Below are 71,277 nucleotides of genomic sequence, written 5' to 3'. Positions count from 1 at the left end.
CCGATACTGGACCCACGCCAGTCAAACCAACAATTTCCAGTCAAACCAACACTTTCCAGTCAAACCAACAAACCAAGGTGAACAAAGACAAAAACAGGGGGTTTCCTTGTGAATAACTGTATCTCACTTTTGATCACAACCTAGCAACTACAAGCCAAATAAATAAGAGCCACGCATCACATCAATAGACGGTTTCACATGCAGACTTATGGGTAGAAGTTTACGGCCCTTTGGCAACAGAAGCAAAGCTGAGTCACAGTTCAAGCCCTACAGTTTGATCAGCATCCCATGGATACAAACATTACCATTGGTCGACCCACAGATTAGTTGACAATATACCCCAGCATTACATGTGATGACACAATGCGAGCCACTGTTCCTTAAGGACTTTATGGTTTTGATACTGAGGACACAACGAACTACTCTCATGCACAGCTAAGCCTACCTGTGCTCAGGAGAGGATAAGACCAGCCAGAGACGCAGAAACCTGGTAGCCTTTCCTATTAGCACGTGAGTGCAGACTGTTTTATTAGCTTAGACACCTACCAAAGTGGTCTTTCCGATTGTTGTTGCTGGTCATGTTTAGGAAAGGCCAGATTTGGTGAAGAATGTTAGTGGGTCCTTTGAGTTGACTATTAAGAGTCGTTGAAAATCCAGTCAACTCTATTTAGTGTGTACCTGCCAGGTGAGAGGCAGGGAGCTTGCTATTTTAACATCTTCACGATCTACAGTGACACGATGAGGAGGCAACCATAGGAAACCTGCTTCAGCCTCGAAGGCTCTCCTGTTACCACCAAGCTTGAATGTAGGTATTGTTACAAACGTATAGGTGATTTTTTTCTTGCCATTTAGATTTTTATTTTGTACTTAATAAAGGAGGTCTTTCAGAGTTAGATTTTTGTCACCTGTCACTCTCATGCATGCAAACAAGGAGAACACAAGTGAAATAAAGGGGTTAAGAAATTTCCAAGGTAAAGACAACAACATCACAATTGTCACTTGGCCCTCAGTAATTATAAGACCATCCTGACTTCAAAGGTGTTAAAATGTGGGGGGGAAAGACAACAATAAATAATGCCCACCGATATGCACACTACCTTAAGATACAGAATAATTTCCAACATGATGAAATTCCCTTGTATACACATTCCCTTGTTTCACCTTCCTGCTTTCCACACAAGAAAACTACCACCCTGAAGTTTGTATTCGTCATTCCTCTTTCTGTGTAGTTTTACCAAATACATAAGTTTTGGGTCATATTTTTCAGCATTGCCATCCCAGCTTATTTGGTCATGGGAAATGTGTTTAATGGAACTATTAACACCTGAGAAAAGCGAGTTCTGAGGAACACACCTGGGAAGCATCGGCATGTCAACTGCGGAAGGAACGGCTGAAAGGAAAGCGGGGACTGGCAGGTTGAGGCCAGATGGTGGAAGGGCCTGCTGGCACATGAGGGATTTGGATTTTATCCTGAGAGCATCAGAGCCATCTGGTCTATTTTAAAGGACACGGCATGATCCAACCTGCGCTTCAGGAGGGTTCTGCTGGCACCAGGAAGATGGATTAGTGTGGAGAGAGACTAGAGGTAGTAAAAGTAATTAGAAGAAAATTAGCAGGAGCTCAGTGGAAGGGGAAGAGGGCATTAGCAAGGCCAGAGGCAGCTGTCAGGACAGACACACGTGGGCAGCCGGGGACACTTTCACCTGCACGGACCACAACTGCTGAGGAGCAGAGGTCAGGAGGTGCACGTGTAAGAGACGTTTCAGGGAGCATGAACTTAGGTGAAAAAAATTAGTGGAGCCTTTAGAAAAAAGGAAACAACAGCAGGGAAGTCAGAAAAAGAAATAACTTTAAAAAAACATTCAGTTTTGGCCATAGACTAAGATGCAGCCGTCTAATCATTTAAGTGTCAAGCACCGTGGCTGCAAATGTCCCTGGTTTGTGTGCCCCTCAACACCAAGGTGCCTTTGTGGGAGCTGCGAGACGCAGCATCGAAGCCAAGGGGCCCAGGGGGACCACAGCCACCCGTGTGCTGGGAGACAGGCACACAGGCTTGGTCCCGGTGGCGGACTCCGCAGCAGCCCGCGAACCAGCTCCCGATTGTCAGAGACGAGGCCCGCAGCGTGGAGGAGAAGCTCTGTGGGAGCCACGTTTCCAGCACACATGTCCCAGCGTGCTTCTGCGACAACCACATTAACACACATGAGGCTGGACGCATTGGAGAGAGTAGTTAGCAGAGACTGAAAAGAGGGACTCACTACTTCGAATGCAAAGACAGCAATGCAAAATGCAAAGAACGTAAAAAATTGATAAAGATGAAACTACCAAAGGATAGCAATAGTCTTTTAGTAATCGACACCAAAGGCAAGATATCTATCAATTTAATCGATAAAGAATACAAAAAGCTGTTTAAAGGCAACTCAATGAGCTACAAGAAGGCACAATTTCACGAGATAAGCAACACAATACATGAATACAATGGAAAGCTTAATAGAGAAATAAAAATCATAGAAAAGAACCAAATAGATTCCGGTGTAAAAAAATACGATGAATGAAATGAAAAAAGAAAGAAAGAAAGGAAGAAAGAAAGAAAGAAAGAAAGAAAGAAAGAAAGAAAGAAAGAAAGAAAGAAAGAAAGAAAGAAAGAAAGAAAGGACTAGAGAGCATCAATATCAGAATGGGTCAAACAGAAGACAGATTCTGTGAGTTAGAAGACAGGAACTTTGAAATTGTCCACTCAAGGGAGAATAAAGAAAAAGGAATGAAGAAGAGTGAAGAAACCCTCCATGATCCAGGGGATACATCCAAAGAACCAATTCCAGAATTACTGAAGTTTCAGAAGGAGGAGATATTTAAAAAAAATACCAAGGTATTCACAGTGATACAATCCTTCAAACTAGTTCAGACTGCCCTCATTTTACATGCATTTGTGTACATCTGTGTTTCTGGGGCGTTTTCGAGACAGAGGCTCCTTTACCCACTACTACAGTCAAGATACAAAACAGTCCCATCCCCACGGAGGTCCCTCACGTTGCCCTTGAAGTGGTGTTTCGGTGACCTCTAAAGGAGAGGTGGGAGCCACTGCGTTACTTAAATTAAGCAGGAGAAACAGACACACATTTGCAAGATCTTTTTATTGCCTCTTATGCCCACATTTCCCCCTAGATTATTTAAAAAATATAATTAATCCGATCTTATACAGTTCCAATATTTGGATATAGTCATTTAAAAATGTATGCTTAGTTGTTCATTATTTCCACTATAAAACAGATGACTCATCAAGTACCTGCCTGGGGAATGTGACCTAGAGAAATTAAATTTATGTTCTCTCCAAAAATGCTACGGGAAAATTTATAGCAGCTTTATCTGTAAGAGCCAAAAACGAGAAACAACACAAGGGTCTGCCAGTGGGTGGGAAAATAAACGGCGGTGCATCCATGCGCAGGAGTACTACTCAGCCCTGAAAATGAGCGCATACTGATACACCCAGCGACGTGGATGCATTTCAAGGGCAGCAGGCTGAGTGAAACACGCCAATGAAAACACACCCTGTACGATCCTCTTTATGAAACAGTCTCCAAATAACAAAATTACAGTGACAGAAAGGAGATCGGTGTTGCCAGCAATCGGAGAGGAGGGAGGGGCTCCTGCAGAGGGGTTCTCTGTGGCGCTGGAACAGCTGTGTGTCCCCACTACGGCGGAGGTTCTGCCACTCTACTCACGTGGCGAAATGTCACAGAACTATCCATCCCCCACCCCCCACAAAGGTTTATGTATTTTAAAAAGGAGGTGAAATATGAATTAGGTGAGCGTTTAGTTAGTAGTATTGCATCCCTGTCAATTACCTGGTGTTAACTAATGCCATGGTTACGTAAGAGGCTCGCACCCGGTGAGGCTGTGGGAAGGACACATCGGGACTCTCTGTACTAATTTTGCACCAAGTTGTCAGCCTAAAATTATTTTATTATTTTATTTTTATTTGTATTGCTTTAATGTCAGTTATTTTTATTATATTTTTTCCCACTGCCATTTATCCCCTTTATAAAATTATTCTAAAATGAAAAAATGAAAACAAAAATTAGCTCCCCCAATTTACAGCAAAATAAACTAAGATTCCAACGAGCTACGTAGCTTGTCCTCATGGAAACAGTCCTCAAGCCAGTGAAAGGCCACACTGAGATCTGAACCCCAGGGCGCCCGGCTCCGAATCCAGGGCCCTGGGACCCACAGCACTGCTTTCGGCCTCGCGTTCGGCTTGAACAGAGAAGCGCCCCGGGATCAAACCACGCAATCCACAGCTGAAGATCCTCCTGCGCCCCGGGGCTGACAGCTGCAGCAAGTGAGGTCTCATTCAGGCACCGCTGCCGGCCCAGCGCTGCCTAGTGCCCAACACACAGTGGGCGCTCAGCAACCGTCACGGACCCAGGAGGAGACCTCCGTCTGCGGAGTCACACCCCCACCTGGTGGCCTTTCGGAAGACTCCAGGACGTCCCGCGGCCTGCCTGCCGGCCTGCCGCGCTTGCAGCACCCAAGGCCTGGTGGGCACTCACCGCGCCTGCGCCCAGGTGCCCGGTGGAGGTGCGGGGGTCGTGGCCGTGGGAGGGAGACCTTACTGCGAGGCATTCGCTGCTTCAGTGACAGGAAGCAGAAGAGCTATGTGAAAGGGGCCCCCCTGAGAGGGGAGCGGGAAACAGAGGCGAAGGACGCCCAGCCCAGACCGAGCCGGCCGTCGCGGCAGGGACCTCCAGGCTGTAGGCCCCGTGCTGTCTGAAAGCACGTTCCCAAGCACAGCTGTCCGCGTGGACCGAGGCCTGCTCCGCCAGGGGCGCACCCGTCTAGAATCTCAGCGCTTCGGACACAAGGGGGGAGCCGCCGTTCCCGCAGAAATCACCCAGCCCGTGGGCGGCGTCGCCAGGCCAGACCCCGACCCCGACCCCGACCCCGACCCCGACCCCGACGGAGCCGCTGCTGGCCTGGCGCCATCCGGCAGCTGCCCCGTGAAACGCGAACTGGGTTTCTCAATAACGCAGCAGCGATTACTCGCTGTGCCCGAGGAATGGAATGACGGTTTGGTTTGGTTTTAATGAACTCATTATAATTAGTATTGTCAACAAAAATTCCCAGTTTGAGGTGTGGAAAAGCAGGAAGTTCCTTCCAGGGAATCGCTTGCTGATAGGGAAAATGCAGCCTCCAGTGGGAACTGAAAGTGCACCCCACCAAGTCAAAGCTGGGGGGGGGGCCCACCTTTCATAAAGCTCCCACCCGGGGTTCCCAACTGGGCCAGTTTTACGCAAATGAGGTATTCAGAGTCTCACAGTGCTGACTGGTGGTATTGTGTGTTCTGACTGGTTGTATGGAGCAGTTTTGATTGGTTGGTATAGATGCAAATAAGGGTACAATAATGCAGCTCTGATTGCATGGGGCGGGTCTCAGTCCATTGGTTGCAAGATGAAACCTGGGCCCTGGCTGGTGCAGCTCCGTTGGTTGGAGCATCGTCCCCGTAAACCAAAAGGTCGCAGGTTCAGTTCCAGGTCAGAGCACATGCCCGGGTTGCGGGTCAGCGGGGGCATGTGAGAGAGGCAACCGATGCACATTTCTGTCTCACGTGGATGTTTCTCTCCCCCTTCCTCCCCATCCTCTCTAAAATCAGTGTGGGCCTTCAGGTGAGGATAAAAACAAAAATAAAAAAACCAGGAGCTCCCTTATAACGTTGACTGCGGCAGCAGGAGCACACGGCGCAGGCGGCTGCCGCTTACTCGGCAGCTCTCCCTGAACTGCGGAGGCTGCCAGCCTCCGGCCGCGGGTCTGGGCCCAGGGAACCATGGGAAGGCCTGGTAATGGCAGGATAGAGGGATTGTGGGTCCACAGCGTGTCACTGCCCGCTCCGCCGGTGGTCTAGACGAGGCTGGCAGCACATAAGTTAAAGCAACGCCCAAAATGGGATGCTCTGAAAATGCTGTAGAAAAAAGAGTAATGATGTTCAAGTTCTAGAGCGCTGTTAGAATTAAAGTGAACATTTGTAATGTTTTTTAAAAATTGTTATTGGTTTTAAAGGAGAGGAAAAGAGAAACATTGATATGTTGTTGCACTTACTGATGCATTCATTGGTTGATTCTTGTATGTGTCTTGACTGGGGATTGAACCCGCAACCTTGGCATAGCGGGACGATGCTCTAACCAACTGAGCTATTTGTCCAGGGATAAAGTAAAGGGTTTTATATACAAAAGCATTAGATAATGAGGCAAATATAATATTCTGAAAGTCATAATCTATGGCTTTAGAATCTTGAACCATTTAATGACAAACAAGGCTTAAAGGAAGTCTAGCTCTGATTTCAGAGTCTAAAATTGAAAATGGCTTTGACTTCCCTCAAATAATTATCATGAGCCTTTTCTGAAGAACATCCTGGATGTATGAACTGAATGCACAGGGATCAACCTGCGATCTCACAACCACCAGCCTGTATGTGCGCAGGTGGTGGCGTTGGCCCCGTCTTGGAAACGGAGCAGCAGAGCAGGGCAGGGCAGGGGGAGGGTCTTGTTCAGAATCTCAGCGAGGACACGATGGGCCAGAGGGCGAGGTGCCCACGCCTGCAGCTCCTGCTCCTCTGTCCCTTTGCAAAACCGGAAGTTAAACCCTCACGTCCTGTCAGTTTGTCCCGCTAACTCCTTCCCTGGGAGGTGTGTTATACTTACGGCCTCACTTCTTTTCAAACCTCCCACGAGGGTTTTCTCGGCACAGAAATTTCTGGCATAAAAATAAGCCACGTGAAGCCAACACAGCACTGGGTCTGGAGGGCAAGAACAAGGGCTTTGGAGTACGTGGACCTTTCTCTTCACCAGCTCGCTCGACCTCCCGCAGCACCCTCCTCTGTGCGAGGGGCACACACCTGCCGCGCCGCCGCGCTGTGCGGAGAGCTGAGTGGGCAGCGCTCTGAGGGGCCGCGGGTCACGGCTGGGCCTCTGACAGCTGCGGGGTCCCACTCGAGGGCTGTCCTTGGGCTGCGCGTGGCCCTGTGGCATTGGCCGCAGCTCCTCCCACGTAAGAAGCCTGGATGCCCTTGGTCGGTGAGACACTGGAATGACGGAAGAAGTTCTTTGTGGCCGTTTTTGAACATTTTTGGAGGCCCTATCAAGTCCAGCAAAATACTTCCGCTCAGTTCTGCCTCCTTAGCAAATCAAACCTGGCACCTTTCTGACCGCCGGCCTGCCTCGGCTCAGCCCAGTTTTAAGTCATCCTTGGGCGCAGAGGCGGCAGACGAGCCAAAACGAAAACCTTCATTTATTTTTCAGGCAGGCAACCAATGATGATATTCGCTTAGTGCTTTGTAAACCCTCCCTGAGTGCCTACTATAATTGTTTTTAATAATAAAAAAAAAATGCCAGGTGTTCAGAGTATTGGGATATTGGCAAAGTTCATGCAAGCTGTAAATATGGTGATTCCCGCTACGATCATTCTCCCAGAAAGAAATTCAGAGAGCAAGATGCTTGATCTGTCTGCCAACAAACAGCACAGAACGGACCCAGCTCCGAGGCCAGGCCGGTCCCCAGCTAATGAGGCCACCTCCTGTCCCAGGGCCTCCTCACCGCATGGCCTTTGGGAACAGGCCACTTACATAATGTGCTTAAAGTGATGAGTGAGTTTTCTTTACCATGTGCATTTCCCATGGGCACAGCCCAAGGACGTGAGGTCAAGCAAACAAACAGGTACCGGGCAAATGTTCGCTTATCTCTTGCCATAGAGATAAAAGGGAACATTGAAGGAACCAATGAAGCCACCTGCTCTGAATAATAACAGAAAGATGAGACACCCAAGGACTTTAAATACTGTTGCAAGTACTAAATGCAGTTAAATATTGCTGGGCACAAGCAGGGATGTCTTAAGAACCGATCTATAATTGAATAAAGTTCTTAACTTTCCTCTCTTTTACCGACCTGTGAAATAGAAGTGATGTTGGCCCTTCCACTGGCGGGGACGGGTCGGGGAAGCTGAAGCCTCAGTGCTCTGTCAGGGGAGGAGCACCACCCCAGTGTGCTGAGTTTGACTGCATGGCTTCGACCCCAGAAATCTCCCCTGCCTTCTGCATCATTCGGTGCCAGGAACTGGCGGGAACAGGTTGGGGGTGGCAAGGGGAGGTAGAATGGAGTGGCAGTCGGAACAGTGTCCCCCAAAGGGCCACGTCCCGATCCCTGGCGCCCTCACGTGGTTGCAGATGTAATTCAGTTAAGCGTCTGGGAAGGAAGTTACCCCAGATGACCTGACTGGGCCTAATGTAATGACAAGTGTCCCCATCAGAGGGAGACTGGAGTCAGTAACAGACAATGGGATGGTGGAAGCAAGAAGCTGAAAGATGCCAGGAAGGGGCCCACGCCAAGGGAGGCAGGAGCCGCGGGGCGCGGCCATAGGCACAGGGGCAGGGCTCCCTCGGGGTCTCCGGAAGGGCCCAGGCCTGCCGGCAGCTCGGCGTCAGCCCAGTGAAACCGGGGCTCGGTTTCTGGCCTCCAGAAGAGCCAGGTAACAGGCGTGTGCTGCTTTAAGCCACTGAGTTTGTGCTCACTTGTTACAGCAGCCATGCGCAACCAACACAGGCGATATACTATGTTCTCTGATAAAAAGGGCGAAGGAGCGAGGCTCCTAAGACTTTGGTTCTGGTCTCAGGTTTGCCACTACCTGTTGTTGGACCTAAACAAGTCACACGGCCGCTCAGGACCTTACTGTGTCCACACGCGGGAGGGCTTAAGACTGGTTAACTCTCTAGTCCCTTCCAGCTCTGGGGGTCTACAACGCTCATGCCGCTCAGTGGTGAGGCCCCTCAATAGCCTCTGGTCCTCCCGGAGATATTCTAAAAGTGTGTGTACAGCCTCCTGCCCTACCATGGGACTCTCTGGCTGGGTCACAAATCCCAGACATCAGCACTGAAGACACAGCGGCATGGGAAATGGGTTTCTACATTCTGCGGTGTATTGGCGTAGTACACAGATTTATTAATTTTTAAACCTAGTGCCCCGCTTCAGGGAGGTTTACTTTGGAGGAGGAGCTTCTCAGTTCTGGCCAAACACAGGGCCTGGCAGCTCCCCTGTGCCCACTGAGTGCCTGTTTCCCCCCTGCTGTGCCGGGATTTCAATAAAAGCCGTGCCTGGGCCCTGGCCCAGGTGGCCGGCCAGCCCGCCTGTCTTCCCGACAGACTGTTGGACGTGGACACCTTCCAGGAACTAAAAGTCATTATTTTGCCTTCGCAACCTTTCTGCTGGTGCTCCAGGTAGCTGTTGCGCTATGTTCTATATTTAGGAACACGATGCCAGCTCTTCCTTATTTTGTCCTCTTTGAGATGTGACATGGCTTGGATATTCCAACAAAATAGGTCCCTCCTGGCACCGCTGCCCCTCCTAGACACACCAGAGAATAAACGGTCGAAAGGCGCCCACCGCTTTAGCTGCGCTCTGTCTTCTCCAGGACAGGTGAGGTTCCCAGGCCCCTGCGGCGGCGAGCCAGGGCCGCCCCGCAGGCTGGCCCCCCACCCTGCCGCCCCACGCTGGGGCCACTGCCCTCAGACCCAGGCCCAAGACCTCTGAGTGACGTTTTGACCTTGATTCCTGTGGAACACCTGCTTCGTGTTCTGCAGGCTGTGACCGGAGATAGAAGGTTAACCACGAAAAAGTCATTTTTTAAAAGGCATGGGAAAGAACATAGGGAAGTGAAAGGTTAGCTAGAACGCACAAGCCCATCCATGACTTGGGAGACAGGGCCCGGGGGCTCTTTGTGGCCTCCTTGAAACGGCACCAGGCATGAGTCAGCCTGACGCGGTGGCTCCATGGGCCGGGCATCGCCCCAGAAAGGAGAGGTCACCAGTTCATCCTGCCAGGGCACAGGCCGGGGCTGCAGGCTCAGGCCTCAGTCAGGTGCAGACGAGAGGCAACCGATGGATGTTTCTCTCTCGCATGCGCATCGGTGCTCCTCTCCCTTTCTCCCTCCCTTGCCCTCTCTCTAGAATCGATAAATACTATTTTTTTTTTTTAAGGCACTAATCTCATCCTGAGGGCTCCACCCTCCTGACCTAATCACCTCCCGATAGGCACAATATTATCGCTCTGAGGATTAGGTTTCCACGTGTGAATTTTGGGAGCACACAGCAATGTGATTATAGAATTGTGACCAAAAAAAAAAAAAAAAATCTTTCAGTAAAAGGAGTTTGTAACTGGAAGAAACGTTATTTTAAATATTCCCAGGGACAAAACCAAAACCAACTGATAAACCGAAGTTTCCCGTGGGAAGCGTGGCCCTTGAGCACCTGGAAGAAGTCCTTTTCCCACGAGCTTTCTGGAAAAGCCCTGTAAGAATTTACCACAAACAGCAGAACCTACCCCCACTTGGAGGCAACGTGTTAGGAAGTTGGGCAGCCAGAGGGGGGGGGGGGGGACGGACACACGACCTCAGCAGCCATGTCAGCAGCAGCCCTCCCTGGGTGTTTGGATTCCGATTTTCCAACCCCTGCCAGCGTCAGAGTAGCAGGACATGTGAATTGCCGGCTGCGAGCGATGAGATCACAGTGCCCAGGGACCTGAGACGCTGTAGAAGGTGTACCAAAATCGGTCGGTCAAGATACACATCAGAATACAGAATGTTAAACATACATAAATGTGTATTACACATGTGCGTATATATTTATATGTACATTTTTGTAACCTTCTATAGGTATCTCATTTTTTAAGTATTTTAATGTGTGTGCATGAATCGGTGGAAGACCATACGGGCTCACATAAAATGATTTACAAAAGCAGCCAGCCTACTGATGCCGAAAATAGAGGGCCGCGCCGAGTTACAAAGGATGGGAGCCGTCAAGGGAAGACGTTGCAGGGAGACGCGGAAGCCGAGGCAAGTCGGGGAAGCCTCTGCGCTCTTCTTACAGAAACAGCTGTTGAATTTATTTCACTGCAATTGCATTGCACAGCATGTTAATCCTCTGTCCCTCACGGATTCCATTTTGCGTAGAACGTAAATAAACTGCCGAAAAAGGCGTGGCTGAGACGGGGTTTAATGACCGGACCTGACTCCTCCATGATGGAACGGGCCGCGCTGCAGCAGGGACGTGCTCACCCAGCAGAGCGCCCCGCTGAGCGCCGGCGAGGACGGCCTCTGAGCGCCTGGAGGACACGCTCCTCGGCCGAGGACACCTGAGGATGCGACACGCAGGAGGAATAAATCTGCACACTGCTCGACAGCACTTCCTCTGGAGCCACACAGGGCATCTTTTCACATTATAACCCATGAAACAGCAAAAAGCTCGTCTTGGCAGGCATCTTTCTACTGCTAAAGTAAAACGTACTGTGTTTTAGGGCCCCCTCAGCAGGCCTTTCCATCCCGCCTAAAAGCCACTCCTTGCATTTCCAGCGCCAGTGCGGCTGCGAAGGCCGCCGGCTGCACCCGGCGCAGGGCTGGCGCTCAGCTCAGCTGCGGCCCTTGCGGCCCGGACGGCAGGGGCTCCCCTTGGGACACCAGAGGAGGAGGTGCCCCAATTCCTCCCTTTGCAGAGCCAGCCTGAGACCAGCAATGACGAATGGGCTCGTTGTAACAGATCCCAGGGCCGACCTTCTCCATCCAGGGTCACGTGAAAATCAAGTGCGTCCTCACTTAACTCGCAGCCGCTGGCTGGCGCGCACTGTCCGCTCGGCAATGCATTTTTAGGTGATGGGAACACTAGGATCTCTGTTCACGTGTTTCTTAAATAACGAGCAACAAAGGACTGAGCGGCTTTCAGGAGCCCCCGCGGGACACCTTCGTCTTGTGAAACTTAACCACGGCCAACCAGCAGGATGGTATTTAAAGGGAGATAAAACGGCTGTTGCCAAAGTAACCGCCCCCGATTGGAGGAAACTCACGACATAGGCATTCGTGCCACAGACGAAACAGACCGTGGCACGTGTCTGCCTTCCCCCCGTAGGTGGCCTTGAGGGAGGGGACGGAGCCTCCCCACGCGCGGCACAGAGCAGCCTGGACCGCGTGGCCACGCTTTATGAGGCGGAGTCGCACGCAGCAGCACGTCCAGCGACAAGCAACCTGTAGGACAAGGGTCTGGGACAAAGCCCCAGGATGAACGTTGGCAGCAACTGCAAACTGTCACGTTTGTAGAAGGGATAATTAAGAAAACATACAGCGACACACCAGTATTTGGCACTAAATACCACAAGCAGCGTAGCCTGGGGCGGGGCAGAGCGCCACCTGCAGGCCGAGCCAGCGCCTGCCAGTGCCCCGCTCCCTGCCCACCCGGGACTGTCCTCAGGCTCTGTCGAGCCCTGGGCTTCCCCTGGGGGCGTGGCTACCGCAGGTCCCCGGCTCTTCCCCCTCTTCCAAAACGCAGCGGGGCGCACCCTGACGCGCAGGCCCCAGGCAGCCTTGGTTCCCTACGCAACGCTGTGCCCGGCCTGTCGACAGGAAACCGTTCTTTACTGAAAACTCTTAAGTACATGCATGCGTATAGATGCATATACAGGTATCAGTGTTGATTATATACCTGGTTCATGTTTAAGAGGGAAAATAATCAGAAAATGTAGACTGTAAATCAGCCATCGTTCTGCTACCAATCACTGCTAAATTTAGGCTCCCTTGAGAGCGGCAGACCCCTAAACCCCCGGCAGAAGGGTCCTCAGGGCCTCTTCTGGGCCATCTCCATACGTTTTCCTAAGGTTACACGTAAGCATGTAAACACACAGCCACCATCCAATGCAACATTATTTCTGTATCCCCCGTGCCCAGCCCAGTAACAGAGGTTCTGGGTAACTGTTGAGTTGACTTGCATTTTAGGTTAGAAAATGACTCAAAAAAAAAAAAAAAAAAAAAGGAAATTAAAGCCTCTGAAAAAGTTATCAAACTGGGTTTGAACAGAGAGGCAGGGTTTACCTCCGGGGTCAAAACGAGAGAGAAAAGGCGAAGCCAAGCCCCCCTTCAGCCTCTGCCAGAGGGGGTGGGGGAGGGGCAGGCTGCGCCCCAGGGGCCTCAGGGCCAGCCTCTCCTCCCAGGCCGTGCCTAGCAGGGCAGGCGGGAGCCCGGTTTCCTCGCCCCCCGAGAGGGGAAGAGGCGGACCCCCACAGCACCCCAGCCTTCATGCCCAGAGCGCGCTGGGCCTCAGCAGGAGGCCCCGGGCCCGCAGCCAGACGCAGCCGGGCTTCAGGACCCCGCTCGGCCTCTGTGCGGGTGCTCCCATCGCCACCAGTCTCTGCTCTTCCGTCTCCTCCCGGGTCCGCTGGCAGGCGGCCTACACAGCGGCTCCAGAAGGATGGGGGTCAGAACACCACATTCAACGCAGCAACTAGGACTCCACGCCATGCCGAGTGCGGAAGAAGTGTCCCCTCTTCTCTCTCCTGGTAGCATGCCCGGCGTTCTGCTGAGGTTGAGATACTTCCATAATAAAAGATGCTCCAGGAAAGAAATTAAAATCCAAAGATTAAATTCCCGTAAAAGCTGAGGTTACAGACATTAAAATCCAGTGGAACTAAAGTCCTTTTGTCCTGTGTGTTAACGTTCAAAGAGCGGAGTTCAAGGACAAACCCAGACCATCCCCACTTCTCACGCAGGCAGAGCGGAGCCCCTCCAGCGGCTGCGGCGGCCTCCCTCCCTCCCTGCGTCTGCAGCTCCAGGACCTCGGAAGGCACAGCAGTCCCAGTCAGTCTCCACTTGTACGGAACAGAGATGGCACCTAGCGCGCAGGTTTGTAAAGCCATTAATGCAGCAGTGCATACAAGGAGCCAGCGCAGCGCCCAGCACCCCACCCGCCCTCAGCCCCCACCCGGACACGTCTGTCTAGGAGGAGCGCTCAGGCTGCCTCTGGGCAGGCGGCTCTTGTTCACGCAGGCCAGCGGGTCCCCCTCTACCCCAGGCCCATCGGCTCTGAGCCCACCTTCTCTAGCAGGGGTTCTCGAACTCAGGTGTGCCTCACAGTCACGCGGGGGGGGGCCCGCAGAGACCGCTGAGGCTCAGCCCCCGATTCTGACTCAGCAGCACTGGGGGGAGGCCTGAGCCCCCGGGGGATGCTGGCACTGATCCACGGGGTCCCCTCTGAAACGCGCTGCTCCAAAGAAACACAAGTGTGAGACTGCACGTGCTTCATCACTTTAAACGTTAAAAGGTAATTCCAGCATTATTCTTTACTTTTCTCTTCTCGAAATTGAAACAGTCCTACCTCGTCCACACTTCACTTTCCCAGTTCTTCTCTTAAAATACCAATATCCCTCCTAATGTGGGGGGCTCTCAGGACTGAGACAGCTAATTGGGGCCTGACTAGTACCCCCACTCCCCAAAAGCAGCTGTCATTTCTCCTGACCTAAACAGGTCCCCGTAAGGCCAAAACTGTGTTAAGAGTTTTTTGTGTGTGTAGTTGTGTCTGTCAATTAAACAATTCCTGTTTATCACAAACCGCTCCAAGAGGTTTCCGCAACATCCTTATACAGGTAATTTAACTTGTTTACACTTAAAACATTCTTTGAGTTCATCTTCGTGGTGTAGCTGCCCAAAACTAAAAAAACTATTCCGAGCCTGTCACACGAACTTGCCCAGCCAACTCTGTTCCATGAACCAAAGTTCTGAATAAAAACTGCTCCAAAGGACAAGAGGAATGACACGACAGTACTTGCTGAAAAAGTGACTACGATGACACGCCTTTGCTTCAGAAGGACGTGCTCCCCATGCTTCAAGTCTCAAACAAGAAAAGCATGCTTGTCTCTCAGGGACCCTCCTAACACCGAATCTGAGCGGCTGACATAAACGTTGAGTTTTGCAGTCTCAACAGAAATGGTAGCTGCAATTTTTACATACGCATGTTAATTGTGTTTCCAAATTAATTCCTCTATTTCCTGCAAAAATATAAGTGTTGGTTGAGGGACAACAGGACTGAAGCATACCTGTGGCCAAAAACAGTCACCTGGAGGACAGGAAATAACCTCTGCTTTGTCACGTGTCAACGTCCGTCAGCAGGTGAAGGGGAAACAGGGGACAGGGGACCCGCACCCGGGGGCTCAGGAGTGCCTCGCCGTGTCCTTGCAACAGACTAAACTAACAGCACAGAGTAATTATTTAACTGAGAAAATGATGGGTAACAGCGCGCACAGGAATCAGTACAAAAGCCCAAACGGGGCAGGAGCGAGCCCAGTGCGTTTATTTCCCCTACTGTAGCCGTCCCAGCGCGGGCCGACCGCAAGCGCCGACAAGAGACGCGGGGGGAGGACGCTCCGGCGGCTGTCAGAACACCATGGCCTCCAAGCCGTCCTCCATGAACTTCTTATAGAGCGCCATGAACCTGGCCACGAACGCCTCCAAGTGGTAAATGGCTTTGCTCCCCAGCTGCAGGCGGTGCTCGTAGTAGGCGGCCATCTGGGCCACCTCCCCCTTCAGCTGCCCGTCGCAGTTGTGCAGGAGCTCGGAGAGGAGGCCCTGGGAAGGACAGCGATCCGTCACAGAAGTAACCTCTGATTTCTCTCCTTCAAAACCGAATTCATCTTAAATAAGTTTTTTTTTCCTTTGTGAAATCCTTAATTCTTTTATATGGACTTCATCCAACGTGAAGGACTGTGTGCCTTTTCTATGTGGTAACATGTGGTAATTAGCTAGCATGTCCCAAATTCCAAATACTTAAATGTACGAGGGTGCAAAGACATAAATCCAAGAGTGCTTACAGTGACATTATTATTAATAATAATAATCCACAGACAACATAAACTACTACCAACAGGGGTTTTTTACATATATATATATATATAAATATTATATATGTAACATAACCCCAGCAGCCAGGCCCGCGGCTCCCCCCCTTCACCCTCCACATGGCGCTGAAACGCCGCCCTCCCCAGGGAAGCGACCGCGGACCTCCGGTCACCCCGCTCCCCGGTGTCACTTCCCCCAGCACTTCCTCCAGAGCCCTTACAACACGCTGGAACCCTTTGCTTCCTTCCCTGTTTCCCGTCCCTCCCAGAATAATGCCAACCGCTCGGAAGGGACGGCCCCTCCTGTCTTCTTCAGCACCCCCTCCTGGTGCTCAGGCGCCCGGAGAGGCTCGACAAACACCCGCTGAATTACTGAACTGGGTAAGAGGGGGCGGTGTTACCTTAGGACTCGGAAAGCCCCGGGACCGCCCAGCCAAAGTCCAGATTGCATGCTTATAGAAGGTTCAAGATGAGAAACCCAGTTACCTTCATTATGACTTCGGGAGGGATGCAATGAGTTAAAAGCTCATAGAGTCTTCCACGAACCTCAAGGAGCCTACGTAAAACACAAGGAGTAATATTTTTTGATAAAAATAACAGGTAATTTTTCCAAGTACCTACTCTCCTGTTTTACTTTGTACTGGGTTGGCCAAAAAGTCCGTTTAGTGTTTTCTGTAAATTAAAACACATTTTAAATTTTCACTAATAATTGTCTTGATCTGGATATCCTGAGTATGGCGGCTCTCTCCCACGTGGTGGAACGCTAATTGTTCTCAGCTGGTCTCAGGTGGATCCTTATCAACTTCAACTTGTCTACCCGGCCGTGGAGCATCATCTAGTGAGAAATCTCCAGCACGAAACTTCACAAACCACTTTGACACATTTGATCAGTCACAGCACCTGCTCCACACACCGCACAAATCTTTTTTTCGTTTCAGTTGAGTTTTTACGTTTCTTGAAATAATAAAGCATAATATGCCAAAAATGATTGCTTATTTTCTTCCATCTTCAGTATTAAAATGGCTACACAAAAATTCACCAATTTTGGTAAGATATTTTTCTTAAATGTAAGCCGATATGACAGCTGTCACAATACAATCTAACAAAATTGTTTTGAATAAAGTTAAAGACAACTAAGCACTACTAGAGCCATCGTACAGAAAAAACCAAATGAACTTTTTGGCCACCCCAATAAATGAAACAAACAATCCAACGCATTTTCTTAAATGGCTTATCATACTTAGCATACACACATAGAATCTTTTTGTTTTGGTTCATTTTTTTGAAAACAGCATTTTCAGAACTCTTTTAAAGGTAGACACCCCTCTTATTCAGGGTTCCCAGTTACATCCAGAACAAGAGATCGAAGAACCCCTCTCTGGGGAACCGCACAAGTGACAAAGGGATAGAAGGAAGACACGTGTTACGACGCTGCTGCCTAGAGCGCAGCATAAAACAGAAATGCGGCCAGGACACAAAGCTGTCCTGTCACAAAGCAGGCCGCACGGGAGGGTGCAGGTGAGCGCGGAACCAGCTGCACACGCGAACGTGGATGTTCCGCCTCTGAGCCCTCCACTCCGGACGCCTCTCGTAACATATTTGGGAGGGAAAAGAGTAAAGAAATATATAAAGCATTTTAAAGCACTAAGAAAAACAGTGAAAATTAAGTCTAAACACACATAAAACAAGTATCTTTATCTCTATATATACTTACTTTAACTGTTCAGAATCTTCACTAATATCACAGATATTCTTTTATTTCAGATTAATCAAAAGTGATTTATGAAAGAGTTCTTAGAAGCAGGAGTTCAAACCCCTTCCTGGGACTCCCGGAGTAAGAAGTTGTGCTACAACAGAGGTTAGTGAAAGGGTTCTTTCTTTTAAACCCAGCATTTTTTTCTTCTGAGCACCCACTATGTGCACGACACTGTAGCTAGTGAGCGGCTGTTTAAAACTCCGCCCTCACACCAGCTGTGAGTGGCCGTTTCCTCCACTCCTTAGACGACAAGAGGAAGACCCGTGCAGTGTAAGTCGGCCGACAGAGCCGGCCACAGCGGGGCCACGAGGGAGGCACGGGCCCCACTGACGCGGGACCCAGGCTCTTCCCCAGCCCCGCACGGGACGGAGGGCCCTGCAGGCTGCCATTCCCACAGCCCCGCTCCTCCACTGGCGACGACTTCACGTTCAGAGACGCAGCCGAGGCAGCGTTTTAATTCAGACTCGACTGTACTGGGACATGACAGTGTATCTCAAAAACAAACCCTGACTATTGACACACACGGAAGAGACACACAGGACGAGCGGTCTGAGGTCGCTTCGACCGTGACGCACACAGCGGCCTTTCCCTGAAAGCAGCTCCGTGTGCGTGCACCGTGCGCAGAGCTGCGACTGCGTCAGACACCTTCTCCGCATCTCCTCTTAACCTGAGCTCCTTTCTACTGCGGCTCAGCTTCTAAGAAATGAATATATTCTACCTGTGCTACACATACATCATTATTTCTTGGGGAAGGGGGCTGCAGGTGGCAAAGAATGCAAACTTCTGTAGGAGGGGAAACAGTATCATCCACTAAAAATCTGCAGCTATTCAAGTCAGAAAATCACAACTATTCTAAGACAGATCAAACAAGAATCAAGAAGACTATGAATGTGACAGCAAGAACAAGAGGCCGAAAATCAGAAGCGCCCACCGGCGCTGGCCTTGCGTGCTGCTGACCTGCCTTTCCGGGCGGGAGAAGACTCCCCTGGGGGCAGGAAGGGAAGCCGCCGCCCCTGCAGCTGTTGGTCCGCCGAGGGGCCGGCCGGCAGCGCCTCTGCTCAGACAAGCTCACTCACAAGCTGCCAACACCTGCGTGGAAACTGGAGGAAGGGAGCAGCAGCCGCAACTAAGCAAAGAAATAATCGACTGAAGTCTCATAAATGCATCTAATTATCAAATCTGCAACGTCTGTACCTCAGTCTCTTAAAAGCAGAAAAGTCCTACTACTATCGTCAGTTTTTCTTCCTTAAAGTCAGAACAAAACGAAGTCATCTCCAGTGTGGATATACTTTACAGAAGGCTTGTAAACGTGCTTTGAATTTTATGTCTTCAAAGGCTGAGATTTCTTCACTATTCACAAAATGGAAGGCACTTTTTCCTACAGTCACAATTTCTTTTCTGAAGAGACGATGTTGAACACGTTGAAAGCTATTAATTCATTGAAGTAAAATAACTGAAGTAAAGGAACTCAAAGCAAACGCTGGTGAAATACTAAGTACCCCTCACACGTGACTACACACCTGCATCGCCCCACCTGCGATGGCCAGGAGCACCTGCTACTCTCCCTTTGAAACTGTCATAAACATTAGGATTCCCCAGATGCACCGATCACGCCAGAGGCGGCACAGGCCACACTGTTCCCACGACGACATTCACATGAGCCAGGGAAGCCTGGTTGCGGGGTCGCGCTCAGCCCGCGCCTCGGTTCCCTGAAGCGATCCAGGGCCGGCCCGGAGTCCTGCCGGGCAGTACGGAAGCGGCCGCGGCCCCGGGCCCGCGAGCCTGAGGAGCTGTCGCCCGGCCTGCCACGGGAGCCGGCTTTCAGGCCGTCACTCCTGTTTCTAAATTTATTTTCATTGTATTTTTTTCCATAACCATTTATCCCCCTACATACAGCCCCGCCCCCGTCTTGATCTGGAGGAGAGCGGACTGCCCCTCTCTGTCAAAGCGGCCATCAATCAAACTACCCGTGCTGGAGTATTTTCTGAGTGGCCACTGCGAGTACCGGGCCCGCAGGAGTAAGAGGGCACAACTGGGTGGCACGTGTCACAAAACACCTCCTGACACCACGGCTCAGACCCGAAACTGTTCTGACCAGCCCCTGTACTCGTGCCTGGAAATCAACAGGAGACCCAGAGGTCTGACTCGCAGTCCGGAGCCTTCTCGTGTATGAGGTACCAACTATCAAGTTATACGTTGTTCTTTTCAATACTGACAAACTGGACACATTGTGTTATGTTCTAATTCTATGTCATCTGAAATCCTAAAAGGAAAACTAAAAACTCCCAAGAATTGTAATTTATGAGTAACTTCCATATTTACATGTCAACAGCTTAATAAAGGCTACGATGCCACACATCAACTATTTAGAAACCATTAAATTTCTAAAATTATATCCCACCCTTTCTTTAAAAGCTGAGTATTTAGACTGAAAATTTAATTACAATTCTAAATCGCACGGTGCCTGTGGGCAGCCCTTAGCCCGCACTCGGAACGGCTGCGCCCCGATGTGCCCAAACTCGCAGGCCCCCCCCCCCCCATCTACCTTTGGGGGGTCTGCTGGCTGACAATGGCGTTGGCCGTCTCCCTCAGGTACACCTCCCAGTCCGTCTCAGGGATGTCCTGGTCCGCAGTGAAGGGGTATCTACGTGACGGAGGGAAGACACCGTCAGGGAGAGGACGCCGCCGCCCCGACGGGCGCGGCCCGGCGACGCTCCCGCACTCACTGCTGCACGCGGCAGGCCTCGCACATGAGCAGCGCCTTCCTGAGGTTTCTGCAGGACTTCTCTGCCAGTCGGCGGGCCAGCTGCGACGGGAGGCTCAGGCCCTCCTTCTTGCACACAGTGGATAGCACATCGCAGATCTGGAATAAAGTAACCAACAAAAGCGAGCCGTCTGTCAAAGAGCAGATTCAAATGATGTCTGCTGACACCGACTTTAGAGGCCCCCCCGTCCCCGGTCGCCCCCTTTCCCTGCCAGGCCGCTGCTCCCTCGGCAGGAGCCGGACCTCGCCCAGCCGTCCGGAGAGGCAGCGGCTGGCCCTGCAGCGGGAGGCAGATCGGGCCCCGGTCAGATCAGTGGCAGGTCAGGGCCGCTCAGGAGAGTTCCGCACGCCCTAAGGCGCGCTCTGCGTGGCCTACGATGGGAACGGGGCCGCAGGGCTGGGGGCCCGTGACGCTGCGGCTTCCCAGGCCCTTTCAGCTGCATCGTTCCTATAACGTTTACAACCAGAAGTAAAGGTGTTTTACCACTTCGCAGCTAACACAATGTCGCATAAGACTAGCCTCAACTTACTAAGAGCAGGGAAGTGGCTCATGGTGAGAACCAGCATTTTCACTGGCAGCTGCTAAGAATGACCGATGCGCAGACCGGGTGGGCGGAGGCGGGTCCGCAGTGGTGAGCGACCATCTTCTCAGCCGGGAAAGCCACCGCGGCCCCCAGACCCTGCGTGCCTCTCCCCACACCCACCGCCGCACCTGGGCACCGTCACGCTGCCCCGGCCCCCGGCCCCAGCAGGACGCCCCCCCCATCATCCCGGGCAAAGCCCGTGTCTTCCATATTCAAGCCTCTTCCCAAGTCAAACACATCAGGTTGCGTTAGAAGATACTGGTAACAAACCTTTACCTAGTTTAGTAAAATTCACAGTATCTACTTGTTTAAGGTAAAAGATAATTTAATGCAAAGAACACTATACAGTGGCATCTGGTATTTACATCTGGTCTATACAAGGTCTGTCTGGGAAAAGTCCAGCCATTGTTAATGTAATGAGAACAGGTTGCATGACATGAGTGTGACCTGGTGGCCAAGGAGAGTGGGCTGGAATGCACGTGTGTGAACAATGACAACTTCACGGTACCAGTCAGTGGGGGCGGTAGATGGCGTTGAGTGAGCCTGTGCACTATACGGCCACTGTATTCAAAATGACTGAGTGAGTAGAAGAACGAATCTGCATCAAATTTTGCGTTAAGCTCAAACAGAAATTATTCGGATGATTCCGAAGGCAGTAGCTATGGGCAACTGGTGATTGGCAGCTTCGTCATAACAATGTGCCCACTCATGCATCATGTGTCAGCCAGAATTTTTTTTTTTTTTTTTTTGCAAAACATGAATTCATCCAGGTGACTCAGCCCCCCTAAAACCCAGATTTGGTGTCCTGCAACTCCTGGCTTTTCCCAAAACTAAAACCGCCTTTGAAAGGGAACAGATTTCAAATTATTGATGAGATTCAGGAAAATACGATAGGGCAGCTGATGGCAACTGGGAGAACTGTGTGAGGTCCCAGGGTCTCTACTTTGAAGGGGACTGAGGCGTCATGCCCTATGTCTCATATCTTCTTCAATAAATGCCTCTCTCCTTTCACAGCACGTGGCTGGATACTTTTTGGACAGACCTCGTATATATTGGTTTGTGCATCTACTAATGATTAGCATCCAGGACACAGATGTCCTCAAATTACTGAAACACCTCACCATGTTTTTACAGAAACAAACGTGTGACTCAACTTACATCTTCAATGCTGGGGGCAGGCACACGAACTGCCAGACACCTGCTGCGGATGGGCGGTATCACTTTGGACGTAGAATTGCAACACAAGATCAGCCTGCAGGTGGACATGTACTTTTCCATGGTTCTACGCAAGGCATGCTGAGCGTCCTTGGTGAGTTTATCAACCTCTGTCAATAAAACCACTGAGACAAAGAGAAACCAAACAAATTTTAACCTGAGTATCTACCTCCTCCTTCCTCATTATTGAGCATAAAATCCTAAATAATTACCCTTCCCTTTGGCAAAGACATACAAAAGTTATAGGTACAGGGAAAATAATTTATTTTTAAAAATTCTGTAATAAGCGTAAGCAAATCTAGACTAAATGCAGTTAAACAGGTTACCTCGCTATAGAATTCATCGTAGCCTCTGTATTATTTTTATGCACTAAAAAAATAAAGAGGCAAAACAAGGACATACAGGTCTGCACTTTCCCGCAACACTTCCCATCAGCAGGACATGGCTGGGGACACCCCGAGTCTCAGCCTTCCAAGGGATACGCTTTGGAGAACAACCAGCACAGAGACGCAGCTCACAAGGCAGAACGGTCTCTGGTCACTTGCACAGCGAGCTTCTACGTGGCCATCATCAAGAACTGGTCTTAAAGTTTTTCAGGAACGAGGCGCAGGTGCCGGCTGAATCCAATTGCTGTAGTTTCCATTACACCCAATGAAGTGGCGCCCCAGTACCCGTTGGCTTCAGACGACCCCAAACCCGGTACTCCTCGTGTTTTAACAACAGAAAATGTTTCAGCGCTCGGCGCTGACACATTCCCCACCCCAAAAAGGAGCCTGAAGCTTGGCTTAGAACAGAAGGTCAACGCACATCTGCTAAACGGATGAAGCAGACCACTTCCCACCACACTTCCTCCCGCACGCACGCCTCACGAGGAGTGTCTGCCCGATAAAGCGACATCAGTCCATCACCCACCTTTGAAGTCCCGCTGAGCGTTTGTCTCAAGCTGCTGGGACTGTGCCACCGTTTTCAGCATCTCCTGAATGACCACCCGGTCGCTGTTCCCAGCATCACTATCAACATTAACATTAAGAATAAGATCTTAAGTAGTTACAATTTTAAGATTAGTAACAGCTAGTTACATTCACAAAACTTTAAAACTGAGGTATTTTAGGTTATTAAAAATACTAACATTCTAATACTCAATTACAGTTTAACATAACTGAGAATATTAAACGTTATTTTAAGTTTACTGTTACTTAAAAAGAACAATTAAGAGCTTGTCGAGTACTTTAGTACTCCTGTCCACGCTATAGTTAGTTACAGCTAACGTAATTATCTATAATTACTCAAAACAGAAAAATAAGTCTCTGACACACATGTAACACCCGTCCTCCTTCCCCATCCCCAGAACAGCAGAGGCCTGCGGGCCACCGAGTCGGACAGCGCGCCCACTCCCTGGGCCTGGCAGTTGCGTGTAAGGGGGAGCCAGAGGGCGGGAGGCTGCCGCCTCACCGCAGGCACTGCCTGTCACTCACCCAGGTCCCGCCCCGCACCCCAGCGCAAGTGCTGAGCCTCAACCCGACAGGGAGAGCCGCCAGCCCGCCAGCCCGACGGCACCCTGGCCGGCACCCTGGCCCGCTCCCCAGCAGCCCCGCACGCCCCGGGCGCCGGTGGCCCGCGGCGATCACTGCCACGCCGATTACTTCCCGCCGCAGCACGAGCCTCCTCGCGTCTCCCGGCCTCGGACCGGAACGCGAGCCTCCGCAGGCGGCCGCAGTAACACCCGCTCGCCAGGGACCCGAAGCGAAGGCCCGGCCACGGTGCCGCAGCCCAAGTTCGCTTTGTGAAACGCTTACTCCAGACGCTGCAAACGCCTTCGGCGCACTCTGCCCACCGGTTCTGAATGAGTCGGTGTCATTTTTTCAAACCTATGTAATCTACTTGGTGTAAAACACCGAGCTCTACAGAGCAAGAAAACTCAATTATCAAAACTACCAGAATGAGGAGTCTCAGAGAAGGTACCGTGGAAGGTTCTGGCTGTTTCACACAGGGCAGTGTTGCTTTTATCTGTTTTATGTACTGGGTTTTCATACACAATTTTTCTTCAAGAAAGAGTCCTGCTCTTTAAAAAACAATCTGAAAACCACTATTCTGAAAACGCTCATTGCCAGACAGTAGCAGCTTACCTGGGGTTCACTTCGAGGTGGTAATTGCTTGCAATGGTGCTAATTTCAATTTTCTTTTTAGATGGAGTCTATGGACAAAGGAAATAGATGTTTGTAACATTCAATTATTAGCTACTTCTCCTCTTTTCCGTATTTCACTGGCTGTTTATTCAACAATTTATGTTACTAAAATAAAACTTGAGAGGAGCACCACCGTTTTAACTTCATTAACCCATTCTTTTATCACTGTGCAGACAGGCGTGTTTTTATACAAACTGTGCCATACGCATTCCTATTTTAGAGACATTTTCCCTCTGCCTCCAGAATCTCCAAACCACTTCGCTGTCAGCGCATCACCTCTGCACACAGCCTGTTTTTTTTTACAGCCTTCTCCACAACACACACAAACACGCATACACACTTCCATGTGTTTCTATATAATGCCAACGCTTTTGTGAAAAATACGAGACAAACATACTTGTTTTGCTTTTTCCACTCAACATCGAGGCACCTCCTCTCAGGCAACTGGTATAGGACGTGACAGGTACATTTTAACCTCTAACATGTCTCCAAACCGGCCTGTGCTGCCGCTGCCAAGGCCGGACAGGTTCACTAGAGACTCAGGCAGACGGAAGAACACTCACAGAGCCGTGGGGATGCCGGACATCCTTTGTTCAAGGGCAGGCGGTCCCCACGTGCCACACTGCATGTCACCGGTCCCCTCTCTTACCTGTGTCCCAGCGTGGAGCCCCCACCCCAAGTCCTGGAGACAAAGCCGGCAGGGAGTCAGAACGGGCTGAGATTCGGCACACACGGGCCCAGCCACGGCTATGGGAGCACTTACGGGGCCCAGCGTCAAGGCCACGAGAACGTGCCTCACCTTAGCTCCCCAGACCCCTGGGCGAGGGGCCAGCCTGCCTCCGCTTACCCTACAGTCATTCTGACGGGCGTCTTGCTTCTTGCCTTTTGTATCTCAAACAATCCCACAATTAACACACTTGCCTTTAAACACATCTCATGCGCTACTTTCATTTCTATGCAACAGATTCCCAATGAAGAATCTGCTGAATTGAAGGGAATACATTTTCTAAACTTATGTGTAACCAGCCTCCCTATCCAAAAAACAGTTAACAGTTCACTGCTCCCCAGCAATGAATGCTCCGCCCCAACATTCCCCATCTGCAGTAGGCTTTATACCAAGCCTCCATTCTTGCAAACTGATAAATATACAATATGTATATATCATAAGAAATACTGAGTTGGCCAAGGAGTTTGCTTGGTGTTTTTCCCTATAATGGCTCTAATAGCACTTAGTTGTCTTCAGCTTCATTTGAAATAATTTTGTTAGATTGTATCGTGACCGCTGTCATTTTAATACTTTTCTGTAGCCATTTTAATATTGAAGAGGGAAAAAGTAACATTTTCAGCATATTATGTTTTATTATTTCAAGAAAAGTAAAAACACAACTGAAACACACAAAGAGCTGTGCAGTGTGTAGAGAAGGTGCTGTGACTGATCCAACCTGTCACAGTAAAGTTTCGTGCTAGAGATTTCCCACTGGACGATGATGCTCCAGTCAGGCAAACCAGCTGAAATTGATAGTGATCAAATCAAGATATTAAGTGAGAACAATCAACATTCTACCACATGGGAGACAGCCGCTGATATACTCCAAATATCCAAATCAAGTGTTGAAAATCATCTGCACCAGCCTGGTTGTTAATCACTCTCATGTTTGGGTTCCACCTAAGTTAGATGGAAAAACCCTTCTTGACCATATTTCTGCATGCAATTCTCTACTTATAAGTAATGAAAACATTTCGTTTTTAAAACAAATTACAACAGGCAATGAAAAGTGGACACTTTACAATGTGGAATGGAGAGATCGTGGGGGCAAGTGAAATGAACCACCACCAACCACACCAAAGGCTGGTCTTCATCCAAAGAAGGGGATATTGTGTATATGGAGGGGTTGGGAGGGAGTCCTCTATGATGAGCTCCTTCCGGAAAACTGAACGATTAGTTCCAACAAGTATGCTCCCAATTAGACCAACTGAAAGCAGCACTCGATGAAAAAGTGTCCATAATTAGTCAAAAGAAAACGCATAATCTTCTATCAGGATAACACAAGACCACGTGTTTCTTTGATGACCAGGCAAAACCCAACACACCTGGCTGGGAAGTTCTGATTCATCCACCATATTCACCAGTCACTGCACCTTGGATTTTCATTTATTTTGGTCTTTATAAAACTCTCAATGAAAAAATAATTCAATTCCTGGAAGACTGCAAAAGGCACCTGGAACAGTTTCTTGCTAAAAAAAAAGTTTTGGGAAGATGGAATTATGAAGTTGCCTGAAAGATGGCAGAAGGTAGTGGAACAAAAAGGTGAATGTGCTGTTCAATAAAGTTATTGGGGGGAAAAACTTTTTGTTGTATTTTTACTTAAAAACAAACGAACTTCTTGGCCAACCCAGTATTTAGAGGGCCTCAGAGTGAAATGCTTACTGTGATGGTCTGATGTTCAATTCTCAATTTTTCCACTCCGATGCCATAAAGTTCACGTAGAATACACATAATTCTCGTCTTTTTACCAGCACCTGACGGTCCGTACACTAACAGATGAGGAAAGTCCCCACATTGCACCTGGGAGGGAAAAAAAACACAAGGCATTTTCCTTAATTACACAACGAGGTTCTAGGTAGAATTAAACGTCTTAAGTGCTGATATTTTGCGTCTCTACCTTAGAAACTTCAAATATATGTGTATGTATGTGTGCACAGTGGTTTTTAAAAATCACTTATGGAACGTTGATTATCTCCTGGCACTAACATCACATAATTGCACACCTAGCACAGGACACGCCTGCTATGACACCATGCACTGGAAAGAAAGAACCCCCACACCCGCTGGATGCCGGAACCTCCCGGAGAGCTTTTCAAAACGAAAGACTGATTACTGGACCCGGTCCATCCCGTTACGACTCAGTAACTGAGATCAATGCCTGCCTTAGTTTGGGCTTCCACAGACAGTCCCTTTGGTAAGAAGTGAGTGCATTTGGTTCACTGGGGAGGTAAAGAAAAATCCTGCTGGGAAGCAAAAGGCAGAGCATATCATCACCGTAAATCCCATTCTGGGCACTGGGGCTTGACGCTGCTGGGAGGCTGGACTCTGGTGCCAGACACACCACAGCACTGACCCCACACCCCACGCCCCGCGCCCCCCACCCCAACCATGGGCGCCAAAGCTGGAGTCTCCTGGGCTGATTCTCCTCAATCCTTGCTGAAGCCTGAGGAGGGAAGGGAGGATACGAATCAGCAGGCATTTCCCATGCTTAGGGGTGTCTTCAAGACAAAGTGCAAACCCGGGAGGCAGAGTCAGTCTGCGTGCACACGGGCCGGGAGCACGGGACACAGGGATGGCAAAGGAGAAGCCCGGGCTCGACCGAGCTCCCCAGGTGGCTCTGATGATCAGGTTGGTTTAGGAATCCACAGCACAAAGGCAGAGAGCACGTCTGGGCCTCAGGTGTATGAAATCTTGGGGAGCGAAAGTTGTAAATAACCATTACAGGGAAAAAAAACATCTAAACAGAAATGCTTATTACCTCAGATTTCAATTGTCTCCAGGAAAAAACTATTCACCTAATACAAGGCATGGAAAACAGTACATGCTCCTCAAATACTGCCTGCCTTTGTATTTTAAACTTCCGTCTAACCAAAAACAAAGGCTATGCTTTACATGTTTCATAGTTTTGTTAAATTGCAGATTCACCATGAAACGGGTACATATTTTTTAAAAGCATACCTGTTAACACGTAAGATGAATATATTAAATTTTTGTCCAAAACATTTATTCCAAATTCTCTACTTAAAAAAAAAAAAGTCATAGAAAATAAAACACAATGTATCCTTTGTCTAAGAAAATTCAAGTGAAAGCCATTGTGGGAAAATGCAATTTGCCGGTAAATGAAGACGACGGGTATCATGGATGTTATTTTAAACTACAGCACAGGCAAAGTCATTAAAGAGGAGAAAAAACCTGTCCCACAACGCTATCAACTTTTCTAACGACTTTCATATAAAAGGATGGAGTTCCTTTTTTACCGTTCCTTCTCGTTTTTACAAAGTATTTAGACAATACCTGTAATTGCTGAGCAAAAACACGTTTACCAGCACACGGTCCTTTCAGGTCCATAAAGGGGGCGGGTAAGTGGCTTCCACAGACACTAGAGTTTTCCTAAGACCCTTGGTTCCCTGTCCACTCCCCGCAAAACCCCGATTGCTTATCCCAGCACAGGGCCATCATCCCCTTTTATAAACTACAACGTAAAAACAAGCATCAGGATGGGGGCGGGGATCTTCCTAAGGGGTTACATTCCAGAACCACCTGATACCACCTCTCACTGCAGAATCAGGAGTGACCTCAGAAACGAATCGAGGCACTACCTTCCTACTTGTAAGGAAGGACGGCGACACCAGGGAACTTGAAGTCAGCGGTGAAAGCGCCAGGAGAGCGACGCCCCTTCTCCGCTCAGAGCCTCCGAGGGCCTCTCCTCCCGCTGGGCCCGAGGAAGGGGCTCCGCACCCTGCCTCAACCCGCGGGGTTCCACCGGCCTCGGGCGGGTCCCAGACTAGCGGCGCCTCGAGCGGCAGCGGAGAACGCAGCCTCACCCCGCCCCCTTCCACCAGGGCGCGGGGCTCCCGGGCTGGATCGGCCCTGGGCCCCGGGCCCTGAGCCTCTCCGTGCCCGAGCCCCGCCAGCCCCGCCGCGCCCGCTCACCAGGTTGCGCAGCTGGGCCGCCTGCTCCTTGTGATAGTCCAGCCGGGACAGCGAGCAGGGCCGGTATTTGTCCGCCCAGAGGCTCATGGCAGCTGGCGTTCCTGCTCCGACGCTTGAAAGTCCCGCGCGCGCCCGCCCTGCGCCCGGACGTCGAGACCCCTTTTCCCGCGAGACGCCAGCCTCGTGACGTCACCGCCGGCCGCGAGCGCGTACGCGACTACGGAAGCCTAGTGCAGACAGAATTTACCGCGCGGCGCCAGGGCCACGTGGTCGTGTCTAGCCATTGTTTCATTTAATCCCTTTCCCTTTGTTCTCACGGGGTGTGATAGCCCAGAAACTGGTAACCGAATTTGAAATTTGGCTCCGACACTCTAGGCGCCCGAGCTCCGCGAATCTCAGAGAAGCCACTCTCCTTGATTAATTTCCTTTGTCCGTTTAATCAAAACGCTGAAACTTTCAAAACGCTCACTCCGTCCGGCTCCTCTAACCTTGACCCTAGAATAGATCAGGTTTGGGGGGTTTTCTCGCTTGACAGGCATCCTGCCGAGGCAAAAACCGTGCTGGATTTTAGCAGTAATTGCATTAAATCTACAGAGCAATTGGGGTAAAGCGCTTTTATATACGTGAAATCTGGAAACCTATGGTATGGTTCCCCTGCTGAACACACAGACACACACCCCCACCCATCCACCCGCCCAACCGTAAACTTCAAGAGGTTTGGGGCAGTTTTCTCCACCAGGTGAAGCCGGAAAGACTGCAGAGGGACTCAAAACGCTGGTTCGAAAAGGGGACAAGTGAGGAGCACTCTGCCAGGACACGATGCTACGCCCTGGGTAGGACGTCGCCATGGTGGCCCGAAGGTGGCCGGGGTCGCTTCGTAGGGAATCTTCGGTCAACCGCAAGCCGAGAAGCTCACGTCTAATTTCCTGACCTGGGGGAACCACTTGGAAAAGGCACTTTCCTTTGTTTTCCTTAGCTTATCATTTTGTTCGGATGCTAGGGACATCTCAGATCAGTTTGTGGGAGAGCGGTGACACCCAAATCCATGAACTCATACAAAACAAAATAAAATCTAGGCTGTGGCAAAGGGCACTTGACTACATTTTCTGTTTCAAACTAAGGCAAACTGTGGAACACTCAGTTACATTACGGTTTAATAATCCTATTATTCGTAGTTTGTTATTTAATAATTACGAGCATCAGCCAATATTTAATTGATGTAATCTGTCGTAGAAAGGGCAATAAATGGATGGAAATATTAAATGGTACAGCCTCTACAGGAAAAGATATGGAGGTTCCTCAAAAAAATTACAAGTAGAACAAGCCAGCAATCCCACTTCTTGGTAGACATCCAAAGGCATTGAAAACAGAATCTTGAAGAGATATTTGCACCCCCTTATTTATTGAAGCATTATTCGTAATAGACAGGAGGCAAGAGTCCATCGACAGGGAAATAGATAAAGAAAATTATATAAACATATAAGTATATATTTATATATAAATAGTAGAATATTAATCATTCAGCCTCTAAAAATTTGTCTTATGCTCAAATCCTGTCTCATAAATCTTGAGATTATAATGCTAAGCAAAATAAGTCAATCACAAAAAGACACATATTGTATAATTCCACGTACGGGAGGTATTTAAAATAGTCAAACTCACGAAAACAGAAAGAAGACTGGCGGCTGTCAGGGGCTGGGGGCGAGGCATGGGGAGTTGCTGTCCAATAACCACTCAGATTTGTAAGAGGAAAGCGTTCTAGAGTTCGGTAGCCCAACAGTGTGCACATAACTAGCACTAAGGAGCTATGTACTTAAAAGAGACAAAAGTAGTAAGTTTTATGCTGTGTTTCTTTACCACAATTTTTTTTTAAATGGCAATAGCAATTATAAGGACACTATTTTCTTAGTTATAAGAAAGAGGACTGTTTTCACTTTTAAACCCTGTTATCTCCATATAAAATAAATCTTGTCACAGACTGGAGAGAGATTATGTCCAAATTTGCATTGGAGATTAATGCAAAACATACATCACTGTGTATGAAGCCTAAAGGGAGAGTTATTTAAAATAGATTAAGTGATGTGGAATGAAACTTCCAAAAGCTGTAATTGAACATGTCAGAAACATTAGCTCTGAAACAAGTAACATTTAATCACAGATTATACAGAAGCATACATTTTGGTGGGTTGTTTTCTTCAATCAAATTTACATTTTAATCTGCCAAAATTGTTCATCACTGTTGGCTGCCTGGCACCAAGCAGCTTGTCAAAACTTATAAATGCAAACCACCTACATAAAAGCAATAGGACTTTTCCTTTAAGCACAGTGCTGATGAAAGATTAATTAGAGTTCTTCAAGGTGGCAAGTGGCTGAGAACAGTGAAATTAAAATAAATGGCATTTTGTCCACCTGTATTTCCTTGGACACTGAAAGCCCAACATTATAATCATCTGAGCCCATAACTCAGCCGTAAGGACCACATTTTCATCCGTGGGTGCTAGGCCAAAGGAGGGAGACGGCTGGCTGGGTATACACTGCGGTTGGCTGGAGCGGGGACGCCATGAGACAGACAGCCACTCTGAGCTGGCAGAGGACAGGGGACCCTTCGAAGGACCTGCTAGGGTAGGAAGGTTCGGAGGAAAAAGGACCCTCCTGTGGCTGCAGGTTGGGGCAGCTCCCGCGGCCAAGTATTGAGTTCCAGCTCCTCCTCATGGCAGTCCCCAAAATGCAGCGGAGGCACAGAGGACGGGGCGTAAATTGCTACCTTCGTTATTGGTGGGTGAGAGGACAATTCCTGGGGAACAGTCGGTGAGGAGACCCTAACGTCACCAACAAGCACAGGCTGCAAACCTGCTCAGGGAGCATCACGTTTGCATTACCGCCTAGAGACCCCAATGTGAAGGAAGTCGCCCCTGTCTGCCAGAGAGAGGCACCTGGGGAGTCAAAGGAAACTATCCTGAAGATTCAAAGAAAGAAGAAATGATTTCCTGTTAGAAATTATTTCATGCTAAGTCCCTGTCCCTATTTTTTTCCTACTGGGAATCTGCCTGTATAGGGGCAAGACTATGATGCTTACATTTCATGAACCTGAGCACGGTAATGAATAGCTCCCTCGTCCCATGACGATCAGAGTAAACTCAAACACCCCTGCACTGCAGCGCCGCGGCAGCATAAATGCACTCCTCCGTTGAGGGCTGCGTGGCGGTGGTCAGGGGACCAGAAGGCGCACTTGGGAAGTAGACTCCTTGTCAGTAGACTCCGCCCCTGCTCCAGCCCCCGCAGCCCCCGTGGGAACGCCCTCACCACGCAGCTTCTCACCGAAACGGGGTGGATCAGCTCAGACAGTGGCCGACTGCGGGAGTGGGTTAGGAAGAGTTGCGTCTCGGTGGCTCTGAGACTGGGAGGCCCACGACGATCCAAGGGACAATGTCGAGGCAGAGCTCGAACGTTCACATCCAGGGTTCGGTGCCCTGCTGCTCCCAAGAGGGTCTCTCCAGATGGAGCCACCTGCCCGCATTGGCCTACGTTCGCCCGGGGGTGCACGGCCTTCGGTCCCTGCCTTTATCTGTCGGTCACTGGATGGGAGTGTCCCGGGAAGGGGGTGGCCCATAGCAGGCGGCGCTGAAAGCCGCCCCTTGTCTGTGAGCCCAGCTGCTAGGGCGGCCAGTCCCTCCCAAGGGGGACCTGGGCAGCGAGCTCCGTGGCCACCACACAGAGACACAGGCACAGAAGGGCTGAGCAGAGGAAGCAAGGTCTGACGCTCGGGAGTCGCATGCAGCCGGTAGAGGAGTCAGACAACGCGTCGCTTGTGCTGTGTGGGAAGCGTGGGAAGCCAGAGGCACAAGGACGGAGTGCGGTCAACTGAGTTCCGTGCTATTTTTAAAAGCAAGTAAAATCCGGCCCAGCGGGAGAGCACGGATACCCACTGCTGAAGTTCGCAGAGCGGCGGAGGCTTGGCGGAGCCAGGGCTTTTACGTGAGGATGAAGGACTGATGGTCTAAACGAGCACCGACTAGGAAAAAGTTGCTGGAATTAAATCTCAGCCCAAAGCTCTGTGGGGCCGGGGGAGTCGGCCAACCGCGCTGGAAAGGGCCGCCCATCCGGGTCCCGTGTCTTCGAGGGGACATCGGGTGCTGTTTCAGGCAAGATGCGCAAGTCGTGTCCCGTGAAGAATTTCAGGACACAGAGGCTGGGTTTACCGCGTCTAATGTTCCGAAGACAGCAGGCTCGGGAGGGGCGCGGGGGAGGACATGGAAGGGGAAGGAGGGCACTGCCCGGTCGCCGCCCTGAAGGCGGAGGACAGGACGTGGCGGTCAATGGGGCGCGCCCTCTGTCCCGGGGACTCAGGCCCGCCTGCGCCTGCGCGGGGAGGCGCCAGGTGGCAGTCCCACGGATGAGCACCTGCAGCCCCGACAAATCACAGCCAGCCGGGCAGGTACTGAGCTGCTGCTGCTACGTGAAGATTTTAAGGAAAGCTGAGAAGTGCCCCTCGGCACGGTTTCCCACGCCTTTCCTGCTTGCGCTGCTCACTGCTGTCAGGTGGAGCACCGCCCAGGTGCTCAGTGAAGCAAGGACAGGGAGAGCGCAGCGGGTGATAGATTTGCAGGCAGAGTCCTTGCGCAGTTGCCTTTCCGTTCACTGGAACGTCCGTCTGCGTCTGCGAGAGCAGAACTGGCCCGCGTTTCCGCCGGCGGCCCCCGGGCAGGCCGCCCGCGCCGGGCTGGGAAGGCCGCCTCCCCTCGTGGAAGCCCAGCTCCCCTCCGCCTGCCGCGGCCGCCCCCTCGCTTCCCCCTCCACCTCCGACTTTCCGCTCGGCTATCCAGTGCGGGGACAGTGACCCAGCCCAGGGCACGAGCCGTTCTTGGCCGCGGTATCGAGCGCGGTGCCCTCAAGTCTGGGGCCCTTACCGGGGGATAGCAGGTGGGGAACTGCGCAGCTCGGCCCCGTGGGACTCGCCTGTGCGGCCCGGGCAGCCTTGCCCGGAGGTGCTGGGCACAGGGCTCTCAGGTCCTCGCTGAGCCAAAAACACTGAACCAAAGAAACTCGTTGCACTGGGGGGCGGGGGTGGGGGGGGTGGGGAGGGCGTTTAAACCAGCTGTTCCCTATGCTCAGGCCACCCCCGGGTCAGTTCCACGCTTGTTAAATGTGCGTGACTTGCACATGGGTTTCCACACATGTCTTCCCTTCATTCAGTGACAGACACCCTCCCCGAGGTACTTCCAGTTCATTCCAAACAGCCTGAGTGGATGGGGCTCAGAGTTGAAGCTTCGAGAATTACTTTTGCATCCTGCCTGGGGCCCACGGTCACCCCCAACCCCTGCAGAACCTCGCGTTTCCTTGGAGATCTGATCAGGACACACAGTGTCCCCAGATCACATTGGTGGACCGGGACGCCCACGGGTGGCCACCGTCCCAGGCAGTAGCTGTTCTGGCCCCCGATTTCTGAACTCAACCTTGTTTCCTGCGGCTCCGAGGGGATGGGATTGGAAAGAAAAGGGCAAATAGAGCAACTTTACGGGTGAGAATTTCTCAGTTATAGGCGAGAACTTCCTCAAATGTAGAAATACCTAGCTCTTGTGTAGAACTAAATGACCAAATTCAGGCATGTCCAATTCTAGAGCTTTCTCTTTACCTCAGCCCCGTTTACCTGGTAGGCGGGGGGGAGGGGGGTTGCAAACATCAGAGGCTCTGAGCAGACTCTGCCAGTGCATTATTCTTTTTAAACCACCTATTTCCTGGTCTGTAGCACAGTGTTAAAATGATTGATGAGCGAATAAGTTCATAGCGGTCGAGGCAAACAACACTTACCCAGCTACAAGCCATACATCATTTCGTAGCATTAAGTCCTTTCCCTGCTGCAAAAATAAATAAATAAATAAATAAATAAATAAATAAAAAATAAAAAAGTCACACGCCCGCAATTCTTTATGACAAGGCAGAGGGGAACTGGTGATTTTCGTATCAATCAAACGCTGCTGTTTTTCTTAGAAACAATTCCCAGCCCAAAGGCCTCTGTCACGGCGCGCAGTGAGCCGGATGTCTTGTTCCTCCTTTCTGGGTGACTTCCAGAAACATTCGCAGTAGTATGAGCACATCTTTCATCCTTAATACACTTACCACTGAAGATGAAAAAGGCACAACGCACTATCAAGATACTAACCTCATTCGTCTTGAAAGGTGTTGAGGTAGCTCCTGGCTTTAGTACAGAAGAGTTTTCTAAGCAATTCCTGCACACAGTCATTAAGTAGTGACGTTTTCAGGTTGTGCAGCAAAGGTGCAGAGCTGCACGGAACCGAGCCCAGCTCCTGTGCATTGTGCGGGGCTGCTGGGGAGAGCTGGGGGCCAGACAAGGAAGGCACGGCCATGCGTGTGGCAAATGCAAGGCCAAGAGCTCTGGGCGGGTAGGGCTATCGCCCCTCTGGAGCAGCCAGCGCAGACAGGCTGCCCACGGGAGGTGATGCTAGATGTGGGCTTGGGAGGGTCGGTGTAGTTCTCATGGGAAAGAAGTTGGATGCTGTTCTCTGGGGAGAGGGGGAAACAGATGCCGAGCCCAGAGCTATGAGCAGAAGGAACGGCAGGCTGATGAAATGTACGGGAAGCAGGTGCAGAGATCGGTCACGAAGAAGTGGGAAGTGGCCCAGCAGGGGGCATTTATGACGTTAGGACCCAGAGGCCTTTATTGATTCCGATCTTCTAAAAAGGCACCCGACTCCTCCCCTCGCCCCTTGAAAATGCCCATGTATTTACCCAGGTGGATGGTATCTACCAGGTGGAAGAGGCTACCAAATATTCAAGGCAGAATCAGTTTTTTTAATAAATGTATTTCTTTTGCTCAAAGAAGGCTTTCTACCAGACTCAGAGTCAGGGTGGCCAAGCAGTGATAGCTTTGGCTTTGGAGTCAGGCAGGTCTGCATGCAAATCTGCCTCTACCGCCTATCCTTTCATAATGTCTGTTTTGAAAACATGCCACACTTACTCGCTAGAGGATACCTGGATATCTGTCGCAGAGATGAAAATGCCTTCATCATTTCTCGAGGATACTCTGCATCGCCAAAATGCACGTCCTCTGTCATCCTCGCCAGCTGGCCCTCGCCGCGGGCTGGCGGAGGGCTGCACCCTGTTTTACACGCATAGGCTGGGGGCGTGAGGAACTGATTAAGGCTCAGCTCCAACACCAAATTCATTGAAGTCAGTTTGTGAATTAAATGGCATCGCTTAACCACCAAGTCCCTGCCCCCCTGGTCGTAAACAGTCAACTAGTATTGGTTTGGCCAAAAAGTCCATTTGGTTTTTTCCGCTGTTTTGAATGTGTCGGCTGTCGGCCTTTAGTGGGTAGAGCCCGGGGGTGTCGCGGAACATCTTCCAATACACAAGACAGCCCCACAGCAAAGAATTATTTGGCCAAAATGTTTGAAACCAAGAAACCTTAGAGACCACTTTTGACATTCTTGATCGGTCACAGCACCTTCCCCATATACCACACAAATCTTTTGTTGCGCTTCAGTTGCGTTTTGCCTTTCTTGAAATAACAAAGCAGCATAGTATGCTGAAAATGTTGCGTATTTTCTTCCATCTTCAATATTACAATGGCTGCACAGAAGTTCACTGACATTGATGTTTTTTTAAATGCACTGCTGATATCACAGCTGTCACAATGCAATGTAACAAAATTGTTTCAAATGAAGTTAAAGCCAACTAAGCATCGCTAGAGCCATCTTATAGAAAAAGCAATGTAACGGACTTTTTGGCCACCCCAATATTTGGGGGCGTCTACTTTTGGAGGAGACTGTAGGAAGCACAGGCAGAACGCCAAAGGGTAAGTTACGCTCTTTCAGATGAAGACCCTCCCCATGGTACAGAGAAAAAGAGGGTCACGGAAATTAGCCCACAAAACCAAGAGCAAACCAGGGGATTGGAGCAGGGCAGTGCCGCTAACATAGCCTGGAACGGAACACAGAGTGTCTGAGGCCTGAAATCTTGCGACGTGACTGGTACTTGTGAAATCCTGGCATTGCTTTTATTTTTCTAAGCCGGCTTTCCTCAATTCTAAAATGGGGGTTAGAATCATAGGAGTGTTGTAGGGTCAAGCAAGAAAAGGTATTTGTACAAGCGTTTTGTGAGCATGGAAGTGCCATACAGCAGTTAGATATTATTTTAAGCACTAAATCCTACCGCATACACATCACATTCCACTTTGGGTTTTTCTAAAAGACTGATGACAACGTGATTTGTAATATCTGGCGTAACAATATAGCGTACCACAAGGGCAGCAAAAACCTAAAGAAAGAATCTAGAAAGTGCATATAATTGCATCACCAAACTGACTTTAATCATGTTTGTATGTTTTGGTTTGGGGCTCTGAGACCACCGAAATTCCTGGGAATTCATGTTGAGAAATAAATGTAACACAGTACTGTTTTTCACGTCGTTGTCGGTTAGTTGTGACCTTTATGGCAAGGTGACAGCTTTAGGAATCGTAGTGGCCGTCATCTGGGGACGGCAGCCACTGTGAAAACATGACCTTGCCCGTACAGATTTTACTTTCTGTTTCAAGGACACTTTTGGAAACTGGGGTCCTGATTTTTCAGGCATCGAGGACCATGACCCAGTTTCAGAGGCGTCGCTCCCGCGGCGGCCGCAGCCTAGCCCCGCGCACCGAGGGCGGCAGGCGCTCGCGCAAACCCAGTGATGAGGCCGCTCCCTGCAGGATCAGCAAAAGCAAATGCTTCTTACACTGCCGGTAAAGTGGTCCCGTAAAAAATGTCCCACCGTAGCCGTCGTTCAGTTTCTTTTCTCCTTTCAAATATTGGCAATGTTCTTACACATTCTTTAAATTTCCAAGGTTTTGTTTTTTTCTCCCCCAAATCAACTCCCTCCCTGAAGTGTTACTCCTCCATACATTTTTCAAACAAGGACTAAACGATATTCTGCTATTAGCAAAAGTTATAAATTTCCCACGAAACCCACTGTTGCTTATATATGCGCAAGTATATATATGTATGTCTATATATGTACACACACGCTGTATATGTATGTTTAAGTGGAGCTTCATTGAGTGGAAATGGATCGTATCACGTGCACACTCCCTGGGGTTTCAGGCTATGAAAGTGAGGAGCCGGAAGCCGCGAAGGCGTCTGGAAAGTCGGGCTACCGGTCTCCTGAGTCGTTCCATCCCGTCAGCCCTTCCTCCGCGTCCCCTCAGGAAAGACGGAACGTCCGGATTCCACGCACGGCAAGTTAGAGCCAACATGTGCACACATTGGAATTGGATATCAGTCCAATGAACTTTTCCTTCTTCCTTCTTAACAAGATAAACAACTTGGCAATCTGACAATTTGACAGTGGGAACAGAGTTTAGAAGTTAGGAAAACTGCAGTTGTCAAACTTTATGGGAGTTTCGGCCTATAAAATGTCGACTACTATGTCGCTAGCCTTTATTTTGCCAAATAAGGGTGTTAGAAAAGTAGTATAATGCACTAACACCATGTTCATAACAGGAAGAACATTCTAGTACCAAAAATATCAAAAGGATCTAACCTCAGAATAAGGGACTACCTTATAAATTAAATGAATTCAGTTTTATGTGAAATAAAGCCATTTTTCTCAGTCTGTGGTGGGCAAGTTTGGAAGCTCTTCCATATGTTGAACCAAAATTGGCCTCCCTAGACCCTCCCCCGAGTCCCAGCGCGCGCAGCTGGGCTTTCCAGAGCACACAAGGCCCAGGGTCAGGTCCAAGGACATTTGGGCAGGCGCAGCATGGGGCAGAGACAGGAAATGTTTGCCAAAAGCACCCATATCTTGAAGGGCAAAGAGCAGACAAAAAGATCTGAAAGATGTTACTTACGATCTCCTAACACGTCTGACAAAATCTCATGCCTAAAACCGTTTAAATAATCGTGGTGCTATCATTTTTACCACATTAACACTTAGAAGCAATTCTACATATGTTATTTCATGTATTATTAGAATAGTTACATCTTTCAGTGGATAACTATCTTGTTGGAAGAAACATCAGAGCTTTTTTTTCTCATAAGGTGAAGGTCATGAGATTCCTCAAATACCTTACCTTTGAAGCCGCGTCCCTTTGCTCTTGCTCGTCTTTCTGCCCAAAATGACCTTTACCCACGCACAAACTTAGGAAGGCTCATGTCACAGACTTCTGCCCTACCAGGTCTCGTGCATTGCGTTTCCCTCCTCCGCCCCTGTGTGCGCTGCCCAGGACAGCGCTACTGCCCCACGGGTAGGTTTGTTCACGGTGGGTTTCCCTGGCGCCGCAGGTCCTCAGGGCAAGGGCCCAGTCTTCCTGTGGCGTCTGCCCTTGATCCCGTCCCGGGAGGTCCGTGGCTTTCTGCAGGGTCCCGCTGCCGGGTAGGGGGGCTGGGTGCGCGGTGGGGCACGCGTCCGCAGGAGCGCCCTGCTCACCACGCCCTGCCGAGCCCTGTACCTTCCAACCTCTCACCCAAGGGGAACAGCGCTGCCACCGCGCGGCGGCCAGAGCAAGCCCCACGGTCCCCGTCAGTGGCTCCGCCCTCGCAGAGCAGCACCGGAGGCAGGAGCCAGGGCGGCGCCCTCGGAAGTCGGTAGCAGGACTCAGGGAGGGGCAATGCGTGACCCGTTGACTCGTTCCACCGGCTCTTGTCCGTTTGGTTTTACTTGTTTTTTAGTGATATTTATAGTTTACATTGTATAATATTGGCATGTAGAAAAGTTTGAAGTAATAAACAAGAAAATAAACAATGTACATACATATAGGCACATATATGTATGAATATATAGCATTCTGACATTATTAAAAATTCATCCTGAACATCAGCTTGAACACTGCCTAGTATCCCACCAAACGCGTTTTAAGCTGTCCTCGATCCACTCACATTTATGTGCGTATCCTCATGTACAGCCTGGCACTTCCCACGGGGGGATGTCCAGGGGTGGGACTGTGTGTTAATGGGTATGAACAATGTAAAGATTCTTGATACCTGTTGCTAAATCGGCATCAGGAAGTTCATACCACATGTGAGAACTCTGCCTCGCTACTCTTCCCAACACTACTATCAACCACGACTACGTTAACCATCTCTTTTTTTTTTAGATTTTATTTATTTATTTTTAGAGAGAAGGAAGGGAGGGAGGAAGAGAGGGAGAGAAACATCCATGTGTGGCTGCCTCTCTCGCGCCCCCTGCTGGGGACCTGGCCTGCAACCCAGGCCTGTGCCCTGACTGGGAATCGAACCGGTGACCCTTGGGTTCACAGGCCGGTGCTCAGTCCACTGAGCCCCACCAGCCAGGGCAACCATCTGATCTTCATTCACAAATTAGATCTGACAAAAACAAACAAACAAACAAACAAACAAACCCCAGATATTTGAAGAGAATAATCGTGCACAAATAAAAAAAAAACATCAGGATGAATAAGTAGAACAAGGAACTCTAAAGAACACATACATTTCAGGGGCTGGAAGGGAATTTAAAAATTTTCTGTTCATCTCCTCAGAGAAATATGAGAAGATATTGAAACCACAAAACAAAATCATAGGCTGCTATAAAAAAAAAAAAAAGGCGCAATCCCAGAAAAAGACATTTCTTGGAAATTAAAAAATATGATTTCCAAACCCAAAACACTCCATACAGGTGCTGAAGTCCCCCTGGTGGAGTCTCCCCCAATGCAGAGCAAGGAAAGAGTGGCGGAAAACCTGATACCCAGCTGTCTGCCTGGCCCCTCTCAACACGGGAACCAGAGTGGGAGAGACGTGACCAGGAAGGCGGAGCAAAGCGCAGGGACCCCACGCGTCCACAGCAGAAATGAACAAATCTAGGAGGCTGGCCCATCACGAGGGAGGGGTTCGCGCACAGCGCTGAGAGTTAGCGAGGGGCCACCGGGAGACCCAAAACTCCCGGGGACCATCACACCGGGGTGGGCGGGGAGGCAAGGTCGGTGCACTCACGTGCTCCTTTCTCGTCAGTGAGCCCCGAGACGCGGTGGGGAGCCCTCAGTCAGGAGCTAAAGGTGCCGCGGGCTGCCAGGGGTTATAGAGGCCATCACCGCTGTGCTCCAATCTACAACGGTTAACTTTAACCTCAAATTACTACGTGTGACTGTCATTACTACGTGCTGCCTCAGGCTGCAGTCTGCCCTGCTGTTGGAATTGTTTCGCTCGGTGCATGTCATTATTTTATAAAAATAAAAACTACATTCTACCAAGACAAGGTGGCTCGCCAAGCTTGGTCCAGCGCTGAGACGGGCGCTTGCCCTGCGCAGCAGCAATGGGTTGGGGCAGCTCCGGAGGCCGTGAGTGGGCGGAAGGTGGGGAGCTGGCCTCGGGGGCCTTTCCTCTGCAACCGCTGCTAAAGGCGCCTCTGGGAGGCGTGGGTCGGCGTCCGTGGGTCTGCGCGGGGGGCTGCTCCGTGGCACATCCCAGAGGTGCAGGCCCGGGACATGCGGCAGCCGGGGAGAGCGTGTTTGCAGGAGGAGACCGACGACGCGTCTGCGTTTGGGGGAGCTGGCCGGAGGGGCCGAGGCAAGGAAGAGCAGCGACAGAGCGGCAGGGTCGGCCAGAGCTGTTCCGTGAAGGGCCTGGGAGACGGCAGGAAGGGGAAGGTTTCAGCGGCGGCTCGCCTGTCACAGATGGCTGAAGAGAAGGAGAAGCCAACTTCAACAGATGAAATACCTTATTTTTATTTTTCCGTTACAGTTCTCCTTTGGTGTTATTTTGTATCAGTTTCAGGTGCACAGCGTGGTGGTTAGACAATCGCATGCTTTACCGAGTGACCCCTGACCCTTCCGGCTCCCACCGGCACCCTGCAGCGTTGTCACAATGTCACGGGCTATGTTCCCTGTGCTGCACGTGGCACCTCTGCGACTACTCCACAAAAACCAACTCCGACCTCTTAATCCCTCCGCCTTTTCACCCGGCCCCCCAAGCCCCTCCCCTCTGGCAGCTCTCCGTCTGTTCTCTGTATCGGTGAGTCCGCTTCTGTTTTGAAGGTTTGTTCTGTTCCTTAGATCCCACATATAAGTGAAATCATATGGTGTTTGTCTTTCTCTGTCTGACACGGATGAATTACTAAACACACACACACACACACACACACACACACACACACACCCCACTCAGGTTTTCTGGCTTTCTGCCAGCACTGTACTTGTCATGGCCTTCTGATAAAGACCAAAAAAAGCCATTTTCCCCCTACTGTGCTCTGACCCACACACTCACTCAATCCCTGCAGTACTGAGCTATGCGCACGTGCCCCGTGAACTGCTCTGGTGCCCGACGAAGGCTCTTCGCCTGCCGCCGACAGCTGTTGCCCGCCCACACGGAGCTCTCCCGCCCGCAGCTCCGCTTCCACAGCGAAACACGTTCCGTCGTGCGTTTCCCATGGTCGGTCACATGAGGAGTAAGGGCCCAGAGCCTCGCTGTCCAGAGCAACTGAGGGGGACTGCGCTGGGACCGCCACTGCGCTCGGCGTGACGCACAACTCCTGCATCATTTGGAGGAGTAGAATCTTGCCCTTGACCAGAGCGCCCATCTTTGGTTGGGCCACCTTGTTGATCGAGTAAATGGATGAGCTTAGAAATGTCAGCGGTCATCTAAAAGCAAAGAAATGCAGGGCCTCTCCTGGCCGAAGAGAAAAGCGTAAGCAGAGCTAGTGCCTCCCCCGCTATTTTACACAGGTATTCAGAGGGGGCCGAGTTCTTCCTAAAAAACCGAACATCTTTCTTTCCCTCAGCTTCTTCATCTTCAAACCGAGGACTCCGCTAACACTCACAGTATAGGGCAATTGGGAGCAAAACTACCTAAAAATACTTAGAGAGGTTCCTGATCCCTATGATTGCTATGCAACTATTTTAAATCTCCATACTCTCCTCCGTAAAAGGAAAATAACTATTCTGGCTCCCTTAACCATGTTGACGTGAACAGAGCATGTACGGCGCTGCTGAGAACATAATAAGACCTTAATAACTACGAGCTGTTACTTATCCCTCTGATTTCCCAACAGCACAGCACTTGCCACACCAGACGCGGCCTCTCCAGAAAAAAACCTCAGAAGCGCTGCCACCCAGCGACGCCTCCGAGGCTCCCACGCGCCCTCTGTGTTAGTGGCTGGCGAGCCGCGCCTCGCACGATTGCTGGCTCGGTGACACCGGCGCCGCCGGCGCCTGGGAGGGCGTGCTGTGACAGGGTCTGCTGCGGCTGCCTGGCCCTGGTACAGAAGGACGGAACCCCCGGGCCGCATCTGCCCTGTGTTCTCGGGCTCCCGCTCGCGTCTCTCCCGGCTGCGTGGACTCAACGTGAACACAGCGTCTCCTTAAGCAAACAACACCCTGGGCGAACAATCGTGACCAGTCCACCAGACAGCAGAGCGCAGAGGGTGAGCGAGGGCAGCGCTCCTCAACGCCGGAGGACTGTCAGGTCGCTTGGGGCGGAGGGTGGCGGCAGAGGCTGCAAAGAGCCCTGGCGGTCACGCAGCAGGTCACGCGGCACCGGCCAGGGATCTAAGCACTGTCTCCGTGGAGCGGAGGGCACGCGGGCACTGCAGAGATGCGGCTCCCGCCTCTGGGTGTTCGTGGGCCAGAGCAGACGCCGCCCTGCAATGAGCCGGGCGGGTGGGACTCACCTGAAGAGCGACCCTTGGGATGTGATCGCTGAGGACGGGATCGCTGAGGACGACCTTTGCATCATGAGCTCGAACGTCATCACATTGTCATAGTCTTGCTGCTTTTTGTAGGCAGGCACTTTTGGGTACAGAATCGCAGAGGCTCTGAATATGGGCCAGAGCTCCAGATTTAACAATTACTCTTCAGCGTCTCTTGCTTCTGTTGCCCAGATAATAAACGCAAACTTTCAGAAAGCAGACACAAAGAAAGTCAGGCTTCACTCCCCTAGATCTCTCTCCCGGCTTTCTGCGCGGCCTTCGGGGTGGGGACCCGGGTCTGCGAATCCCGGCACCACCTGCGCTTCTGGGAGGAGCCGCAGCCCGCCCCCTTCCTGGGCCAGACCTTCCGGGGACGTCCTCGTGGAGCCGGCACCTGCTCTCTGAGTGCTCGTCGCCTCGCACTGCAGCTGTGTGTCTGGGTATTTGATGAATGTCCCCACGCGACAGGAAGCCCCACAAGAGCAGGACCTCGTCTGCTTTCCCCTAACATCGCGGGCGCACACGGAGCGCAGGCAGGCCACAGGGCTGAGCCAGCGAGGACAGGGGAGATCGTTCGCAGCTGATCCTTAAAGATCCCTGGAGCTCGGTCTGTACGGAGCAGAAATAAATGTGGCCTGTGGGAAGAGGCCTGCAGACCCAATGACCGTGCATCCTGCATGCTAGTTAAAAACGCTAGACTGGCACAGGGAAATCGGGGAGAAAACCTGGGACTAAGATGCCAGGGGAGGGAAGAACACGGGCAGTGGCTGACCTTGGCCTGCACTGCCTGGCAGGCCCCAGAGCCCGTGCACCCAGAGGACAGGTTCAAGCCACACGGAAGCACCACCACCCAACCACCTCCGCAAGCACAACACTGAAGGGGCAGACTCAGCGGGCACCTCAAGCCGGTCCTACTCCACGGGCGGGACCTTCACAGCTGATCCTCCACAGGGGCTGAAAGTCAGTGGTCAGTGGTTGCAGCCAGTCCTTGCAGCCCATCAGCCTGGAGTTAAGTCCCTCCCACTGACATGCCAGCAGCAATCAAGGCTCAACTGCCACAGGAGGGTGTACAATGCTCACACAAGGGGTCACCTGGAGAGCCCAGCTCAGGTGACTGGGGGACCTGTGCCACGGGACCCTACAGGACACTTACTACATAGGACCATCCTACCATACTCAGGAGACACAGCAGCTCCACCTAACACATAGAAACAAACACAGGGAGACCGCCAAGGTGAGAAGACAAAGAAATGTGTCCCAAGGGAAAGAACAGAACAGAACTCCAGAAAAATAATGAAACAGAATGGAGACAAGCAATCTACCAGACGTAGTGTTCAAAACTCTGGTTACAAAGGTGCTCAATGAGCTTAGTGAGAACAACTCACTAGAATAGAAAAGGACGTGGAAACCATAAAAAAGAATCAGGCAGAAATGAAGGCTAAACTAACTGAAATGAAGAATAATTTTCAAGGAATCAACTGTCCAGTAGATAAAGTCAAGAATCAAACCAATGATTTGGAATATAAGGAAGAAAAGAAAACACACCCAATCAGAATAGCAAAAGAAAAAAATAATCCAAAAAAAAATGAGAATAATGGAAGGAGCTTCTGGGACTTCAAGCACACCAAGGTATGCACCATGGGAGTGCCAGAAGGAGCAGAGGGAGAGCAAGAAATTGAAAACCTATTTGAAAAAATAATGACAGAAAACTGCCCTAACCTGGAGGAGGAAATGAACAAAGAAGTCTAGGAAGCTCAGAGAATCCCTAACAAGATGAACCCAAAGAAGCTCATACCGAGATGCATAATAATTAAAATGCAAAATGTTAAAAACAAATAAAGAATATTAAAGCCAGCAAGAGAAAAGCAGTTAGTTACCTCTAAGGGAGCTCCCATAAGACTGCTGATTTCTGAACAGAGACTTTGCAGGCCAGAAGGGAATGGCAAGAAATGTCCAAAGTGATGAAAAGCAAAGACCCATAACCAAGATTATGCTACTCAGCAACGCTACCATCTAGAATTGAAGGATAGATAAGGAGCTTCCCATACCAAAAAAAGCTAAAGGAGTTCCTCACCACAAAAACAGTATTGTAAGAAATGTTAAAGGGTCTTCTTTAAGAAGATGAAGGACAAAAAAGATCAAAGTATGAACAATAAAATGGTAACACATATATATTTATCTGCATTGAATCTTAAAAAAACAAAGTAAGTGAACAAGGAGAACAGAAACTGACTCATAGGTACAGAGAACATCCTGACAGCTGCCAGAGGGGAGGGCTTGGGGGTATGGGTGAGGAAGGGGAGGGTTTAAGAAGTACAAGTTGGCTGTCACTGAACAGCCACGGGAATTTTAAGTACAGCCTAGAAACTATGTATGGTGTCAGGTGGGTACAAGATTTATCAGGATAATCACTTAGCAAGTTATATAATGTCCAATTACTGGGGTGTACATCTAAAACTAATATAACATTACATGCCAATTGTAATTGGAAAAAAATGATTTTAATTTTAAAAAAGGAAACCAATTTCTTACCCTGTAAAAATAAAACATTTTCAGAATATTTTTGGTTAAGAGAAATGATTCAATCTGCTTTTATAGGTGGTTCAAGAGAGTCATGGGAAGATACACTTTTTCTTTTAAAAAAATGCAATGTTGGAGATTAGAATTATCAGTGTTTCGCAGTGTATTTTTTAGGACTATGGAGGGTTACAGAATATGAAGAATTCTACTGACTTCAGCCTAATGAGGTAGTTATAATGGGGTCAGGTAGAATTAAGGGAGACATTAAACGTCTGACAGCAGTAGTGTTGTAGGTTTTGCTCGGCCTAAGGAGTACAGCGATAGTCTGGTAGTCATCATCGAGTGGTTAGAAATGAGCTTTCCCCTCTCTGGCAGCCAGACTTAATGAGCAATATGCCAAACAGTCCCAAATGGGCTCCAGAAACATGAGCTATATATAGGCTTGGGAATTTCAGGAAAGAAATCCAACTCCCAATCAAGGCGGGGCCTTAAACTATGTAGAGACCCATTGCATATTGGTCTCTAAGAGATTAGATCCCTGTACTTGCTCTTACCTATCTTCAGCGTTGTCCTGTGAATAACTACAGAAATGAGAGTTGAGTAAATCACACTGCGTTGGCTGAGGCTCCCGCATCCTTGGAGTCACACATCTAGGTCCTCAAATGACTGTACCATCTCAGTAGTATACACCGTCTTTCCTTTTTTTACTATGATTCTTATCTTTATGATGCAATGGCTTTTTAGGGAGAGCGAGGATCTAGGGCCCTTCTAGCCAGTGTTAGCTGAGCTGCGTGTGTGCCCAGACTTCCCTTCGGGATTAATGGTCCTGATGGCGCAGCTGCTGTGCCCGACAGATTAGCTGAAACCCCCTCAGTGCGTCCCCCTTGGCCCGTTCATCGCTGGCACAGTTGGCCTGAGGTGGTGGATCCGTTTACATCTTATTATATGTATTACATTTTCACCACATCTTGGTCCATCAATCACGAGTGCTGTTTTAGGGAAATAAAGGGAAATGTGTTCAGGTTCCATGCTGATAAGGGAAATTTGTCTGAAATTAGGGGTCTTATAAATTTAATGATAGACAGATTCCCATTTCAGAAAATCTGATTGACTAAAAGAACTGAAGGAAGAAGAATTGGCATCAAAGAGATGATATTATAACTGGCCTTTGATATCACCCTACATGGGTGATAGCAAATAAATTTGAGTTATCACATCTGTAAAGGACCAAGCTTTCTCTTGATTACAGTATGCATGGAGTCTTCCTAAAAGTCTGTATATAACAAAAATTTGTATACAATTAAATGGGTCATAAATACATTAAGGAAGTGGTTCTTTTCCTCCCCAAAATAAGTAGTATGATACACTTGCATGTTGCAATTAGTTCTGAAATATTTCACAGTATTGACGTGTGTGAAAACTATTACTTTGTAAAAACTTTTGTTTTTAGAAAGTAAATAACCTATGCAAAATTGTCCCTATAACATTATCACCTTTATTAATTTGCATTTAGCTACGTTTTCTTTAGTGGGACCAACAGGAGCAACATTTCAGCCATTATACGGGGAATGTTCCCCAAGACAGGGGTCGACGACCCTGGCCGTAAATCTGTGCTTATCCTATCGCCGTATCTAATTATTCCACCATTGCAACTGCTTGTTAACCTGCCTGTCCTCGCTGAGCAGCTGGAGGAAGCCAAGTGTCCTAGCCCACAGGACAGATTCTGCGAGCACCCCCTCAGTGAGTAACTTGAGCAATTACACATCTACAAAAGCAAATAGGGAGTCCAATAACTTTACACATTCCTTGTACTTGATAGTACGTGCATCCAGTGTACTTCAAATTATTTAACGAACACTTTGATTTGAGGACTCTTCCTGTTGCATGGACTCTTGTTCCAAGTGTTTTTGTACTTCTTATAAAGAAACTCCAAGCTAATCCAATTTAATTCAACCAACTATGTAGAGCCTGTGCTCTGTTCCAGGGTCCTGTGCTATGTGCTAAGAAAATCGGATGAACTAGACATGATTTCTACCCTCAAATATTAGATGTGCAAATAAATAACTGTAACAGTGTGAGAGGAGTAATAACAGAAGTATAAAGTACACCTTGAGCCTGGGGGAGGGGCGATCAAGGCTGCTCAGGGGAATCCAAAAGGCTTCCCAACCAAGGGGCATCTTCCTGGGATTTCCAGGGTGAGTAGTCGCTCATTGATGAGTGGAGAGCCGGGGAACAGGAGGAAAAACACCGTCCTGGGCACATAGAGCAGCCTGTGCCCAGGGCAGAGACACGGAGCGCCATGAATGACCCCATGTGCGGGGGGAGGGGGAGGGCTGGAGGGTGTGTGAGGGAGGCGGGAAGAGGGCAGGGTGTACAGCCTTGGGAGGCACTCCGCGGGGCCGGCACCCTCACCTACAGCTCCAAGTTTCAGCATCGAAGGGACGCACTCGTATCGGTGTTGCAGCAAAGCCACGTGTGCGGCAGGAGGAGGATCAGAGAAGGAGAAGATGAGAAGGCGCAAATGTGTAACAAATGCTGGACAGCGCAGAGGGGACGCAGGGAGGGCATGGGCTCGAGATTTAACCGCGAGTCGGCAGGACTTGGAAGAACGTGTGGGGGGGGGGTGTGAGTAGGGGGGGTGCGCGGGCCATCAGGCTGTGAGCGTCTCATAAACTAACATTTCTGAAAGGCGCTAGGTGAGCTCTCCCGCACCCTGGCCTCCCAACAGAACCAGCGGAGGAGCTAAAACCCCCGGCCTGGACCCATGATCTCCGAGTCTCTGGAGGGGAGTCCACACCAGTGAGATGCCAAGGTGGGGTCGAGGCCGAGACCCGCTGCTCTAGACAGAGACGCTCCCCTCAAGTTACTTCTGAAGAAAACGGAAGTTTCAGTCACATGCCGGAAGTCACAGATAATGGGAAACGCAACACAAACCTCCCAATTTTCAGCCCAGGGGCCTGACGGCCTCGGAACGTCAGCAGATGGTTGACGAGTGTGACATGCACTCGTGCTCCTGGGTGCCCCACGCCAGCGGAAAAGGCCACACTGAGAGAGAGAAGACGCTTGCTCTTCCTGAGACGATGGCCCCCAGATGCCAGGAACTCCTTAGGAAGACGGGACACTTCTAAATATAGAGCCAGACAACATGTAAGACAAGATATAATTAACGGCAGAAACAGTTGCTGACAGAACCAGAGGAACAGAAAGAAGTTCTCCCTGGAGACGGCCGCTCGGGCAGAGATAAGAGCTGCCAACATGGAAACTTGAAATCATAAGGATTTTACATAAAAGGTGAAGAATGGCATTTCGCGGTCTTTCATTAGCAATCCAGCTAATTCCGACAGATCCTCCCATAAGTCGGTTAGAATTGCTTTAACTAAGCAAGATAGAGTTGACTCAGGAGGAGTTCACATCCCTTGCACAATTTTTCATTACAAATCAGAAATGTAGATGAAGTCGTTTTACTCCTGGCAAGATTAGGTCAACTGGAGAAAAAAGAACACAATTTGCAGTGACATGACATGAGTTACTACAAATGAGCTCAGGAAATTCTGAAGAACGCTCGTTCAGAGGTTTTCTTCAGACGGAATCGGCCATCGACGTTTAACTGACATGGTGATCATAGTCGTTGTGTCTACATAAAAAATACCATGAAATAAAAAGGTAGTTGTGACTCAAGGCTGTATTTTGAGGACCAGGGAAGACCACTTTCCCATAATCCCCCGTCAGTCTTCCCACGACCATCCCTCCTTCGCCCCGCCTTCCTCTGTGTGTCCATCGAACTCGGGTCCACCTCTCCCACGACGCCGTCCACGTCAGGCGTGAGTTTAGATGCCTGTGCACGTCCAGGAGCGCCGAGGCACTTGGGAGGGGGCGCGGTGAGCGGCTAAGCGCCTCTGACTGCCTGGGGTCATATCCGCGCCCTGCCATCTCCTAGCAGGACGGCCTTGGCCAAGGTATTCGACCCTGCACGCTTCCGTGTCTCCGTTTCTGAAATTGGAACAATCATAGCATCTACCTCAAAAGATGGTGGTGAAGATATTTCAATCAGTTAATATTCGCAAGGTGCTTATAACAATGCTTGGACATAGGACAGGCTCGATAGAGATTTTGTTCTTATAGCATCTTATACGAGCAACTGTTCAATAGGTATTGGATGAAAGTATTGATGGATGGACAAATGACATAAAAATACAACATCTGATCAAAGAATAACAATAGTCACTATAACCAACAGGGCTCGGTCATTTTCTGTACTTTTCACCTGCAGTGAAGTACTGGACAACTCTAACCTCTCTTTGACTTTTATAAAATAATGGTGTTAATATCTTCTTCTTTTCAAACTGACATGGAAATTAATTCTACGTTATTTTTCACTGAAACATTTAAAGATCATGTTTTACGCGTATAAAATATTACTTCTACATATCCTAGCTTTAGCCATTTTCCCAGAAGGTGTGTGAATGCCGCTTTTGAAGGAATTCTTGAAAAGCGAAACCTGATATTCTTGGTTCCAATTAGCAGACGGGAAGCATCGCGTGGGCTAATTGTCTAACAATGTGGAGGTCTCTAACTTGAACTTGGCAGCACAGAGTGAAGACAGAGGGGGCCCCTAGCTAGGCACTGGGGTCAGTCGAACAAGACTGTCACAGTGTCTTTTAAGGGAAGTAACAGCATCCGGCCCCATGAGGAAAACACCAGACCTAACAAGCACGGGTTTCCTTACCTGCATAACAGCATCAACTGGGCACCTGTTTGAATCGACAGCGATTTTTTTCTCTAGGATCAATGCCTTTAAGAGAGCTCAACCCAGCGGTTGCAGGGGATGCTTGGCCCACACACCAGGGGAATAAAAATGTATGTCAACCCCTGATTTATTAAGCAATTTCTGCAAAAGCTGCGCCTGGAATCCGCAACACAGGGGCTGAGTTATTGGAGGAGCCCTTCCAGCCTTGGATTTACACCCGCTGAAAGGAAGGAGCAAGAAAAACCTGCTGGGAGAGCAGGCGAGAGCCCCGCCCGCTGAGCGCCCTGCCCTGAGACGGTTCGAGCCCCTGTGATCTGTGGCAAGCGCTCACTTCAAAGCCTGTGTGCGTGCTGTCTTTTGAGCGTACGCATTTGGCCACATTTTCTGCTTCGGACCCCGAAGGCCGCCGCCCCCGGGAGGCAGAACGGGCAAGTGCGTTTCACACGGAGTGCCTCTCCCCGTGAGGAGAAAATTGCTGCCACCCGGGCCTTGGTCTGTACCCCAAACCTTTGAAAAGGGACGGTCCGTTACTCCAGGTGACAATTCGCATGTTGTTTTACTGCACTGGCTTTGAAAGCCACAAGGAGCTTTAAGCTTGTGCCCGACGGCGGTTTTATGGACGAGGCGGTGGGGCCGGGAGAAGCTGTGCCCCAGGCCAGGATCACGCAGCGAGGATCCCGCAGAGTCAGAGCTGGGTCCCCCTCGCAGACGCACCAAGCTAGTGACCGCTCCGGGGGGCCGCGTTCCGCTTCCCGGCACTGCACCTGCGGAGCGCTCAGCTTACTATCTGAAGACTCCTTAGGACGTGGCGGAGACTGCAGGTCATCGGGGCGCTGATGAGCTAGCCTGGCAGCTGCTGAGCAAGGTGCAGGCTGAAAGCTCAAGGTGGCAGGCTGGCTGCTCACGGACGTGCGGAGAATAACATGATTAAATGGTTTCACGAAAAATGTTTGTTCTCAAGCACGTAGCACAGAACGTTCTAGAGTAAGCCTGCCCCCCCCCAATAAAAATAAAGAAAGGCGACTTGCAAAGATTTTCAACTTGTATGGCATCATCTCCGATACTTGCAACCTATTTCGAAATCTCATTTTATATAGCTGACTTCCTTACGGTTCAACCAGAAACACACGCTCCGGCAACCACAAGGATTTCTTCCCGGCTCACTGTGGGCTCTGTAATCCTGCCTTCAACGAGGAGCAAAAGAGGGCTCTGAAATGTTCAAGTCTGCAACGAAATGAACTAAAGGAAAATAAACTTTGTAGCACCCACCAAAGATTAGATTTATGTGTCCAATACAAGGTGCTTGTTCACAGAGCACCAACTTTCTGTTCTCTAGATATGTGTGTGTATAGAGAGAGAGACAGAGAGACAGCGAGCGCGCACACACCTCCTCTGACCTTGGCTTTGTTCCTGGAGTACAAAGTAGCCAAGGTACCAAAGCATAACCTTTTCTTTGATTTTAGACTCTTAACCCATAAGGCTATTTAGAAGCTTAGAAACTCGTGGACGGGACAACCTCACAACGAGTCGTGAATGAAAATGCGTCATTTCATGGACTTGCCGCGTAACAGCCCACAAAGGGCCACCTGGAGCCAGACCCGCGCTTGCTTGGGGCCACTCACTCCCACCGCCAGGCCCAGTGCCCCCAGCAGTTCACCTCCTGATCCTTATGGTCAGTGCGGTCAGGGGGCCAGGTCGCTCTGCAGCGTGTGCCTCAGACTCAAAAGGGCGCCCTTGGCACCTAGCAGTGCCCGCCGGGCCGGCCGCTGTGACTGGAACGTCTGTCTCAACCCATGCGCATGTCTGGCCACCTACTAGCAGTGAGACATTCATGCAGATTCTCTTAAAACAAACTAAAGAACTAAAAATTTGTTTTTCTTATTGTATAAGCAGTATATGTTCATTGCAATCATAAGGTAATGTAAGGTAATGGTAAAAAAAAACAAAAAAAAAAAGAGACGGAGGAAGAAAACGCATAATCCCACAGGTAAGTACCACTATGCATAGTCTCCAAGAACCATGCTTTATTTTCTTTTCAAAAAAGGAAATGTGGGACGTATGTTTTATAACCTGATAGTCTTGACACTCTTATTTCACTGCAAATACAGACATAGTCTCCTCTGACATCACTTTAAAGATCTTCATAGTATTTTTTTTTTTTTTGCAGAGATGTATGGCTTTATTTAACAAACCTCCGAATGTTGGACATTTTATGTAGTTTTCATTTTTCTAATAAGATAAGCACGCTGCGTTGATTCTCCTTGTAGGGAAGCCCTCGAACGAATCCCTGACTTATCCCATCCCTTTGGGTAAACCTCGGAGTTCCTAGTTGAAGGGTATGCTATCCTTGAGGCTCTCGACGCTATTCCTAAAATGCTCTGTGGGCAGGGACCCAGGGCGGACCCCCTCCTCACCCCCACCCTGCTGCCCATGCGGGCGTGGGCACTGCGCTTAGCCTTTGGCAGCTTGAGAGCAGGAACCGAGCAGAGGGCGTCACTGCTTCCCACGTCCTGCTGTGGAAGGGCGGCGCTCAGCGGGCGGGTCTCTGGCAGGGAGCTCCCGACGACGTGGAACAGCATCGCTGCCGGTCGGCACCCGATGGCAGGTGCGGAGCCGTCCCGGCCAGGGGGAAGCTCTTCACTAGAGCAGACACCTAGAAAGCATCAAGCCCCCAGAGAAAGAAGCACTGGGGGCTTGGAGGGACACTTTATGTTCACTTTGCATCGGTAATTCTCACTATTAATTAAGGGAAAGATGAAATGAGAATTTTTTTTTTTTTTGGAAGGGGGAAGGGAGAGAAACGTCAATGCAAGAATCGGGTTGTCTCCTGTGAGGGCCCCAGGCGAGAACCAAACCCGCAACCCGGGCACCTGCCCTTATTGGGAATCGGACCCATGACCTTTTGGTTTCCTGGAGGACGCTCCCGCCGAGTGAGCCTCCGCGGCTGGGGCAAGAACAACTGTTTGAGAGAAGGCGGGACAGCGCCCAGTGCGCGGGGAGCGAGTCCGCCCGTCGTCGGCCGCAGGGCCCGGTGTGGCCCTGTGAACGCCTCGGGCTCCCGAAGCTCGTTCTCTGCGGAGCAGGCGGGGGCGGGGGCTGCCCGTGCAGTACACGGCTCCCCTCTTCATGAGGGGACAATGGAGCAGCGGTTCTTCTCTTCTAATGGTCCTTCCGCACTGTCCTTTATGGGAGCTGGTCACGGTGGGCTCCCTCCGGGTCACCCCTGGAACCGCTCTCCTCCGTGGGGGCCGGCAGTCACGCAGGAGCACCTGGATTCTGTCCTGCTGGGTCACCGTGCCCCTGCGGGTGCATGGCCCATCGTGCGCCTTTATTCTTGTCCGTGTGGCTTCTTTTCACTTCTCACAGCCAGAAAAGCACAGAGCAGCACGTACTGTCCATCCCCGGTGTCCCTTCACGGCACAGCCTGTGCGTGCGCAGCTGCTTGCCTCCCGCGCTACCCTCTCGGGAGGAGACAAAAGTTCTGGGTGTACCTTTTCGTAAATCAGTAAACAGCACAGGGTCTGAGTGTGAAAAGGAAAAGAATTAAAGCCTTTTAATGCAACAGCCTTGCCAACAGGGGCACATTGGCTGATGAAAAGATCCCTCTCAGAAGCAACAACAGTATAGAGGAAAACGGGCGCTTTGCAAGACTGCGATCCTCTGCCTTTGTTGCGTGTTTGGTATTTTTCATCTGTGAGTAGCGAGGTCTGGAACTAATCCATCTGTAGTCGGTCTTTCCACCTGGAAGCTGCAGCATCGCCGCCCCCACCCCGCCGGCCCCCGGGACCTGCCTGCTCTGCGCAGCTGTGCGAGGCCACCCACGCCCGGCCTGCAGTCCCCCCGGGGGCTCCGGGCCTCTCCCGCTTCCCCGCCTCTTGCCACCCAGCTCAGCAAGCCCCGGTCCGTCGCTTCCGTGGGCTGACCCGTACCCCTTGGAGGCGGAGGCAGGTGAAGGAGCCGTGCCAGCAACCGTCTCTTGCCCAAATTCTCCCTGCTTTTGGAGTGGCCCCTGGTTGTTCTGTACCCTTTGCATGTGGGACAAAGCTTCTGGGGGGATCTGTCACGAGTGGGTGTAGGGGTAGGAAACCCTGTCACGGGGACGGGGAAGGGCTGAGTGCGTGTCCTCCCCGGAGCCGTCCCCACTCAGTCTCCGCAGCGCCAGGGCTCTCTTCTAGTCCTTTCAAAGATCTTCCAGTGACGGGCGAGTTCCTTTTCACTGTTCATGCAGTTTGAGGTGTGAGGGGCAGTGCGTTGATGAGGGAAGGTCAAGAACATCGTCACTTGGAGCGCACGTGTGTTGGTGGAGGCGCAGGGAGCCATTGGCAAAGCGCCTCTCCTCTCGGACCCATGCTAGTTCACGGGGCGGCTGAGTTTCCTATATGGCTGTCTCGGCCCTAAAGAAACCCATCGTTTCTGAATTTACCATTGAAGAAACGTGGACAGAGGTGCTCCTCTCCTGGACGCTGAGTCGATCCCTTCCCCTTCGTCTCCCACCCCCTGGGAGCGCAGGACATGACAGGCACTCAGGGGTTCTCGGTCCCGGTCACGCGGCGCCAATCAAGAGTCCCGGGCATCCGGGGGCCTGCCCAGTAGGCGTGGTCCCGGCACACAGACTGATGAGACGGTGGAGACACGTTCACCATGGGTCATGCTGCGGGGTGACTGCAGGTAGCATTTGTGGGGTAAAGCTCGGGTGAGGCAGCACGGGCAGCAGACTGGTCCATGGCACGACTGGAAGCAGGGAGCTCAGCTGGGGGCCTACCAATGTGATCAAGACAAGAGATCATGCAACTCGGACCGCGGAAGTGAGAACACAGATGGAGAACAGTAGGCGGGGCCTAGCATCAAGCGAGGAAGAAGACATGGCAGAACAGGAGGCACCGGGTAGGACTCCTGTCTGTTTTGAGTTGAACTGTGTCCCAGCCTCCCCATTCACACGCCGACCTTCCAGCTCACAGCACCTCAGCCTGTGCTCTTATTTGAAAACAGGGCTGCAGATGCAGTTAATGGAGCGAAGCTGGATTACACCAAAGTAGGCTGGGCCCCTCATCCAGCCGACTGGGGTCCTTAGGAGGGGGAGTCTGGACCCAGACCCGCACACAAGGAGAGGGCCGTGGGGAGTCGGCGGCAGGTGGCAGAGCGGGGAGCCTACACGCCAGAGAATGCCCGAGATTTCCAGCAAACTGCCAGCAGCCAGAGAGAGGCCCGGGACGGGGGTCACAGCCCCCAGAAGGAAACGCCCTGCTGACACCTTGGTCTCAGACGCTCAGCCTCCAGAACCGTGAGACAAGAACGTTCTACTGCCTCATGCCCGCCCCCGCCCATGTGTGTGGGACATCGCTAGGACAGCCTTCGCCAACTAATCCACTGTCACTGCTCTAACCACGTCCTGCGGAAGGACAGCGGGCAGACACGGAGACACCTTTGCTGGTGGCCTTTCCTACAAAACGCTCTCTGGGCTGAAGACCCTCCACCAGCGGACTGAGGGATCAAAGGCACTGAGGGGTGTCCAAACTTTTGGCGTCTCCGGGCGACACTGAAAGAAGAAGAGTCGTCTTGGGCCGCACGTTAAATACACAAACACGAACGAAAACAAAAAATGTCTCCTCATGTTTGAAGTAAATTTCCGATTTTGTATGGGGCCACATTCATGGCCATCCTGGGCTGTGCTCTAGAGGATCACGCATCTGTCCATCTGTCCATTCATCTAGAAATATTAATTCAGCCAGTATTTCTTCGGAACCTACTGTTCAGAAACCTGAAGTATCAACTCCATGTATTGAAAGAAAGCAAGCACCTGTTTGGGGGTGGTCAGGAGCATTGTAGCCAAAACCTTGGACACAGTTAAACAATGAGAAAATTTGGCCGACCTTCCAGAAAGCATTGCTAGTCGTAAAAGCTGCTTACCTGCCAAGAGCATCCCCAAGGAAGCAGTAATAATCCCACCGTTTGAGTCACAGGAAATTGTGCCGGGCAGGACATCCAGTGACCCATTTCAGGGAACGATCGTACAGAACAAATGCGCACAGGCAGCATTACGTCATTGTTTCCGTCTTGATTTGCTGTAAAAGCGCCTTGTGGAGACTTTCACGCCGTGGGTGGCCAAGTTCCATCGCTGAATGATACGGTGGGAGATGCATCGAAATGCCAGGGTGTTCTTCTCGCTCCTATTTCTGACTTTTATTTCCAGGCCTTTTCCTCTGGACGTTTTCTCCTGGGCATTTTCAGTGAATACCCTCTGTTTTCCTGCGTTTCCTGTCGTTGTCTTCGGACTTAAATGCTGGGGCTTTACGATGTTAGGGAAGTTCGCGTGGCCCCGGGTCACACACCTGCGGGTGTAGCTCCTCAGATCACCTCCCCGGGGCAAACTGCCGGGAGAGCTGGCCCGGTTCCCAAGCCTTTAGGGGTCCAAGCAAGTCCCCCATTGGTCCCAGGAGATCAGCTGCCCAGTGACCCTCGAGTGCTTTCTTTGATCTTTTGTGTTTGAGGAACTGAGTTGAAGTTTTCCTGGCTGACTTTAAATTGTTTCTTAATGGGTATCCCCATTTTCAGATTCTTCCTTGATGGGGAAAGAGCGACCCTCCTGGTCGCGAATGAGCCCAAAGCCAAGTATGAGAAGCTCAGAAATGCTGATCCTCTCCGGCCTGATGCCCCGACCCTTACAGATCTACAGATGGCTCCATCCTGTGTCCACACAGAGGCCTGGGGCTCAGAGACACGTGGGTCTGGGGTGATGCCCCCAGAAAGGCCACACACCCAGGTTTTCGGACTCGATAGTCATTTCTGCCTTGACTGCTGCCTGGTCTCGGGGGACGGCTCTCAGCCTGGGAAACGCCATGCAAAGAAGGGCTTGAGCAAGAAGTCACTTCCCAGATAACCTGCTTGTTCTGGAAAGCCTTTCCACAGTCCACTGTCCTTTCCATACACTCCTGACTCTTCTCTTTAAAATTCTAAGCCTCTCAGGCACATTTCCGGCCGAGCAACCCCTTCCCCTCCTTCGCTGGCCCTTGAGTCGCGGCTTCGTCAGCGGGGCGTGAAGGCCACCGCAGGACGCACAGCGCTTCGCAAGCGTGTTGAATGGGAAAGAAAGCACTGAGCATTTTGTTTTGTTTTAAGGAGTCAAGAGGCCACAGCTGCAAGTCATTTAATAAGAGAATACAGTAAGCGCTTCCTTGCCACTCCCTGCAGTGGGTTAAGAGGTAGGCCAGACCTTGCATTCCCTCCTTCACCTCTCTCAGCCACATCCGGTTACAGGGGTCCTACCCTTGTCTCTGGACCCTCCTCCACTGTGGGAGGGGGGAGGGCAGACATCCCAAGGCATGCAACCGGCGACACTGGGGTGAAGGTGTGTATTCGCACCTGGCTGCGGCGACAGCACACCCTCACCCGCTCAGAGCCCCGGCACAGTACACCCCGGGCATCTCACAGGCTGTGCAGCGGAAATCAAGGCTGGCTTGGCTGGTCCCTGAGCTTCGAGCCTCCCGAGGCCGAAATCAGAATGTCTATCATCTGGGCGTCTCCTAGGAGGCTCTGCGGGGGAATCTGCTTCCACGCCCATTGAGGCGGGTTGGCAGAGCTCAGTTCCATGTGGCTAGAGGACGGAGGTCGCTGTGCCCTTCCGGGCTGGTGGCTGGTGTCGCGCTCGGCTCCCTGAGGCTGGCCTCCCTCCTCGGCGCATGGCCCACTTCTCCAGCTTCAAGGCCAGCGATGGCGGCCCTGGTCTTCCTTATGCTTCAACTCTCTTTGACCTCCTGTCTCTGGCTCTCCTCTTTGGCCGCATCTCCGCCCCTCCTGGTTGTATGGGTCCATGTGGCCCCATCGGGCCTCCTTCCTCAAGGAGGAAAAGTGCCCTCCTTGAACGTCAGCGGGTTAAGAACCTTCCTTGCCTCTGCAATGTCCCTTCACAGCAGTACCTGGGTTCATGTGTGACTGAATCCCAGGGGCAGGGACCTTGCAGAGACATCTTCAGATTTCTGCTACCTCGGGAGCGGGGCGGGGACACAGCCTCGGGCCCTCCGTGTGTAACGAACGCTAAACAACCTCCCGCTGTGCTGCAGTTCCCACAGAGGCCGGAAGGCGGACAGTGCCTCAGTAGGTGCGGAACATGCCCACATCTAATGAGCTGCTGGCCCCACGCTACGCAACAACAAAGAGGTTCAGCCAGCGTTCTCGGAGCGCCCACTCCTGTGCGGCGAGGCAAAGACTCCCTGCAGTGAGGACCTTCCAGAGAGTTCTCTCTGTGTGCTGGGCGGGCTGAGCTCACCGGCACCTCTCACGACACAGGAAGGCTGCTTCCTTCCACCTCCAGCTGACAAAATGCCGTTTCAAGAAAACCATTCAGGCAGCTCCGCACTCAGTCCCTGCAAGTCGAGGACCACAGGCACGGGGCTGGGCTGAGGCCCGAGGCGTCAGGTGCCCCCGCAAGCGCCCAGCTGCAGCACAGGTCGTCTGTGCTCCCAGAGTTTGATGGGGCGACGGGATGCGAACCCCAGGAGAGAGCCTGGCTTGTGTCCTTATCAAAGGGACTTTGCCCAAGAGCATTTTTTCAAAGGGATGGCATGGCCCAGCAGAGGCAGCAGGTGGCAGAGGGGTAGGGCTGCAGGAGAGGGAGCCTGAGCCCCAGTCGGGGGAGAGGGTCTAGAGGAAGAAAGAATCAGCCCCAGGTGACAACCCATCGGCCGGGCCGGACGATGCTAGGTCCCCTGTCCCTCCGTCCACCGGTCTGTCCCCGGAAAGGCAGAGAAGGACGTGACCTGGCTTTGGGGGGGCGGGGGGCGGTGCTGATGCGGGGAGGGAGTTTGCGATTTATCAGGGTTGTCCTGCCCCGCCCGGGACAGGAAGAATTTGGGCAATTTCCCATCGGGAGGGGTAGGGAGAGCGCCACTCCACGAAGGAAGCTTAACCAGTGACAGTGATAAAGAACAAAACTGCCTGGTCGGGGTGGCCACTTCCTAGCGTATATAAGTGTCCAATCCCTGCGTTGTACACCTGAAACTAATATAATATTGTGCGTAAACTGGAACTGAAAAGTTTAAAAATTATTTTTAGAAAAAGGAAAGAAAGAATAAACTTGGCTGTGTCCTCTCATATGAAGCTTGTTCGATCAAAGCGTTACCTGTTACACGTGTCATTAATTATGGGCATCGCTCCTGTAAAAGACTCAGGTTTCAGTTGCGGATGAGATTACCTCTCTGCCTATTGAGATGACATCCGTTTCTCTAACTGAGCGTTTTAGTCATCTTTCAGCAGCGCCCGAAAAGCCCTCTCTCTACGGCTCCCCTCAGCAGCCGGGAGAATTCCCTGTCTTGGCTCCAGTTTTTAAATCTGCCCGAGGGAGGCTGAGCAGAACGCCTTCTGCGGCTGTGGCCCGCTCGGCAGTCGTCAGATGAAATGCCGTTCCCTCCAAGGTCTCTTTGCCGTCGTGGACAGGCCAGCTCCCCAGGGAGGCTCGACCCTGGTACTCCCTCCAGCATCTCTCCGCCCTTCACACCGCGCTGGGCCCGCACAGGGGCGCCGCAGGGCCCATCTCCACGCTCCGCCTCCGATGAGCATCCGTGGCCAGCGCCCCCTGTCCTGGGCTCCGGCCCCGTTTTCCTCAGCTCTGCCCAGAAGCCAGCCCTCACTCAGGCCCCCAGCCCCACGCCCCGCGCGGCCCTTCTGCATCTCGCCTCACTCCCAGCCCCCGGGCCTCTTGTAGAGAGAAGGCCGTGCTGTCCTGCCATCGCTGACCATCCCAGAAGCGGAAAATCTGGGGAGGAGAACACGGGTATCAAAGCAAAGCTCAGTTCAGACACCGCAGCCGCCTTTGATAGCGATCAACCTGACGTGCAAGTCGAATATTTTATAGCGTATCGCTACATTTGAAGTGCTTTTAAAAAGATGTGTAATTTAGAAATAGAGAAGTGCATTTTAATTACCCATACAGGAGTTTTTAAAGGATTTAGGAGTATCAGAAACACAAAATGCCAGTGATGAGGCGAATTACGCCACAGCAAAAATTTAAATGGTAATAACTACGTAAGAAGGAATATGACAAAGTTCCACAAGCTGCGCATGAAGCCTGTTTGGCTACTTTGAAGTTACATCCTGTGGAGGCACGTTGTCGCCTTTCATGTTGAATGGTGTTGTTATGGACGGCACAGGATCCGCGGGTGTGTATGACAGAGGAGGTTTGGGATCCACAGCCGCCTCGGTCACTGCGCCCAACGGTCACCCCCACTGCTGTCTGGGCATTGCCTTCCTTCTCTTGCTCTCCTGCTTTTGTTCCGTGTGAAACAGGCTCTGGGTCCCACGTTGTCTGCCAGCGCCCCACGCCTGCCTGCTTCGGCCTGGCCTGGACAGGGACCGAGCTGGGGGCTTTGCATGCGGGGGGCCTTCTGTAGCACTTTTCTCTTGCCCTTGTCCTATGTCGTATCGTCAAACTGCCCCACTGCAAGTGACCGTCTCACCTGTCAAGTTCAAAATGAGTGAACCAGTGAAGTGACAAGTTCGTGGGCCTCTGTTTCCCACCGGGTACTGGATGTTAGTGGCCGCGTTGGGAGGGTGCCGTGGAGCCTGCGCAAGACCCTTAATGTAACGTCAGTATCTCATGGGATGATGTTGTGCTACAGGCAAGATTGGGACCATTTTCCTGAAGAAGATGACAGCGAGCCTTGAAGATGTTTGACAGGGAGACGCGCCCTAGTGAAGGGGCTCCAGAAAGCGTCCCTGCGGATACGGCCTCTAACCCAGCACCTGGGGCGCGAACAGCTTGCCCAGTGCGGAGGAGAAGAACACTGGAAGCTTCTAAAGCGAGAAGGAACATGGGATGTTTGAGGATCAGGTAGATTTGTAGGCTGGAGAGAGAGAGAGGAGGAGGGCTGAGCTAAAGCGAGCAAGGTCTGGATGTTGCAGGGACCATTAGGGAGAAGCAATTTCTAAGTAGGTGAAGCCGACTCTCAGGATGTGTCAAAATAAACGGGGAAAGGACAGAACCTTCATCTGCGTGGAGAACGAGCAGTGGTTAGAAAGAGAAGTCAAGAGACTGTGATCAGGCGGCCAATGGCAAGTCCCGGGGTGGCGGCGGGGTTCGGGGTGTCTTTGCTTGAAGCAAAGAAGAGCATTTTCACCATTCTCGTTAACTGCTATTTGCTGAACGCCCTTCAAGTCCATGATCAACATTTGAACATTACAAGTCTCTTTAAAATTCTAGTGTGTCTTTCATAGCCACAAATTCACTATTTTTAGAAATCAGATTATAATTTAATTGGAATATGCAATGTTAAAAAAACTGTGTCCAGAACACAGAAATATCGGCCTAACCAAATATGTCATGTGTGTGATCTTTTCACCAGAAAGAACATGGCTAAATGAGGAAGAATTTTTTTTTCTTATTATTTGTAGACTCTTTATTCAAAGGTATAACCTCAGCACAATAAATGTCTACTCTACAGATGAAGCCAACAATAGCCAACAAACTTAGACAAAACCCTCCTCTCACAGCTCAGGGTAACCTCGCTGAGCCTTCTGCGGGGCCTGCGGGGCCTGCGGGGCCTGCGGGGCCAGGCTTTCTGCAGGCCCAGGTGCAGGGAAGACCCTGAAGTCCACCGCCTCCTGCTCCCCTCACTGCCCGCTCTGTAATCACGTCTGTGTAGGCTTTAAGGCCTGGGATTCAGTTTTCCAGATGAGTTCATGGACAAAGAATTGCCAATTTGTTACACTAATCTTGACACTTCAAATTGCAACTGAAAATAATTTTCCTTAATTAACTATGTTATCTCTGGTGCAAAGATAAGATATGAACAGCACATTTGGTTGGACAGCATTTCTATTTTGGTGTCTTTTTAATATAGTCCTTTAGGCCCCAGTTGATATTTATGTATTCATTTCTCAGCCTGCCCCACCGAGAAGTTAAATATAAATAATCGTATGGTATTTGTCAGAGAAAGATAAGTACCATATGATTTCACTTATATGTGGAATCTAATGAACAAAATAAAATAACAAAGTGAAGACAAACTCACAGACAGAGAACAGACTGACAGGTGCCCGAGGGGAGGGGTTGGGGGCTGGGTGAGACGGGGGAAGGGATTCAGCAAAGAAAAACAAAGACTCAGACACAGAGGACACTGTGGTGACCGCCAGAGGGAAGAGGGGACAACTGGGGATGGAAGGAGACTTGACTCGGGGTGGTGAGCACACAACACACTCTACAGATGGTGTGTTGTAGAATTGGGCACCTGAAATCCATAGAATTTTATTAATCAACGTTGCCTCTATAAACTTAATAAATAAATAAATAAATAACCTTAAAGAAACACCACTCCCTACCCCTTCTTGGGAAATAAAGGTTTTACAAAGCATGCTACAGCCACTTTGTCAATATTATCCACAGTGGACCTCTCATGAAACAGGTTTTGTGAAAAATCCTTGTCTCCCTTTAATAGGCAAGCACACTGTTCCACAGCTCCTTCCCCAAACAAAGGAGCACCTCCAGAGAACGTGTGAAATCATTCAGTAATAGCATGAAATGTCTACCTGCCATCCAGGATCTTGAAATTAAAGTTGATGGCACCTTTTCTCTCTAAAGTGTTTGCCAAAGCCTTGGGCCTGCCTAGGCTTTTATGAATATACATTTATTTCAGCCTTTCCCTTTCCAACCACCTTTCAGATTACGTAGATGTAATAGTATATCTAATATATATTTTATATTATATATTAGGTAATATGTATTTTATATTTATATATTAGGTTACCTATATTTACTATATAATAACAGATAGAAATGTTATGGGAGGAAATTGCGGGCTGGCGGGAAGCGAAGCGTTTTCAGGGCGCTGGGAGACAGCGTTGCCCGAGCGGGGACCCCAAGCCTGGCGGCCGCACCCCGCACCCGCCGCACCAGGCTTTTGTCCCGCCGCCGGCAAACCCTCCCAGGAAGGCAACACGAGGTGGCGCTGTTGCATTTATGCTCAACTAGCTGCACGCCCAGCCGGTCCGCGGCTGGTTCGCTCTGAAAAACAGCAGTGAGGGTGGTGATGACCGGAGGGCACAGAGGTGGGGGAGGTCGAGCAGGGTCGAGGGCGGACAAACGGTGGGAGGAGACGTGACTCGGGGTGGCGAACACGCAATAAATACACTACACAGACGTGTAGTGTAACATAGGTTACAGAATTTCCACCTGAGACCTATGTGATTTCACGAAGCCATGTCACCCCAATGCAGTCCCTAAAAAAGAGAAAACATGGGAGTGGGAAGCAAGTGCCAAAGGCCGGGAGCGACGCTTTTTGCACATTGAAGTGTGTACCGTGCAGTCACCCTTCCCGAGGAGAGAAGCTGCGCAGAAAGAGGCAGGAAAGGGAGTCTCCCGTCTGGTCTGCGGAGGCTCCTGGGGAACCCGTCCTAACGGGAAGTGAGAGAGGCGGCGCCGGGCTGCGGGAGCTGGGCGGTGGGCCGCGGCCGCGTCCTGCGCTTGCGCCGCATTTTACGGGTTAAATTACCAGCCCGCTGAACTGCTCTCTTGGTGTCAAAGCGTCCCAGGGAAGGGAATGTGGCGGGTCCCTCCTCCCCTCCGAGTCCCATTCAGGAGGGACAGAGAACTCCACCAGCAGCCAGCCGAGTGCCAGCCTGGGGCTCGAACCGGAGGACTCAGCTGCCACTCTCCCCTCCGACCGGGGGCGGTCCCAGGCGGGTGTCATGTCCACAAGGCCACAGAGATTGGACGGGCATCCGTAGCTTCCACAAATAGTGGGATCGACCGAATCACCTGGGCTGTTTAAAAAAAAAAAAATACAGGGTCACAGCCACAGAATTGCTCAATCAGAGAATTCAGGACAGGGCCCAGAACCCCCAAATAAAAACTGGAGTTTGGGAGTCCCCCTCACTATCCTGAGAAAGCTTTTTTCTTACCTGAAGATAGGGAAATTAGCTGTGAATTCCTAGGCGGGCAGCCTGCACTGTCAGGGTCTAATCCCGGGGAGCATGTGCCACCTGACCGAATAAAAATGAGGTCCCTTCTGGCTTTAAAACTGTCAGTCATCCTTAACACAAAGGCCTTGAAAAGTAGAAGGAAACTATCCCAGGTTCAAAGCGATTTCCCCTTGAATTGGATTCCCAGCCCTTTGAGCAATCTGTTGGGTTTAGATCAAAAACTAAACATTTTCTAAATTTTTCATACCCAAGAAGTTGGGAGGTCCAGAATTATAATTGTGGTGAAAAAAGACTTAATAACAGTGTGTGTGAGCAGCCCGCTTCCTATATACCTATATGCGTCTTCCTGCAACGATAGCTATGAATTGTGGACCATCGTGAAAATAGCATTTTGACTGATTCAGCTTTTATTTTATAAAACTGGAAAGTAAAGATGCTGGTCAAATACCTGGCCAATATATGTTTCTAAGTCACACCCATTCTGGCAAATTCAGCTGTACAGAGGTCAGGCGCAGAAACAATCTTCTAGAAAACCTGGCTTTCTGACTCAGACTTTGTCTGGTTTCACAAAGCAAAATTCCGGAACAATGCAATCCAGAGTATTCACACCCCAAAAGTCGCAACTGAAAGAACCGGAGAAGCGAAGCAACGTTCGTTCACTCTAGTTTATAGTATCGAGGTAATGGATTCTGTTTTCCATTTGCCCTTGCTATTGTGATGTGACCTCAGTGTTACTTTCTAAGTGAATCGATTAGGAGATTTGGCTTGCATAGGCAACTTTTGCAAGTGGTTCTTATTACTTGTAGTGTAAAAGCCATTTACAGGTCTAATTAATTTCTTCCCCGCAATCTGAAGATCAGTGTGCCCAACCCCGTGGCCTGCGTGTAGAAAATGACACACAGGGCCAAACCCAGCACTCGGTTACACAGGGAGGTAAGGCTGTCCGAGCTAAGCCCTCCTCCACGCCTTTCGGGGGGATGTGGCCCAGCTGCCCCCGGTCGCCCGTCAGGGACTTGCATCTTCCTCTGTTGCCCAGGCCTGCTGCTCCCAACCATCTCAAGCCCTCGTCCTGTGAGGGCCCATACTTACATCCGGAGTTCCCTGATTTTCCCAAGTGATTCTGATCCTCAGTCAAGGAAGGAACCAAGGTGCAGTTATCAAACACACAAGGACTGAGTTTCTTTCAAAACGGTCATGTTCCGAATTTGTGTGTTGACAACTGGTCCGTTTGTGCTGCCTTCAGTTGCGGGGGAGCCCGAAGGCCTGCGTGGGCTTCTAATGTGACATAAGCTAATGTTACACAAATTCATTAAGAATCCTTAGACAACACTCACTACCTCAAGAACTTTTCCTCTGTGACACATTGGACAGCTGTTTAGAATCAGGGCTATGAGCTGAAACCTTAGGGAGCCAGAGGAGAAAAGAGAGAATGTTCCACAGTCCCCCCAAGCCAAGTTGCATCAAAAGGAGTTTTGTAAGAAATCATTTATTCATTCAACAAGTACTTATTTTCGTGTATATTCCGCGCACCATGCTGCAGGCTGGCGCCCTGAGACCTACAGTCCGTGTCCTGGTTGAGGCACAGCTCAGCGTGAGCTCCAGGTAGGGGAACAAGCCGGCGCCCAGGAGGGGCAGGCGCGATGCTGGAGGCGGGGCGGGGTCCACGAGCGCACCCGGGAGGAGGGTCTGAGTCAGGGGTCCTTCAGAGGCAGCGACAGAAACCCACTCAGGGCAGCAGGTGTTGGCAATTTAATATCTGGGTAAAGGCGTTGGTCGGGAAGCGCAAAGGGAAGCAAGGCAGCCGGTTTCTGGTTCTTTATCTTCCTGAAACCACATGATCTTGCACATTTGCTTCTTCCTGGGCATCCTGCAACCTAGCTTTTCATTATCATTATTGTTATTACTATTATTACTACTGCATAGACATAGCAGAATTTGGGCGCCCCACATGGGCACCTCCACTGAGTTCGCCCCTTTTCCCACTGCCTGTACAAACTGAAGAGGGTTATCTTCTGTTCCAAAGCAACTTCCCAGGGGGCGCTCTGCCCAGACCGAGCTTGCGCGCCCCCAGGGGCTAAGCCGCCTTCCATCAGGTCTGCTCCACAGGATACTGAGTGTCGATCGGGGGCTCCAGGCGGAGCGTCCTAGGGGAAACGGCAGCGCACTGAGCCCTGGCGGAGGCACTATCACCCCACCCTGGGAGAGAGCGCAGTTGGGCACTGAAAGGGGTTCAGGATAGCGAGGACCCAGGTATGGCAGCGGCAGGGAGGGGGACAGTAGGCGAGGAGTTGAGCCTCGAGAGGGAAGGCGAGGCCAGATCGCAAGGGACCTTGAAATCCTCGCCAGGGGCTGAGACTAGGTGAGGCGTCCTTTCCTTGGTAGAAACGTCAGTGTTCAGAATGTCGCATCTCATAACCCCCCTCCCAAATCACCCTTGGCGACCGCAGAGACAGCCTGCGTTAGACAAGGGCATTAGACAAGGGCGTCGGGCGCGGGGCGCGGGGCGCGGCCACACGGCCACCTCTCCCGGTGTGTCCCTGCAGCGGCGCTTCTCTGGGTTTTCTCTGGGTTTTCTCTGGGCCCGGCCCGAAGCGCAGGTGTGCGGGGTCATGGTGTTGCTCCGCGGGGGGAGACGCGCTCCACTTCTGTTACTTTTCCAGGGATTCCAACGTGACTCTGGCCACCCGATGTCCTGGGAAAAAAAGCCAAGTCCCTTGACTGAGCCACATCCTTATATTCCCAGAAGATGATATAAATAGAGTGAAAGATAAACCACAACATTGGAATAACTTATGCAGTTTCGCTTTGCTTTGCTTTGAGATTTATCCCCAAGCATGACCCGGAAGGTCATAATGGGAATTGTGGAAAATTCCATTTCCTAGCAATTTTTCCCTGAAATAAGAAGGGAAAATATGCACTAAGAGTCACGGGCAGGAGAGATGCCAGTTTTGATCCTTACACTCAGTTTGCGTGATGAGTTTCACACAAAATATTCCTGTTTTAAAAATATTTTACGACAATCCCCACTCCCACCTCACTTGTTGAATTACGCAGGTTTTTCCACACTTCATTTTCCTGTCCATCAATCAGGCCTCCAAGGTGAAAACCTTAACTTGACCTTGTCCCACTAATTCCCCACTTTGATCCTCTGGCATTTTCCCCGCAGTGGTTCTGATTGCGCCTCCTCATGTCCATCATCCCACAAACAGGCTTTGTGGAGAACTGGTCTACTGCATCTTTCTTTCTTTCTTTCTTTCTTTTTTTTTTTTACTAGTTTCTGATCATTTAGTTCTGGGCCACTTAAAGGTGCTTCGCTGGAGTCAGATCAAAGGGATTCAACGTAACCTCTAAGCAATCACTTGGAAAGGAAGGAACGTGTGTCTCCTGACTTTCAACAGCAACTCCGTTCCTCTCAGGGGCTCGAGCCGAGGACGGAGTGAGGTTTGTGACGACTGTTTGCTGCCTCAAGCCAAACCTGACCGCACTGAGTAGAAGGGCTCCTGCGGAGGACAGTGTGAACAGCTGTCACCTCTTTGGTGTTCGAGGCCACGGGCGCACACCCGCCGCGGCACTGGCTGTCCCCTTGCCTCGGTTCCAGGAGAATGGCCAGTGCAGGTCCGGGGGGCTGAGCGGGTGCTTGCTTGGGGACTTCTGCCCCCGTGTGGGACATGGAAAACTAAAGGTGACTAATCGTCAGGCCAACTGTCATTGCTCTTCCTTGGAATATCCCTAGGGGCCGCCTTCAATAGTTTAGTACTAAAGGTCAAGTCCACTTTAGAAAATAATTGGTTCTCCCTGCAAGTTTCACCGATGAACTGGAATAATTTGAGTTCAGGAGCGAAGGAGCGGAGACACTTGGCCACCGCGTGACGCAGGGTGAGACTTCCCCCCACCCCCGGGGGCGCCGCGGGGATGCAGCGAACGCGCTGGTGCTGACCCAGCTTCGCTCCGAGCCGGCTTTACCCAAACTGACGCCTCCTGACTAATTCACACTCCGGGAGGTACGGAGGCCATGAAAAAATTATTAGTTTTGCTACTGACTTAAATAGACAAGACACTTGTCATCTCTCCACATTAATGTTTGATGACTTGCTCCTTGGTAACAGAAAATGAAGCCAGAGAGGGCTGAAAGAACAAAAAAACACTCCTTCTTTTGTATTTCAAAATATACAAATCCAGTTTTCTCTGACAAATTAGCATCTGAGAGGGAAGGAACCGCGGCACCAAAGGGTGACAGACCCTAAAAAGGTGAGATTCAACCCAAAATGCAACAGACACTCCGACATGGAACAATAAAAGCACTGAATAGATTAAACGTCTATGAAACTAAGTTAAACTTGATATTTGAAAAGAGTTGAACCATTTAAAAATTAAATCTCAACACTATTTATCAGGAGGTAGAAGCAAAACTAACTGCAGGCCCTGCCTTACCAACAAGAGCCCACTCGTTCTGAGGGACCCGCCTGGGTCCGCGCCCAGTTTGGTATGAAGCGGTCCTCCTGACCTGTGTGAAATTTACTATTCCTTAGAATATTTTTCTTCTTTTGCTCTTCTTACACACCTTAGGACTACAAGCTATGCCTGATGCGAGAAAACATTCCATTTTGTGTTATTCACTGGAACACTCCCTCCAGGTAATTCGAGGGACTTCTCAGATCTGAAGGATACAGCCCAGCAGGCTTTCTACTGCCTTATGAAATGACGTAAAAGTCACAGACGCTCACTTCACTCATGCACGCAGCTACACTTCCATTTTCCTGATTCATGAGATACGATCTCTCTGCTGTTATGGTTTCAACTGCTTGGGGGAAAAAAAAAAAGCAATATAAAAACACAACAATGACAATAGAGTTTTTCAGTCTTCTAGTTTATTTAATCAAATCAGTCCTGAAGTGGATCATGTCACCATTTGTTTAAAAATATAAATTAATATGGACATATTGTTTTGTATAAAATACATAGAATATTTATACGTGTATAAATGTGTGTGTGTATATATCTCTTTTCCCATCGTACCGTAAATTGTAGATCCCGCGATGCTGCGGTATTCGTCTTCTACAGTATGACCGAGACACTTCTTTCTTAAAAGACGAATTTTCTTTCAATCATAATCCTTAGTGGTTCCTTAGGAGCAGGGCAGAAAGGGGTCACAGAAGCGAGCGCTGAGTGGCTAATTGCAGAAGCCATACAAAGGGCCAGCAGAGTCTCTGTGGACAGTGGGCCCGAGAAGCTGAGTAACAGCTCTCACTGAGGCGTAACGCTGGGAGGTGTTTTTGTTGCACTTGAAAAATTGAATCTGGCGTTGACTCATCAGAACAAGCACCACAAGCAACATGGAGATCGCTCTCTGCTCTAGCAGCGCTCAGGGCTCGCCACACTGCTCCTTTCTAGAAGTTCCGAGGGAAAACATGCTCATGCTTCCCGAATGCGGCTTAGTCCCTTGGGATGAGGAAGAAATAAATACCAGTGTCCTTGTTTTCAACAGGGGAACTGGGACAGGGAAAAGCAATTTATTAGCTAGATCTCTGTTTGGTGAAGCAAAAAATAACGAAGGGGAAAAAAGACAATTTTCCAGGGAACTGGTGCAAAACCATGTGATGCGTTGAATGGTAGGAGTATGTTTCAATGCTTTGTATCTGCAATTTCTATTTTAGTTTTAGGAACACAAAAAGGTTAAAATATTGAGTGCCCTAATTTTATAACTCCATGTTTCAACTTCCAGAGATCCTCAAGCTATTTTAAGATAGAAACACAATGAGGAGTGGTGTTTTTAACCATAAATAAATTTTGCTGTTTTCAAAATCTAGAAGAAAAAGAGTAGAACAGTGCCTTATTTGAAGGAGTTTTGTGGGGAAAAGAAAACATTCATTTGAGGGTTTGAACTTCTAGCTTACTTTTCTTCTTGATGAGAGAAATGACATTCTAGAAGTGGAAGGAAGGAATTACCAGCGAACAGAACCGTATGGTGTCGTTAAACAGGTGGGTCTGACCATCCCAATAAGCAAACTCCAACTCAGATAATGAGAAACGCAGAAACAATGTGTGTGGCTTTCTAAATAAATAAATAAATATAGATGAACAGGGAATGAATCATACTACTCAATGGAAGAGCTAAAACTATAAAACTCTTAGACGAAAACATAGGAGCAATCTTCATGACCTTAGTTTGGGCAGTTGTTTCCTGGGTATGGCAGCAAAAGCAAACGTGTCCAAAGAGAAAAGGTAGAGAAATTAAACTTCATCAAAATTTAAATCTGCTGTGCTCCAAAGGAAACCATCGAGACGCGAAGATAACTCACAGAATGGGAGAAAATATATGCAATTTCCGTATGACAAGGTACACGCACCTAGCCAATATAAAGAACTCTTAAACTCAGTCATTAAAGTACAGTTTAATTTACAAATGGGCAAAAGATTTGAACAAACATTTCTCCTGAGAAGATATACAAACGGCCCATAAACCCATTAGTTATTACAGAGATGCAAATCAAAACCACAGTGACACACCACTCCAAGCCCGCTGGTGGCTGAAATAAGAAACACAGACAGTAACAAGTGCTGGTGCGGAGAGGGGGAAA

General features: G+C 50.3%; 1 protein-coding gene across 1 annotated transcript; it reads right to left on the bottom strand.

Moving 5' to 3' along the window:
* Positions 1-15,144: 15,144 nt before the first annotated feature.
* RFC3 (replication factor C subunit 3) lies at positions 15,145-29,078 on the bottom strand. The gene is made up of 9 exons (XM_054586665.1): positions 28,894-29,078; positions 26,623-26,760; positions 24,135-24,202; positions 22,921-23,018; positions 21,952-22,133; positions 20,172-20,308; positions 19,991-20,089; positions 16,176-16,245; positions 15,145-15,420 (listed from the first exon to the last, which is right to left on the bottom strand). The coding sequence occupies exons 1-9, from the start codon at positions 28,978-28,980 to the stop codon at positions 15,229-15,231; spliced, it is 1,071 nt and encodes a 356-aa protein (XP_054442640.1). The 5' UTR covers positions 28,981-29,078; the 3' UTR covers positions 15,145-15,228.
* Positions 29,079-71,277: the final 42,199 nt, after the last annotated feature.

This window comes from Pteronotus mesoamericanus, unplaced genomic scaffold, assembly GCF_021234165.1.
Source record: "Pteronotus mesoamericanus isolate MK-2021 breed Mesoamerican mustached bat unplaced genomic scaffold, CSHL_Meso_final contig_94, whole genome shotgun sequence".
Taxonomy (NCBI): domain Eukaryota; kingdom Metazoa; phylum Chordata; class Mammalia; order Chiroptera; family Mormoopidae; genus Pteronotus; species Pteronotus mesoamericanus.
The sequence above is the reverse complement of the archived record's forward strand: the minus strand, read 5'-3'. Positions and strand labels throughout refer to the sequence as shown.

What these genes read in the sequence shown, in the direction of transcription:
- RFC3 (XM_054586665.1), bottom strand. Translation starts at nt 28,980, where the DNA reads ATGAGCCTCTGGGCGGACAAATACCGGCCCTGCTCGCTGTCCCGGCTG. An exon ending in CTGCCCCCAGCATTGAAGAT is followed by an intron (nt 20,309 to 21,951) that starts GTAAGTTGAGTC and finishes ACTTTATTCCAG; the next exon opens with ATCTGCGATGTGCTATCCAC. An exon ending in GAGGCCTGCCGCGTGCAGCA is followed by an intron (nt 20,090 to 20,171) that starts GTGAGTGCGGGA and finishes TCCGTCACGTAG; the next exon opens with ATACCCCTTCACTGCGGACC.